At 37.8% G+C, this 65,891-nt stretch overlaps 4 protein-coding genes across 4 annotated transcripts; all 4 read left to right on the forward strand.

The window, feature by feature from the left end:
• Nucleotides 1-348: 348 nt before the first annotated feature.
• On the forward strand, nt 349-14,843 carry LOC131951016 (pre-mRNA-processing-splicing factor 8). The gene is made up of 41 exons (XM_059313272.1): nt 349-420; nt 1,569-1,807; nt 1,957-2,125; nt 2,346-2,510; nt 2,602-2,817; nt 2,924-3,136; nt 3,229-3,354; nt 3,501-3,606; nt 3,783-3,973; nt 4,065-4,184; nt 4,281-4,470; nt 4,618-4,737; nt 4,935-5,069; nt 5,247-5,456; nt 5,626-5,742; nt 6,073-6,246; nt 6,374-6,570; nt 6,687-6,813; nt 6,896-7,088; nt 7,223-7,410; nt 7,549-7,713; nt 7,802-7,875; nt 7,999-8,145; nt 8,256-8,466; nt 8,585-8,701; nt 8,836-9,170; nt 9,278-9,506; nt 9,739-9,908; nt 10,023-10,152; nt 10,244-10,390; nt 10,507-10,667; nt 10,754-10,945; nt 11,059-11,296; nt 11,385-11,627; nt 11,718-11,891; nt 12,003-12,196; nt 12,330-12,711; nt 12,832-12,972; nt 13,083-13,222; nt 13,717-13,919; nt 14,129-14,843. Exons 2-41 carry the CDS (start codon nt 1,591-1,593, stop codon nt 14,281-14,283), a joined length of 7,122 nt encoding a protein of 2,373 aa, XP_059169255.1. The 5' UTR covers nt 349-420; nt 1,569-1,590; the 3' UTR covers nt 14,284-14,843.
• A 1,545-nt stretch (nt 14,844-16,388) lies between these two features.
• LOC131951017 (carbohydrate-responsive element-binding protein) lies at nt 16,389-30,868 on the forward strand. The gene is made up of 16 exons (XM_059313273.1): nt 16,389-16,811; nt 19,645-19,751; nt 19,974-20,047; nt 20,404-20,746; nt 21,158-21,247; nt 21,537-21,613; nt 21,750-22,442; nt 23,209-23,326; nt 23,810-24,030; nt 24,539-24,653; nt 24,772-24,914; nt 25,070-25,168; nt 25,357-25,438; nt 25,782-26,005; nt 26,242-26,371; nt 26,754-30,868. Exons 1-16 carry the CDS (start codon nt 16,477-16,479, stop codon nt 26,888-26,890), a joined length of 2,988 nt encoding a protein of 995 aa, XP_059169256.1. The 5' UTR covers nt 16,389-16,476; the 3' UTR covers nt 26,891-30,868.
• A 5,003-nt stretch (nt 30,869-35,871) lies between these two features.
• LOC131951018 (uncharacterized) lies at nt 35,872-53,172 on the forward strand. Its single transcript, XM_059313274.1, has 14 exons — nt 35,872-36,402; nt 37,059-37,776; nt 38,347-38,551; nt 41,665-41,821; nt 42,621-42,777; nt 43,077-43,221; nt 43,461-43,600; nt 44,377-44,637; nt 46,010-46,121; nt 46,294-47,849; nt 50,828-51,069; nt 51,563-52,415; nt 52,578-52,761; nt 53,154-53,172. Exons 1-14 carry the CDS (start codon nt 36,052-36,054, stop codon nt 53,170-53,172), a joined length of 5,100 nt encoding a protein of 1,699 aa, XP_059169257.1. The 5' UTR covers nt 35,872-36,051.
• Nucleotides 53,173-54,160: 988 nt separating this feature from the next.
• Nucleotides 54,161-60,124, forward strand: LOC131951030 (uncharacterized). The gene is made up of 6 exons (XM_059313295.1): nt 54,161-54,279; nt 54,837-54,973; nt 55,580-55,699; nt 56,332-56,472; nt 58,953-59,064; nt 59,448-60,124. Exons 1-6 carry the CDS (start codon nt 54,161-54,163, stop codon nt 60,049-60,051), a joined length of 1,233 nt encoding a protein of 410 aa, XP_059169278.1. The 3' UTR covers nt 60,052-60,124.
• The last annotated feature ends 5,767 nt before the right edge of the window (nt 60,125-65,891 follow it).

A 65,891-nucleotide genomic window follows, 5' to 3' on the forward strand; every position in this document is an offset into this window, starting at 1 on the left:
GCAAAATTATGTTTTTTCCGTATCAGTGAGGTGTAAAACGTCGAGATTTGTAAAAATCTCGATTTTTTTTTTTTTTTTTTTTTTTGCACGATTACAAGACTTTCTCTATACTTCGTATATACGAGAAAGTAAAAAAACAAGGCTGATAGATCTAGTTATTACGTGAATACTGTATTATTATTCATATTTTCCAAAAAAAAATAGGGTAACCAAAATTAAGTTCATTATATAAAGTGAATGACATTTCTTTTTCAAATGAGATCCTAAAATAAAATAAAAAATTAATTGTACCGTATCTTTATTGGACAAGCACATTTGTTTTTAGTTGTTATTTCGCAGAAGAAACGAACTCCAATCGCCATTTTGTTGTCAACATTGTGTTTTATGTTTGAGATTGGCAATTATTTACCCGCTTGTTAGGTATACGATACAATCTGTGTAACCTAGTAAATAAATTTATGTGCACATTTTTAGTTCATAAATAGCTATACAGTGTGTTATGCATCGTGAAAATGTAAATCAAACTTGCAAACGCATGAAAATGGTGCCTTTTAAAAAAGTTACCTGTTCTCGATAAGCAATGCCTTGCCTGTTTTTATTCGTAAATGTAAATCGTTTTAAGGAGACTTTGTTTTTAAAAGTCATTCATAAACTTAAAGACTTTTAAATTTTATTTCTGTTGACCTTTAAATCAAGAGTAATCAAGACATTCTTTCAAACACTTTATTTTTATTCTAAATTGTCCATAATCATGTTTGCAGCTAATCTTTTTCAAGCAATAAAAAAAAAAAAAATTAAAAAATTTAGGCCTAGGTCCTAGGCCTAAAGAAAACCCATCTTAAACCTAAATTAAAATTGAGTAATTTAGACTTAGACTCTTATTATTTACCTCTTTTGGACATGTGACATAGATTTATAGCACAAATAATAGCTTTTCAAAGTTCATAGTAAAGTGGACAGAGTTTAGTTTAGACTACAAACCTACTACTTGCTAGATTTTCTAAAATTATAAATCTAATAACCCGACTAAATGCATTTATGGTACTGTGCTATCTAATCTGTAACAAACAATAAATCAATAAATCTTTTAGAGGAGCCTCAATGTCCTGAACCATATGATTTTTGTCTATTTCTTCTCCTGTCTATCTGTACAAAATCAGGCTTGAAATTTTTTTTTTAAAAAAGCTGAAAAATAAATTAAGAAACATTGCATTGATAAAATTTACAAATGCATAGAGTAGGCCTATGACGAGCATTGAAATATTTTTAGCCTTTTAAGGATACATTTTTATTTTCATCTAGATCTACCAATCGGATATTTTAACTTGAAGTTTTAGTTTGACAAATTTGTTTGTCTTTAGCTCATAGAAACAATTTTAATGGAGCTTTTTAGTGTTATAATACCATTCAAATATTAACAAATGCTCCGTCACTTTTTGGTGTTGTAATACCATTCAAATATTAACAACTTATTATTCGTTTTGATATATAAAGTGTCTATTCCCAGTCATCTGTTATGAATAATAATTACTTTTTTCCTTACTATTTGTTTTCATGTCTTTACACAGGTTTGAAGACAGAAAGTAAATCATGGCTTTCCCCTATACAGTCATTGGGCCAGGGGGACAGCCCTATATTTTGAGCCAGATTCCTATAATGCAGCAACCTATGCAGCCTCAGTTAATCCCATCCCAATTTGTACAGCAATCACCCCAGGTACAACTTCAGCAACAACAGCAACAGCAAGGACAAAAGCAGCAGCAGAAGCAGCCAGATTACATGTCAGAGGATAAGTTGCAGGAGAAAGGTACATTAAAGAAATAAATATATGTTAAATTATTTTTGCTAATAATTATAAAAAATTATATCCTTTGATAAAAACTTAAAAATATTGTGGCTTATTTTCAAGCTGATTAATGTATAATTTTAAAACAATTTCTAACCATGATTTATTAGCAAGAAAATGGCAACAACTTCAGTCAAAAAGATATGCAGAAAAACGAAAGTTTGGGTTTGTTGATGCACAGAAGGAGGACATGCCACCAGAACATGTTAGAAAAATCATCAGGGATCATGGAGATATGACCAACAGAAAATTTAGACATGATAAAAGAGTTTATTTAGGGTAAATATGTGAAGATCATGTAACATTCATTAATCATAAACAATTTAGCTTTATTTATGTTGCGATGAAATAGAAATTTAATTATATAAATGACTGTTATATGAACTACTATTGTATACATTTTTTTTTTGTTTTAAAAGTATTCTCATCACCAATCACTAAAAAATGCAAAATAACATCAATGGTATAGTTTTTTACATCATTACTAATTTTTTTTCAGAGCACTGAAATACATGCCTCATGCAGTTCTCAAACTTTTAGAAAATATGCCAATGCCATGGGAACAGATTAGAGATGTGAAAGTTCTCTATCATATTACTGGTGCCATCACATTTATTAATGAGATTCCATGGGTTATTGAACCTGTGTATATATCACAGTGGGGGTAAGTATAAATAGACACCTAGTGTGTGTGCTTGTTTCTTTAGTTTTCAAATAGCTCACGTTGATAATACATTTCTAATTTAAAAATACAGATCCATGTGGATTTTACTTCGCCGTGAAAAAAGAGATCGTAGGCACTTCAAACGCATGAGATTTCCACCATTTGATGATGAAGAACCTCCTCTTGACTATGCTGATAACGTCATGGAAGTAGAGCCTCTTGAACCTATACAAATGGAAATGGATCCTGAAGAAGACAAAGCTGTTATGGAGTGGTACTATGATCACAAACCATTAATAGATTCCAAGTAAGTTTTTCTCTGTTTTTATTTCTCTTTTAAACTAGTTTTATAAATTTTTGTATTTAAATTGCTTTGTGCTGTAACTTAAATGATTACTATCTGCTATTTGTAGACATGTGAATGGCAGCACCTACCGTAGATGGAACCTGACTTTGCCAATCATGTCAGTGTTGTACAGAATGGCAAATCAACTCCTCACAGATCTGGTGGATAACAATTACTTTTACCTTTTTGACCTGAAGTCATTTTTCACAGCAAAAGCTCTGAACCTTGCCATCCCTGGTGGTCCAAAGTTTGAGCCACTAGTCAAAGATAAAGAGCTTCAGTGAGTAGGCTTTTTAATTAATTATTTTTAAAAAGTGTATATGTGTGTTACAGTTTAATCAAAGGTTATTTTTGTACTAATTTTAATTACAGAGATGAGGATTGGAATGAATTCAATGACATCAACAAAATTATCATCAGACAACCAGTGAGAACAGAATACCGCATTGCTTTTCCCTATTTGTACAACAATATTCCATATCAAGTACATCTTTCATGGTTAGTCATGATTTGTTTTAAGAAAATATTGTGAACTAAAGTATGTGTTACTTATTATTGGTAAACATTTCTGTGTAACATTGTACTTTCTGCACAAGAGCATATTTGTTTCATTTTTTATTTAGATAATTTTTTTTTCTCTGCAGGTACCATGAGCCAAATGTTGTCTTTATTAAAACTGAAGATCCTGATCTCCCAGCATTTTATTTTGATCCTTTGATCAACCCAATTTCTCACAGGCAAGCAACAAAGGTGTGTCTATTTGATCTGACTTTTTAAAAAAGATATGGTTAAAATAAATAAATAAAACTTGAGTAAGTGTTAATAGAAGTACTAATAACTTTCTTTTAAAGTTTTTCTTTTTCAAAAACAATATTCCTTTAGAAAAATCCAGAAACAATATATTTTATTATTTTTTATCATAAAAGCTTGCTGAGCCTCTTCCAGAAGATGATGAAGAGTTTGAACTACCAGAATTTGTGCAGCCTTTTCTTCAAGATACACCTCTGTATACAGACAATACAGCCAATGGCATTGCTCTCTTATGGGCACCTAGACCTTTTAACTTAAGATCAGGCCGAACACGTAGAGCCATTGATGTACCCCTGGTAAAATCATGGTAAGAACACAAATATTTTTCTATTATGAATAATTTACTTCAATCTGTGAAAGAATTTCTTTAATGACTTATAAATAAATTCTCCTATTAGGTACAGAGAACACTGCCCAGCTGGGATGCCAGTAAAAGTGAGAGTATCTTACCAGAAGCTTCTCAAATACTATGTTTTAAATGCCCTCAAACATAGGCCACCCAAGGCACAGAAAAAGAGGTAGGCATTATTTATGACTTTGGCTTTGGTTGAAACTTTAATCAGTGTGATAATTTAAACATTTTTAACAACGCATTATACGATTAAACACTTCAGGTACTTGTTCCGATCGTTCAAGTCAACAAAGTTTTTCCAAACAACCCAACTTGATTGGCTAGAAGTTGGCTTACAAGTCTGCAGACAAGGCTACAACATGTTGAATCTTTTGATTCATCGTAAAAACTTGAACTATCTTCATTTGGACTACAATTTCAACCTGAAACCTGTGAAAACGCTCACAACAAAGGTACAATATTAACAAATTTGAGATAAATTCACACACACACTCACATTCATATATATATATACATATATGTATATACATATTTAGTCACATTTGAATTAAAAAGAATTTGTGAATTTTTAATACCATTGTTATTGTTTCAACTATTAGGAACGTAAGAAGTCTCGTTTCGGCAATGCTTTTCATTTGTGCCGTGAAATTCTTCGTCTCTCTAAACTCATCATTGATAGCCACGTGCAGTACAGACTTGGCAATGTGGATGCCTATCAGGTTTGTTGTCATACTCTTTTTACTTAGCACAATAACTATTCTCTAACTTGCTCTTTTTCTAATTATTACTATACCTATTTAAGCTTGTTTTCAGTGAATTTTTAAAGAAATGAATCCCTTTCTTAATTATATGCATGGTAATTACTCATTTATTATAAGCTTTACTTAATATTGTAATTTGAATTACTTGGTTTCAGCTTGCTGATGGTTTGCAATATGTGTTTGCTCATGTGGGCCAGTTGACTGGTATGTACAGATACAAATACAAACTGATGAGACAGATTAGGATGTGCAAAGATCTCAAACATTTGATTTATTACAGATTCAACACTGTAAGTTATTGTCAAGTTACACATGATTTTCCTGCTTTTTGTTGTTGCTTTTTTTCTTGAAGAAATTAACTGTCATTTCTGTTTATAAAACAGATCTTGTAATAAGAAACACTTAGTGCTTTTGTTGATATTGAGTGATTGAATAACCTCAATAATGTTGTCCTTTGACCTTTTTAGGGTCCTGTAGGGAAAGGTCCAGGCTGTGGCTTCTGGGCTCCTGGTTGGAGAGTCTGGATGTTCTTCATGAGAGGTATCACACCTCTTCTTGAGCGCTGGCTTGGAAATCTGCTGTCTCGTCAATTTGAGGGTCGCCACAGCAAAGGTGTTGCAAAAACTGTTACTAAACAAAGAGTGGAGAGCCATTTTGATTTGGAGTTGAGAGCTGCTGTAAGTAGACATTTTCTATACTGTTCTTGTCATTCTAAAGACTGGGTTAACCTCCATGTTGGGTGTAATTTTATATCTATTTATCTTTGTATATAGTAATTGCAATTTATTATTAGCCAATATATTCCACATCTTTACCCATTATTAATAAAGTGCTGTGTGTTTGCAGGTTATGCATGACATTCTTGACATGATGCCTGAAGGAATCAAACAAAACAAAGCTAGAACCATCCTGCAGCACTTATCAGAGGCTTGGAGATGTTGGAAAGCCAATATTCCATGGAAGGTAATGCTTTTTACTTACCACACTGCATCACTGTGGATATAGGTCTGTGGAATGTTTCTTAGTCCAATCTTTGTGCTAATTTGTTTTGAACATCTTGACCTGAGATCTTTTCCTATGCTAAGGATTAAAGGCATATTATTCCACTCATTTTACACTCGACTTTTACTTTCTTGAAACATTTATAAAGTTTGTTGTCATTTTGTGTGCAAATCCTAGTCTGTTCAGATTTAGTATTGTTATAAATGTTTTAAAAATTTTAACAATTAATTTGTTAAAGTTTTTCAATGCATATTTTCATATAACCACTTAAATTTGGTTATGTCATGAAAGGTACCTGGGCTCCCAACACCAATAGAAAATATGATTCTCCGTTACGTCAAAGCTAAAGCTGACTGGTGGACTAACACAGCCCATTACAACAGAGAGAGGATCAGGAGAGGAGCCACTGTGGACAAAACTGTGTGTAAGAAAAACTTGGGACGTCTTACCAGATTGTATCTGAAGGTAACTAATCATTTCTTATATTTAAAGCATTTTAACATTTGATTAGTTAAGATGTTATTTTATGGTGTTACGTTTGAAAAAACAATTCTGGAGCTTGCTAACAGTTACATTTTTTTTTTGTATCAAGGCTGAGCAAGAAAGACAACACAATTACTTGAAAGATGGACCATACATTACTGCTGAAGAGGCTGTTGCTATTTACACAACTATGGTTCACTGGCTAGAAAGCAGAAGATTCTCACCTATCCCATTCCCTCCTCTGTCATACAAACATGACACCAAGCTGCTCATCTTAGCTTTAGAAAGACTGAAAGAAGCCTACAGGTACTCTTGAGTAAAATATATTTTAATAGTTTTTTCTGTATTAATAATTTAGAATTTTTATTTCAATCACTTAACTATAAAATTTAAAAATGTTATTACTTTTAATTCTATTTTAGTGTGAAAAGTAGATTGAATCAGTCCCAGAGAGAGGAATTAGGTCTGATTGAACAAGCTTTTGATAACCCCCATGAAGCTTTGTCAAGAATTAAACGTCACCTGCTCACTCAAAGAGCTTTTAAAGAGGTAAGCAACCTAAGTTGTAGATGTAATATTTTAAAGTTAAAATAAATAGGATGTGAACTAATGTGAGTGAGTGCATTTTCAGGTTGGCATTGAGTTCATGGACTTGTACAGCCATTTAATCCCTGTTTATGATGTTGAACCACTGGAGAAGATAACTGATGCATACCTTGATCAGTACCTATGGTATGAAGCTGACAAGCGCAGACTATTCCCACCATGGATCAAGCCCTCAGACTCTGAACCTCCTCCATTGTTGACTTACAAATGGTGTCAAGGTACCTTAATGTTCTACTTATTGCTTCTTACCTCTAATCATTTTAAGTAAAATATACATTAAGCTAAGAAGTTTTAATATACTTTTTAGTCTGTTTTAACATCTGTTAATTGCTTTACTATATTCAATATAAAGGCATCAATAACCTACAAGATGTTTGGGAAACTGGTGAAGGAGAATGCAATGTTATGATGGAATCAAGCTTTGTAAAGATGTATGAAAAAATTGATTTGACCCTGCTGAACAGGTTGTTGCGTCTCATTGTGGATCACAACATTGCTGATTACATGACTGCCAAAAACAATGTGGTCATTAACTACAAAGTAAGATTTTGTTTGAAATTTATTTTTGTTGCAATTTTTTCCTATATAGTTTAAATTTTTTTATTCATTATTCAATTTCAATTATTCCAAACTAATACATAGTGTGTTTCAATAGACTGTTTAAAACTTTCTATTTAGGACATGAACCACACCAACTCCTATGGTATCATCAGGGGTTTGCAGTTTGCATCTTTCATTGTTCAGTACTATGGCCTGGTCTTAGACCTTCTAGTCCTTGGCCTCCACAGAGCCAGTGAGATGGCAGGACCACCTCAGTTACCTAATGACTTCCTCACATTCCAGGTTAGTTCTTGTCTTAGAAACTCAGACTAGTTTGGCCCTAATATTGTCACACTTGTCTCAGGACCATTTTTTTAAAAAACTATTTCAGAATGTTGTGACCGAACAAGCTCATCCAATCAGACTATACTCTCGTTACATCGATAGAATTCACATTTTCTTCAGGTTGATTATTTTTATTTCTAATTATATTTAATAGGAAATTATGTCAGAAGTTAAAACATAGTTTTTGAAGTAAACATGTTAAGCTAACACAGAGGAGTTATTATTGTTTTTTTTTAATTCCAGATTTTCAGCTGAAGAGGCTCGTGATTTAATTCAGCGTTACTTGACAGAGCATCCAGATCCTAACAATGAAAACATTGTTGGCTACAACAACAAAAAGTGTTGGCCCAGAGATTCCCGCATGAGACTCATGAAGCATGATGTCAACTTGTGAGTTTTATTTATGGAATTTATCCAGATACTATTGGCATCATTTCAGCAAGTAGTGTTTTTTAAGTGGTACTCGCTATTTTCTGAAAACAAAATTATTGTAATTACAGGGGGCGTGCTGTTTTTTGGGACATAAAGAATCGTCTTCCAAGGTCTGTGACCACTATTCAGTGGGATGCAAGCTTTGTGTCAGTTTACAGCAAAGACAACCCCAATTTGTTGTTCAACATGTGTGGCTTTGAATGTCGTATCCTTCCTAAGTGCAGAACTCAGCATGAGGAGTTCACACACAAAGATGGGGTCTGGAATTTACAGAATGAGGTTTTACATTTTTCACTTGTTCATTTGATAAATCGTACTTTTCATCTTATTTTAACAGTCATGTTACATTCACTTAGTAATCTCATAAAACAAAGTAAGCATTTGTGATATATTTTAGGTAACAAAAGAGAGAACAGCTCAGTGCTTTCTGAGAGTAGACGAAGATTCTATGGGTAAATTCCACAACAGAGTTAGGCAAATTCTCATGGCTTCAGGCTCTACAACTTTTACAAAGGTAAACATGAAAAATTTGGTGTTAAAATGGATGTTCTGTTAAGAAATTTATTGTCTTGGTCAATTTGTTGCTCTTTTTGTTGGTGTAATAAATGTATGGTCAATAAAGAACATCCTTCTCAAATATTTGATCAGATTGTGAACAAATGGAACACTGCATTGATTGGACTGATGACCTACTTCAGGGAAGCTGTGGTCAACACACAGGAGTTGTTAGATCTACTGGTCAAGTGTGAAAACAAGATCCAGACCCGTATCAAGATTGGCCTCAACTCAAAAATGCCAAGTCGTTTTCCTCCTGTTGTCTTCTACACTCCAAAGGAGCTAGGAGGTTTGGGCATGTTGTCCATGGGCCATGTGTTGATTCCTCAGTCTGATTTGAGATGGTCAAAACAGACAGATGTTGGAATCACCCATTTCTTGTCTGGTATGTCTCATGATGAGGACCAGCTCATTCCTAATCTCTACAGGTAATAACAACTGCTCAATTATCATTATACTAGTGTATTTTGTCATTTAAAACTGTGTTTTACTGTTAGTAATTTACATGTATTGATTGTAATTACTATTTTAACAGATACATCATGCCATGGGAGAGTGAGTTTATTGATTCACAGAGAGTATGGGCAGAGTATGCATTGAAGAGGCATGAAGCTAATGCCCAGAATCGACGTTTGACTTTAGAAGATTTGGAAGACAGCTGGGACCGTGGTATCCCACGTATCAATACTCTTTTCCAGAAAGACAAACAGACCCTAGCTTATGACAAGGGTTGGAGAGTCAGGACAGATTTTAAACAATACCAGGTAATTTTACAATTAAGTAATGTTAGTTATTTATAAATCAACTGATACACTTAATTAAAAGTTAGTGTTTTACACTATGAAGATAGATACTGCATGATACATTTTTGAAAATAAAGAAGCATACCAAAATGAGGAATAGAAAATATATTAACACTGTAATTGAGCCAAGTGTTCCAATGTAAAACTTGTGGCAATAATTATATTACAAATTGCCAATTTCTAAACTTTACAGGTGCTGAAACAAAATCCTTTCTGGTGGACTCATCAGCGTCATGACGGAAAGCTCTGGAACTTGAACAACTACAGGACAGACATGATTCAAGCTCTTGGGGGTGTGGAGGGTATTCTAGAACATACACTCTTTAAGGGCACCTACTTCCCTACATGGGAGGGTCTTTTCTGGTGTGTATATATTTATACTTAATCATCTATCCACATTTTGTCCACGTTGTATTTTTAAACTTACATTAAGAAATTATTTTTTTGTAACAAAGTCTATTTTCCTTAAATTTTTAGGGAAAGAGCCAGCGGTTTTGAAGAGTCCATGAAGTACAAAAAGTTGACAAATGCTCAGAGATCTGGTTTGAATCAAATTCCAAATCGCCGTTTCACACTGTGGTGGTCTCCAACAATCAACAGAGCTAATGTAAGTTAACTTTCAATTTTTATATCTGGATAGGAATGTGTTCATAACATTTGAGACACTCAATAACCTTAATTTTCCCTTTTTTCTACAGGTGTATGTGGGTTTCCAGGTACAACTTGATCTGACTGGTATCTTTATGCACGGAAAGATTCCAACATTAAAGATTTCTCTGATTCAGATCTTTAGGGCTCACTTGTGGCAGAAGATCCATGAGAGCATTGTTATGGATTTATGTCAGGTAGCTATTGTCTTATTGTGATTTTCATTACTCTGTTTGACAATTCCCTCTTTTAGTCTTTTTTTTTTAAAACATGCAGTATGTTGTCAATGGTGCTACAAAATGTTTTATTGTAGGTATTTGATCAAGAACTGGATGCTCTTGAAATAGAAACAGTACAGAAAGAAACAATCCACCCTCGAAAGTCATACAAGATGAACAGTTCTTGTGCCGACATTCAGCTGTTTGCTGCATACAAGTGGAATGTTTCAAAACCATCTTTATTAGCAGACACAAAGTGAGTGATTCTTCATGTTAAAGAAAGCTATATTATTTTAAATTGGTTAATTGGAAACTAATCTATACACCATTTTCTCTCTGTAGAGATGTAATGGATGGAACAACAACACAGAAGTATTGGATTGATGTTCAACTCCGTTGGGGAGACTATGACTCTCATGATGTGGAGAGATATGCCAGAGCCAAATTTTTGGACTACACAACTGATAACATGAGTATCTATCCCTCTCCTACTGGTCTACTTATTGCTGTAGATCTGGCTTATAATTTACACAGGTAAAAACTGCTTGCTCAGAACATTTTTTAACAATGTCTAATAAAAATGTGTTTGCTTTCTTTTAAAAAAATTCTTTGTCTGATTGGTAATGGTGTTGTTCTCTTACTTTTAGTGCTTATGGAAACTGGTTTCCTGGAGCCAAACCTTTGATTCAGCAAGCCATGGCTAAAATCATGAAAGCTAATCCAGCTTTGTATGTCTTGAGAGAACGTATCCGTAAGGGACTTCAGCTGTATTCCTCTGAACCAACTGAACCTTACCTCAGCTCTCAGAACTATGGTGAACTTTTCTCTAACCAAATCATTTGGTTTGTTGATGACACTAATGTGTACAGAGTCACGATTCATAAGGTACACCCTTTGTTTATTTACTACAAACATAATGAATCATGTTACCCAATGAAAATATATTTTACAAAAATTTTTTCTTATTCCACAGACTTTTGAAGGCAATTTAACCACCAAGCCAATCAATGGGGCCATCTTTATTTTCAATCCTCGCACTGGTCAACTTTTCCTTAAGATCATTCACACATCTGTATGGGCAGGCCAGAAACGTTTAGGTCAGCTTGCCAAGTGGAAGACAGCCGAAGAGGTTGCAGCCTTGATTAGGTCTCTGCCTGTTGAAGAGCAGCCTAAACAAATTATTGTAACACGCAAGGGCATGTTGGATCCTCTTGAGGTGAGGTTTTTCTGGACTGAAAATCAGAAAGTGTAAATTTTATAAATATAAATGTAACATGGTTTCAACTATTTCTTTGTACATTTCCAGGTTCACTTGCTTGATTTCCCCAACATTGTCATCAAAGGCAGTGAACTCCAGTTGCCATTCCAGGCTTGTCTCAAAGTTGAGAAATTTGGTGACCTGATCTTGAAAGCCACTGAGCCACAGATGGTTTTGTTTAACCTTTATGATGACTGGCTGAAAACCATCTCATCCTACACTGTAATACTTTATTTCAAGATTGTTAATTTATACATTTTATATCATTATCAGAATTAAAAATTGATTTTAAAAGTTTGTTATAAAACATGCTAAATGTTTTTAATATTTTAGGCCTTCTCACGTCTGATCTTGATATTGAGAGCTCTTCATGTCAACAATGACAAGACAAAGATACTTCTAAAGCCAGATAAAACCACTCTAACAGAAGCACATCACATCTGGCCTACACTATCTGATGAGGAATGGATGAAGATTGAAGTACAGCTTAAAGATTTGATTCTTGCTGATTATGGCAAGAAGAACAAGTAAGAAACACTTTTGTTTATTAATTTGTTTATTTTTTACATGTATATTGAGTTACTTCAATTTCTAGTTATTAAATTGAGTTAGTTGGAAAACTGCTTAACTTGAAGTTAAATAACTATCTTATTGTTTTAGTGTGAATGTGAGCTCACTAACCCAATCTGAGACCCGTGACATCATTCTTGGTATGGAGATCTCAGCCCCAAGTGCCCAGAGACAGCAAATTGCTGAAATTGAGAAACAGACTAAAGAACAATCTCAGATGACAGCAACCACCACACGCACTGTCAACAAACATGGTGATGAGATTATCACCACCACCACATCCAACCATGAAACTGCTACCTTCTCATCCAAGACAGAATGGCGTGTTAGGGCCATCTCTGCCACTAATTTGCATCTGCGCACAAATCACATTTATGTCAGCTCAGATGACATCAAAGAAACAGGTTACACTTACATCCTGCCCAAGAATGTTCTCAAGAAGTTTATTATAATCTCTGATCTCAGAGCTCAAGTAAGTTTTTATTTACTATCAAGGTGGAATCTAAAATCTAATTTGCAAAAACAAGTAAAAGTGCAATCTAAATTGATTTGTTGTGTTTAGATGTAGCTATTTTATTGAAACCTATTTCAGATTGCTGGCTACTTGTATGGGGTCAGTCCACCAGATAACCCTCAAGTGAAAGAAATCAGATGTATTGTAATGCCTCCACAGTGGGGAACCCATCAGACTGTTCACCTACCTAATCTCTCACCATCTCATGAATATCTCAATGTGAGTTGGTCACTAGTGCCATATTATATATTTATGTTTATAAATACATCCGATATATTTTTTAAATTTTGAAAGGTGCATATTTTTAGTGTTATTTATTTTTAACCTAGGAAATGGAACCACTTGGCTGGATCCACACACAGCCCAATGAGTTGCCACAGTTAGCACCACAAGACATCACAACTCATGCTAAAATTATGGCAGACAACCCCTCATGGGATGGAGAAAAGACTGTAGTCATCACTTGCAGGTAACAGTTTAAAGGCTTTTTAAAACTATTTTTTGGCTTTGATGGTATCCAAACATGTGAATCAACTTTGACAGTTATAATCACAACTTTGTCTCACAACTTTTTCTCCTTTGTTCTTAATCAAACAAACCAACATTCTTATGTAACAGTGTTGTTTGCCAAATGGCCTGTTGAATCAAATTTCAGCCTGGTTTTCTTTCTGGGTGTGCTACAAACATGTACTAGGCAGTAGTTGTTTTGATTTTGGAATTTTCTAGATGGGTGGCTGTCCCCTGCTTACTAGCCTATACTGTTGTCCTGGGGTACAGGAGCTGAACTTCATAATAAGCAGTCAGCTCGCCTTGTCTGAAAGCCTCAAATTCATGTTCCACATAACCCAAAGACAATGATGTGCCTCATTTTTTGCATGATTGGTAGCCTTAATGCTGTCTTGTATGTAGTTCTCCCCATGACTGAAAGCCTTATTGCTGACCTTTGCATGATTCTCTCCACAGTTTTACTCCAGGCTCATGTTCACTGACAGCCTACAAATTAACACCCAGTGGTTATGAATGGGGAAGACAAAACAAAGACACTGGTAACAACCCTAAGGGTTATCTCCCCTCCCATTATGAACGTGTGCAGATGCTGTTGTCTGACAGATTCTTGGCATTTTTCATGGTGCCTGCTCAGAACTCTTGGAATTACAATTTCATGGGTAAGTTTATTTTTAGTAGCATGTGTAATCTAATTGGCCTAAGTTTGTCAAACTTATTTTACATCAAATAGTGACAAGTGAAAGCAAAGTTTACTTCTTAAAACTATAAATTGTTTTGATGTTCTTGTGATCTACAACTGGTGATTGTGTAGGTAATGATTGTAATTTTGTGAGTACACTGTTGATGGGGTATGTCTTCTGATTGGCAGGTGTTCGTCATGATCCTAACATGAAGTATGAGCTTCAGCTCTCCAACCCCAAGGAGTTTTACCATGAGATTCATCGTCCATCTCATTTCCTGTTCTTCAGCCAGATGGAGGAGCATGAACAGGCAGGGGCTGACAGGGAAGATTTGTATGCTTAATTTTTGTATGATTATAAGAGTATTCCGGGCTAGAACTAAACAGAACTTACATTATCATAATGTCTGTTGGGTTAAAGCTTAAAAGTTTTTTTAAAATGTCTTAAACTTCAGATTTTAAAAAGCTTAGTTCTAAACTGATTAGCAATCTTTGTTGAATATGTAATTTTTGCTGCATCTTTTGCTGTACATAAAAATCATTATTTTTATTATAACATGTTTTTAGTACCAATAAAATAATTTGTGTATTTAATGTTTTAATTTTAACTTGAAATACTTGTGAGACACATTTACAATTTTCTAAAAATTTCTTGGAAACATTTTCTTAGCTTATTTTGTGTACATACTATAATAAAATAGCATCTTGTATAGTTGTTTAAGTAAGTTAATGACTAAGGAGTTTGTTTTCTGTTAGCTAATTGAGGTGTCAACATGCTTTTTGATAATGTTATCACTTTAAAAAAAAGTAGAATATGATTGTGTTATTCACTAAGTAATGTTTATTATTTCTTTAAGAATGTTAAAACTATTCTTGTTGATGAACTAAGAATAAAAAAACATGTAACAACAGATTGTTTTGATTTTTCTATTAACATTGCATTTTTAGAAAATTAGAGCTATCTCTAATGTCTGACAACATCTGATCTCTTAAAAAAAAAACAATGCTCTCTGTTAATGAGTTCCCAAAGCACTGTTCACACAAGAAAAATAAGATTTAAGCACATCAAGATCTAGTGCTGAAATGATACTAATTCACTCAATGAATGTTTTCAGTGATAAAGTTTATAAAATTCTTCTGGTCATTCCCATAATGATACTGTACTAAAAATAGAATATTATTATTACCTTTGGGAATTCACCTGAAACTCGAAACTTACCTGTTGATGGTAAGCACTGATGGGACAGAATTACCTACCTTGGAATTTCTAAAAACCAGTGAACTGTAGAAAATGAAGGAAATAGAAGTACATTATTTAAGTATTCCCCTCCCCCTCCGGCAATGCACTTATAACTAGTTGTAAATAATGATGGATCTTAAAAAAAAAATTTGAAATTATAGGACTTGCCGATCTGTACATCTTGCTCTCTCAGTCTTTAACAAGCAACGTGCCTATGTGTGTTCTGGTGGTTATACATATTTTTCACGTGATGTAGTCCCCCTGAGTGGCTCATCGTTTCCCACATTTATGATCCATGTAGGCCTGCATTTGTGTGCTTTTTGTTTATGTTCTTTTCTTTTTAATTGTTCTATTCTTACTTAAACCCCTCCCATCTTTTAAAGGACACTGGTTGTTGTCAATATATTTTCTATATGCAGTGGATGTACCACCACCACCACCATCCGGGCGAGATGCCTGAAGCGCCCCACCCCCCCACCCCCTCCGGGCCAATCCAATCTAACAGCATAGAAGAATACTTTGAACCATTCAAATAGCTTATCACTCGTGACAACGTAGGCCCTACATCACTGGTCATCTGCAGGAAAAAATCTACATACGGTCTGGTCTGTTGGCGATTTCCTCTTCATTTACCCCCCCCCCCCACCCCACCCCACCCCACCCAGGGCTTCCACGCGCACCACCAACCGCTGAAGACCGTATCTACTAGAATTGTTTGTTCTAGATGTTCTTGTTAGAAAACAAACTGGAGATAAAGACAGGGCATGTCGCCACAATCGTGAGTGTAGTAGGCACATGTTAACTAATCCATATTTGCCATCGGTGAATGACCACTAGTTATTTCGACTTATGATTATATGACGGACTATTTATAATTATTTAATAGGCCTGCTGAATAATAATAATGCCAAAATAAGGCATACATTGTTTTCATTAGGTCTAAAGCTCCACATCAAATTTCAGCTATTTTATATTGGCTTCAGACATTCTATAATTCTTAAACAGAGAGTGACTTACAAGCATTGTAAATTATAATTTTAAAAAATTAATAATGGTGCATTGTTGTTTTGTAAAGGACGCAAATTTGTTTTCACCTACGGAATATATCTGTGTTCGTTCCCTTTACAGCCTTGAACTTTGAGTTCATCCCACACCAGGAGTATTGATTGGCTGGCCCCTTTCTTGTTCACGCTTAGATAACGTGAGACTTGTTAGTAAAGAATAACACTGCTATGGCCGACGGATTGTTATGGCTGTATTCTATTCTGGTGATAAAGTAAATGGTTACAATTTGTGAATGTTTGTAATGGCAGTTGACGATATGAGGCCACTAAATTCGAAAAACAGAATGGTCGACGTAAAAGAAGAAAGGGGCCCGAACAATGAAAGTTCGAAGAGTACAATTCATAGTGGACACTTTATGGTCAGTCGTGTGCATGATGTAAACAACGAAGACGACGATGAAGAGGAAATTCAGTCGCCGTTTATTGATGATGTGAAAGGTTTTGATTTCTTGTCAGCAAACAGGGAAATATCTAAAACATACAACTTTGGAAATGCCAATAACATAGCAACTGTATCTATTGATGCATCATTGACAAAACTTTTTGAGTGTATGACACTTGCTTACAGGTGAGGACTGAGAATTTTTTTTTAGTCTAGAATCTAGATCTAGCATTGCATTAGCCATCATTCATAGATCTAGAGTCTAGATCTAAATCTAGAAATCTATAATCTAGCTTTTATAAAACATTACGAGTTTATAGTAAATATAGTCTAAAATATTTCTTACTATTGTTCAATTGTGTAATCTACTGTTTAGCGAAATCACATGCCACTAAGACAGTGACTTACTGTTGCACATGGCAAGGGACTTCCCTAAGCTAAAAACAAAAAAGGTCAAGAAAGACAATAAATAAAAGCAGATCTAGATTCTAGATCTAGATCTAGATCTAGTACATTCTAGCTTTGAGGTAGAACATAACTTTTTGTGTTATTATTTGGAAAAAAGAGGGCTCTATGTTGGAAATAAAGCTTAATTTTTAAAATAATTAGATTCTAGATCAGCTGTTACTGCAGAAAATATTTGGGTTGGTTGATCTTGACTTGGGGAGGGGCATGAAAATAGTTTTGTGACATTCATAATGAATCATTAGGACTATTATAGCATAAAAACTTTCAATTGAATTTAAAAATTAGGCCTACTAAAAATAAAACTAATAAGACATTTTTAAATTCACAGATATATTGAATATAGGCCTATAGTGTAGGCTATAGAATAGACCTATTCATTACAACCAATTTTTCTAGTAAAAGTCTAGTTATATATTACACAAAGCTGTATTTATGTTGTAAGCAATTAGCAGCTTTTATCTCATATTTATTAAATAGTCATAGATTGGAATGACACTTAAACACCAATTCTTGCAAAAACGTGTAACCTAACCCTTTAGAATATTATGGTAAAAAAATGCATGCAGTTATTTGAATAACTAAGTGCAGATATTTTCATTTGCTTAACGAACCAAACAAGTATTAAAACATGAACTAACATTATTTTTAAAATGTTTTTTCCCAACTTGTAACATAAGAACTAAAATGTAATGTCAGTGTTATATCTATGCAAATATTTTTTAGTGCAAAATAATTAAGTAAATTGCTCATTACTAAAAAAAAAACAAGGCTACCAACCTTTCTTACACTCTATACCTAATCTTAAATAATATAACAACTAGAAAATAAAAGGGGAGATAGTGTGGTAATACATGAACATGTTGTTATTCATTGTGACTTTATCTATAAAAGCCACCCGCACTATGCCATGTCTATTAATTTTTTATGGCAGCTTTAACTAAAGTAGTGAAGAAAAAAGTGATAGCGTTCATGTAGGATTTTTATTCTTGTATATTTTATACTCTAAATCTTTTAAAATTGTTGGTGATTTTTTGGGTGTCCTTTAATTAAAAATGTTATACCTTGTATTAAACTTGTTCTGCTGTGTCATATATAATTATCTTCTCATCAACACCCAAGAAGATAAAAAAAGGGCAGCACTAAAATATTCCATAAAGAAGTTTACTGATAGAGCTATAATTCAGGCTTTTGAGGGTTCTTTTCCAGTGTTCTATTCCAGTGTTAGCACTAGATCTATATAGTTGAAGCTAATCTGTTTGGTAGGCCTATTGCTAGAATTATTATTTGTCATTAAAGTAATTAGTGTAATATACTAAATTGATACGCTTTTGTTCTTCGGTTAGTTATGTTTGGTTAGTGGCTGTCCATAAATGATGTCAAATTATCATATTCTTTCTCTACCCTTCCACTCCATTTCATCATTAAATAAGCCAGTTGACCTCACCCATTCAAATATAGGACATCTAAGCTCATGTAACCCTTAATTTAACAACATCTTTCTTCCTACCTCCCATGGATTAATAGAATCTTAAAAACTGAGTAGAAAAGAAAATGATTTAGGATAGATTTGATGCTGGCCTATCTTTGTGACCTACATTTTGTGCTTAGCTTCTGTAAGTGATGTTAATCTTAAATGTTTGACCCTCTGTTATCACAGTAACCTATTTTATGTATACTGAACCTGTTGCTGGCTAGCTGCTTTCTTACATGTTCACTGTCTTGCAGAGATTTGTTTTAACTCTTTTTCTAGAGAAATACTTTAAATGCCCCAACTTTAAAAAAAAGTTCAAAAACTTAATTTTGTTGTTAAGTACAGCATTTGTTTGAATAGTATACTACTTATTATTTGTTTCTCTCTTTTTATTTTTTTCAGAAAAAAAAAACGTTATATTTTTCCCCATAACATTTGAGAGCTCTTTTAAGAAATTTAAAAAAAAAAATTACAAAAAAAAAAAGAATTTTAACTATGAATGGTGTTGAAATCTTTAATTTGAGCATTTCCATTTTATTTAGTCAGTATATGATTGTTTTACTTTTAAAGTTGAGCACAATACTGTACAAATATCTTAGGATAGTAACAGAAGTTTACAATTTCCCAAGGCTAGAAGAATACTTTTGCTTAAGAGACCTTATTTTCTTAAAGTGTAAAATCCTTATTCGTTATGATAAACCAATTTTTAAAATGTGTATGATTAGGGTGTGAAACTCCATTACTAAAGTGTAGCTTGTGATTCCAATCTAATTTGACAACCCTAGTCTTTAGCATGTCTTCATGAATAGTAGAGTTACAGTTTTTGTCATTCCATGGTCTAGATTTCTATTTATAGCCAGTGTTGTTTAGCCTTTTATTTACAGCTATTGAATAGATTGCTTTAGAATAACCTGTTTTACTGACTAAGTTAATGGATGTTTTACAAAAAAATATCATTGGACTTATCCACCACCTTCCACAACCAAACTTGTGGGAATAAATAAACTAAAATGCATACATCTAGGCTACCTATTTTAAACAGTTGAGTGAATATACAATTATGTTACTTTAATCTAACAGTGGCAAAATTACCTCACCAAGATGGAAGCAGTTCCGTGGCTTACATGTCTCACAGAAGCAGCGCATACGACTCAACAATCTCATTTGGAGAGAGTGGCATATGCAATGTAAGATAGGCGACATAAAGCATACATTTCAGAAAACTTTTGAATCTGTTTCTAAGCACATGAAGCTGCTGTAATTATTTTACTCTTCCCATTAAACATAACTCCACTTATGATTCCACAAAGAAGTAATTTCATTCATACATTTTTGATGTTCCGAAGAGTTAAGTCTGTGTGGGTTAAAAAGTTCGGACAAAAATTAATGCAAATGATTTTGTTTTGCAGACATTTACCAAAAGGCCCCCATGGTCTGTCAGTTTGCTTGTCCATTGTCAGATGACGTCCATTCAAAGCCAGAGGTGAGTATAATGACTTTATTGCTGAGTCTAGTTGCTTGATTAGAGGCTCATATGGTGACATCTGGTATTTAAATTAAAGGAATCAGAAGGGTCTAGGAGTAAAGTTGAGCTTCTTATTCAGACGTTTGGAATTTGTACCAGTCTGAAGGGTTTAGCTTGACTATTGGGTTTTTTAATATAGTCTTTGTGTATGTCTAGCAAGTTGATTTAAATGGGCTTGTTCATATCCGTTGTCAATATGCATCTGTCCAGGCACACAGCTTAATAAATATATATATCAGTTAGCTCTACTTGAGGTGTGAGGTACCTGCCATTTTGTGTGCTTTTAATCACACGCCTATTTTATTTGTTTGCAGGCTGTTGTGTTGGAAGGGAAATACTGGAAACGAAGGCTGGACACAGTAACTGCTGAGTATAAGAAATGGCGGCGCTACTACAAAGAGCGCATCAGGCAACAACAGGGTGTGAACTTCCACGACTCTAGCAGATTGAATGAAAATGAACTGCTAGAGAGGGTCAAGGATGTGACCTTCATTACTCACAGCTCTGGTGGCTATGTGTCCAACACGGACCTTAATTTGCTTAAGACTGACATGTCAGATATGGATTTTACAAATGAGCTTTTTGCCAGCCTGAACCAGCCTTTTGCATTTCCAAACTTGAGCCAGCCATTTGCTTTTCCCAATCCCAGAGAACTAAGTAAGTATTTGTGTATTTTAATGCATGCAGAATTGTTTTGTTAAATGATTTAGAATGGCCTATTTTTTAAAAAATACCAGAATTACATTAATTTGCTGAATTTTATTCTATAAGACACATTAATGAAAGCCTTTAATGACAGCCCTCTCCCCTCCATCAGTTGCCACTTGTTAAACTTCAGCTAATAGCAGCATCATGTATGTCCCTTTCAGTGTTTTCAGTTTTAAAATTATTTATGTCATGAAACTACAATTTCATGTTCTTAATATCATTATGGAATATTGTGTGTGTTTGTGTAATCTCCCCATGGTTTCCATTATGTGGTGTTGTTACAGGCTAGAATTACTAATTGCGGAAATCTTAAAGCATGTAGTGCAGGCCTGAACCAGTGTTATGTTATTTTTTATACAGGTCAGCTGGGGTGTGGAGATCTTATTCAACCTGGGCTTGTCCAACTGCAGCCCAACCTGGAGGAGTTTATGGACATTGATACCATGCAAGGTATGATACCTGGCAATTTCGAGTATAGATAAATGTCTGATTTTGCATGTATGTATGTATGTATGTATGTATGGAATACAATTAAAATGTATTTGTTTGGCATTTGTTGTATTTAATATTTGTTTGGCATTTGTTGTATTTAATATTTATATTTATATGCGACCTGTTAATTAGCATTTTGAAGTTGTGTGTTAATTTGTCATGCTTGACAAAAACAGGTGGATATCTGGTTTGATGTTGATTTTTGGGCCTAATTTGTTTAAAAACAGTAACATATTTTTCTCCGCAGAACTCCTCAACTCACGGCTGCCTAATTCCTTTGGTGCTTTTGTATCTGACAGTTCTCTAAATGCTGATGTGTCACAGGTTAGTGCACTGTTGTGTTGGCTATTTTTCATGAAAACTACACTTCATTATTTACATAAAATAAAGATATTTACCCTCAATTTTGATTATTGATGAAACTAGATCTCATATCTTCAATATCAACTTTATTTTTCAGTCCAACATGAACAGCAATGAAATATCCCTGGCGGATTTCTTGAACAACGCATCCATTGTTCCCACCACCAGCTCGCAGAATGACTCCGCCACCATCTTTGGTGGCAGCAACAGCATAAACAATAACTTCTTGACTGGGACTCAAAACATCACTTTCCAAGTGACCTCTGATAATGGACAGTACCATCTTGAACCCAGCACCATTTTTCTGGGGCCAGCCCAGAACTTCAATGTGAACCAGCCATCTTTCACGCTGGTGCAGACAGGAGTGGGTCAGAACATTGGTGGGGGGAGTTCACAGCCCAAGTCTTTCAACACGTCTGCAGACATCCTGACACAGATGCTACAGCAGCGGCCCATGGAAGCCCCCAGAAGACAGCAGACCTCCAGCACAACCTCTCTCACCTCCAGCCATCACCAACATTCATCACCAACATTTCACCAGCCATCACCGTCAGCTTGTAGCCCACTCCTCGTCCAGTCTCTAACGGTGGGCCAAAAGCAGCCTGCCCAGGCTCAAAAACAGCCTCCCCAGGCTCAGAAGCCCTCCCAGTCACCCAGGAAGTCCACAAAAACAAACAATCAGCCGGGGATTAGTGAGGCCGGCAGTGCTAGTGGGGTCATGACTGGGCTGGCCAAGATGGCGGGGTATAACACCAGCAGGAAGAAAGATGGAGTATTTGCTGTACCTGTTGTAAGTATCTCACACATTATTTGCTGCTTTAACTCAGTTGTTATGAGGAGTGAAGAACTTTAGATTGGTCAAGTGACAGTTGTGTGCAGTGTTCTTGAAAAATGTTTATCTACTCTGTTAGGGGAAAGGGTATTGTTTAATAGTTGCTCTAGTTATTACTTTTATATAATATATACTTTTGTGAATGGCTGTGAATATAATATATTGTGTCTAGACTTAAAATTTACAAAATGTTATTCGATAAAAAATTGTCTGAGTGTAAAATAGATGTCAAACTGTCAGCAACATAATAGAATACTGGACCATAAAAATGTGGAAGTAATTAGGATATGAGCAATTAAAATCCTGCTAAACTTTGTAGAGACAGGTCATAAATTCCACAAGCAATTTTCAAGTCTGTCAAATTTTGTATAACAGTAGATGCATACACTCATGTCTGTGTTTGTCACTAGCGCATGTAAACTTCAGTCACACTCAGTGACTTAATTCAAGTCACCAATTTTCTATTCACTTAAGTATAGCTGTATTTTGTCAGGTGAAATAGCCATAATACTTGTATTGTTGTTAATGTGAACATACTTAAGATAAACAAACAGTTGCTGTATTTGTAATTGAAGATCAAACGAATTAGTTAATACATGAATACCTGCATTGTATTGTTGTATACTGGGACTAACAAAAAAACATCAATATCCAATTTAAATTCTAGAGAAGCCCACCATTAAACAAATTCAACTGTACTTACATTGTGTTTTTTTCTCACTAGAAAAAGCCCACCCCTCCCAGGAAGACAAGGAACATTGCACCTGCACCAACTACCTCACCTCCAACCTCCACAGTGTCTATGCAACAACAATCTTACCTGGCTGAGCTGTTGAAAAATGGTAATGTTTTATTGTGTTTACCTCAGCAAATATAATGAAAGATTTAACAATTTGATAAAACCATGCCTAGTCTTTACAAGATCATTATTGGTCAACTGCTGTACTGTTTTATTCTCACTGTACAAAAACAATTGTAATAAGGTGTAATTAAAAAGTTAAAGATAAGCGTAAATATTTATCAGCCCAAACCCCCACATCCTAATTTTGCTCTTGCCCAAAAGCATGTTAAGCCAAGGATTCCTTTTACAGTCAAAAAGTATAAATGACATAAGTTTGTTACTGTTTATAAATGTTATATCAGAAGCTGGTTACATTTTGTATTAACTTATTGATTTCAGAATGTGTCCCCTATTTGACTGCTGGCCTTGTATCCTGGCATGGTGTAACTAACATTGATCAAATACTTGTTTATCTCCTAGTGCTATCAGACAGGGCCACTGCATGTCTCTAATGTAGATCACCTTTTATTCCCACACTATCCAGGCACATATCCTGGTGCACTGATCAATGTGAAGAAGGAGCCTCAGTTAATCCAGCCTCAGATCACGACCACCACCAACCTGTACCAGCCCATGAGGCATAACTCTAACTTACTCCAGCACATCTCTTCTTCTAACATGGTCAGCCTTGCACCTGGAAATCAGATTCAGGCAACTTTGCCATTGGTGGCGGCCAACACGGTCCCAACTATTGATGTTTCCTCGGTAGGTGCAAGATTTTTTTCTCAGCATTTTTCACTGGTTGGAATGTGAAGAGGCAAGCCAACAAGAATAATTTACAGAAACAGTTTACTAGAACACTGTATGAAGCAATGTGGAATAAGGATTCTTTTAGTATTATTCTGATTATTTTGGTAAAACATTTTACCAGCAATATTTTAAAATTTAACTTAAAATGAATTTTTTTTTTAACATCTTCTGGGGAAACTTATTTTCCAATACAAGAAATAAAATTTAAAGGGCCTATTGAGCTTGTGATTTTCTTGTTACCTTACCTAACCCTTTCCCCATAAATTATAGGTAATTAAAATTTAGCTACCCCCTAACTGTTACCCCACCAAATCAACATGGCATTTTGCTTTGTGTTAATCTGATTTCCTATGTCGGAGATTGTGGTAACTCAAACTGTTGCTGTTTTGGCCAGCCTTTTTTTTTTACCTCAAAATATTTGTATTAAATATTAGTTGTTTATAAAGATGATTCCTCCACCTAGATCACAAGCCAAGCCTTGAACGATGTGAACATTACATTCAGTGGTTCACTCATGAACATCTCTACCCCTGTTCTGAAAACTTCAAGTGAACTACCCCAGGACCAAGACACAGAAGGTAGGAAGTCAGTCCACAAAGTTTGGTCATAGCAACATTAGTGAAACTCATAATGGAACTTTCTTCCTTAATGTTTTGTATGTTGTTAACCAATAAACATTCTTGTTGCATTCTCCAGTGCATTCAGTCAACTTGTTACAAGATAACCCGAGTCCACTGGCTGTGAAAAGATCACCATCTCCAGCCCTGCAGATGGACACCAGCAGTCTTATGGACCCCGTCTCACCCTACTCCTCCATGCCTCTCTCCCCCACAGGGATGGTGAGTTGATTATATAATCTGGCCACATGTTTTAACGGGCCACACGCCAAAAGCTTGGGTCATGATTATTAGAATAATTGTAGGACATTTGTTCTTGCTTAATTCTACTTTTAAAATTTTTACCTTGGATTAAAAAAATGAAAATAATTGCCCAGGATGATCCAGAATCTCCAGGATCTGAATCTGGGTTTCCTAAGGACAACAGAAGAGTTGCGCACCTCTCAGCAGAACAGAAGCGCAGGTGCAATCTTAAGGTGAGTCCTTTAATGTAGTCTTGTCTTGGCTAAACCTAGTAGTTCTGGCTTATGATTCAACTGACTGAGGGTTTTTCTATTCGTGATTGTTTGTTTTAAAAATGCAGTTTAACCCCTTATTTAGTTTAAGAAATCTTTTAACCCTTTATTTAGTTTGTTTTAAAAATATTTAACCCTTTATCTCCCAGACTGGTTTTGACATGCTCCAGCACCTTGTCCCTTCATTAGCACAGAACCCCAAAGTCAGCAAGGCAACCATGCTTCAGAAAAGTGAGTTACTGTCTTATACTTACCTAACTTAAAGATATTTTAGAATTAAAACTGTTTCTACATGTCTGTTAATTGGTATTCTTTAGTCTTTACTGTTAAAACCTTTTGGCCATGAAGTTTATATTTACTTGCTAGTTATTGAATTAAAGGAAAAAGGTTTCTATAAAAATGTATTAATTTTGAACTGTTAAAAGTATTTTCTAAACCTAATCAGTTTTCAAGAATATTAAAGTAAAACAAAATTAATAAGGAGTGTTTTTATATATATATATTTTAAATTCCACAAAGCATATATTTTATTAACCAGCCAAGAAATATAAAATAAAATATCTTTAATCAACAGCCGCTGAGTTTTGTAAAAAGCTGAAAGCAGAAAGAATTCAGATGCAGAAGGAGGCAGCCATTTTGAAAAAGGAGATAGATTCCCTGAACATCGCCATCAGCAACGTCCAGTCTCAGCTCCCTGAGACAGGGGTGCCAGTGACCAGACAGAGGAAGGACCAGATGAGGGAGATGTTTGACGAGTACGTCCGCATTAGGACTACTGACAACTGGAAGTTTTGGATTGTATCCTTGGACTTGTCATTTTTTTGTCATCTGTCAATTTTTTTATTTAGTTTTATTCAGATCTCGATGTAAAGTTGAATGTGGAATGGTATCGGTTAAAGGTATAAAAAAATTATTTTCTTTTTGTGCCAGATTTGGTTTGAATGTGTTTTTCTATTATGTGCCAGATTTACATCATAATCATTTATACACTTTGTTGTTCTTGCACCAAATTTTTTTCTTAACACAAGTCTCAGTTTTCTGTGATCATGAACTCTCTGTATGATTCCTATTGCAACACTGTGTCCACCGCCAGCTTGCAGGATTTGTATCGGACATCTCTCACCTGGCTGGACCAGTCCTGCTCACTGGTTACCCTTAGACCGAGTGAGTACAATCAGATTTTGATACAATTTCTATCAAGCTTCAACTGTCTGGGGAGTTTGTTAGTGCACATATAAATGTGACTTTGTGAGCGTAGTTAACTAGATGAGCTTTAGATTGGCCCAGTCCACACAGCTCTGATGGGTACCAGCCCGGAAAATAAAGGCAGCTGGGCGTAATGCTAACTGCACTGTCCCTTTATAAATTGAGTTTATAGATACTGATGAAATCTACTTCACCTGCTTTTTCTAAGATGGTACTTACTTTTTTGCGGCTTATTACAATGTACATTAACATGGTAAATGGTTTGACCTGGAAAAACAACAGAGTTATCTCTCTTTAAAGGTTTATTGCTTTTTAAGTTTGAACTTGTTTACATCCACAGATGTGCTGAATGCCCTGCGTAAGCTGAGCACTACCACCAGTATTCTGACGGAGCCCCACAAAGTCAAGGACCAAGCTTTACAGGCGGTGTCGAAACAAGCCAAGAGGTACAGCAGTAACAACATGATGAACAAATAGCATTGGCTTGTTTAGGCTTTTCACATTTGCTAACCAAGTATTTGAGTGAGGTTAGAATCTGATGTACTTGTTGATCAAGGCGGTTTCACTTGTAGCATAATATAATTCTGTTGTTGGTTTGCTAAACAAGTCTTGCATAAAATCAGCTGATCATTATAATAGCCAAAGCAATATCCAGTGTAATACATGTGTGTGGTTCTATAGGGATTGGTGATGTAGGCCAGAGTTCATGGGTCAAAGTGCATGGTTCGCTATGATGATAGGGATGTAGATACTGCTGTATTGTTTATGTACTTTAGTTAGGTGTCACACTTGGACAGAGCATGTTGACAGAGAGGTGTGAGAGAGTTTATACCTGCCACTAACTCACCACCTGTCACAATCACAGCTGTGTTGATGGGGTTCTGGGGGTTGTTTTTTCTTTTACTTTTTGTCTGGTCGGTAGAAACTCCGTGTACACAGTTTTTGTGTGGCAAGTAGAAACTTGTAGAATACACAATTTGTGTAGCTGATACTTAAAAATTAACTGCATACACAATTTTTGTGTACATGTAGACTTTGGAAAATAATTGTACACAAGATTTTTGTGTGAGCAGTAGAAACTACCCACAATTTTTGTGTGGCTATAGATGAGAAAAAAAATGTAGATATTAGAAATCTTGACATGCTTATAATTGATTAGTTTTAAAGATAAAGATGTTGATGTTGATGTCATAAATTAATCTCGTCTCTTTGAGATTTCTAATGTATTTGCTCTTGTTGGCAGCTCTAAAGTTTTTAACTGCAATAATTTTTTTTTTATGTTGGCAACCTCCATAAATGATGTTATGTATGAATGAATAGGTTTTAGTGTATGTGGTTATGTATGAAGGACAGTCTTTTGAAAATCTTAACTTATTTCTATCACAAAACAAATAATTTTGGATATAAGTTTTTAGAATGCCAACAGTCACAGGCAAGCATCTTTTGCAGCTTGCAAAAATAGATGTTGCAAAAAAAAAAAAAAAATACCCCATTGTACCCTTCACCAAAATATAAAAATGTGTTGGTAAACAAGTGTGTTCTAAAGTAATTAGAATGATTGTGCTCTAAGATCTATCTGACTTGTATGATGTGTTCTGATGTAGGGGAATAGATGTATCATTGTGTGGAGTGGTATGATGTTGGGGAGTAGATATATCATGCTGACACATCATTTATGGAGTTGTCCTTAGAGCACTGATGATGAAATATCTTGATTATCCACTAATTAACAAAAAATATTTTTTAAAATTGCACCTGTTTATGTCATAATAATAAATGTATGGTCATGGTCAGTATTTTACTTCCACATGTTTGTCTCATGAACTTAGAAGGAATTTAAAAACATGTTTTCAAGGGTACTTATACACTAATGTCAAGTTTTTGACAGTAAATAACAGGTCTCTGTAATAACTGAAGGTTAACTCCCTTTTGCTAGTTTCTGCATTATCTCTAGGTTAATTCCCTTTTGCTAGTTTCTGCAATAGCTTTCGGTTAAGTCCCCTTTGCCAGTTTCTACATAAGCTTTATGTTAACTCCCTTTTAATAGTTTCTACATTATCTCTAGGGCAATTCCCTTTTGCTAGTTTCTGCAATAGCTTTAGGTTAAGTCCCCTTTGTCAGTTTTTCTAATAGTAATAGGTTAATTCCCTCACCCTAGTTTCTGCATTGGCTGTAAGTCAATTATAATATGATCTAATGCCTGTTTTTAAAGATGTAAATACGTATATAATTCAGAGACTTTTTCTCTTCTCTCTTTATTCTATGTAGATGTTGTGAACCAGAAATTGCTTTTAAAGACTTAGTAATTTTCTCATTGTGTGGCTGCAGGTTTTTATTACATTTGGTGTATAATTAGCACTGATGTTTGGTTTTTCTTGAAACTTGTGTATACTATTTCTGTGACACCTAGCTTAGTGGCTATTACATTTACTAGGGTAATGAGTAAATAAGATTTTTTTAGTCAGCTGGTATCATGTGCAGGTTTGCCAGTATCAGGTGCTGGTCAGCCGGTATCATGTGCTGGTTTGCCAGTATCATGTGCTGGTTTGCCAGTATCATGTGCAGCTTAGCTGGTATCATGTGCTGAGACACCATCCTGTATTGTCATCCAGTATAAGTATTGTATATAGCTCTGTCAGTATTGTCTTGAGAAAATAATTCACTGCCTTTTCTTCAACTACTGACCTTTGAAATCTGACCTGGGTCAAGTGGCATAGGGCAGCTGTAAAATTGCCTTTAAGAGATGAATCCATAGCTTCAGCAGAAAACCTTTTTGTGTCCAGATTTTTCCCACCTAGCTTTTCATTGTTGTAAATACCCACCTGATAACTGCTGTCTTGGTCAGCCCAGGATTAGCAGGTCACCTGATTACTGCTGTCTTGGTCAGCCCAGGATTAGCAGGTCACCTGGTTACTGCTGTCTTGGTCAGCCCAGGATTAGCAGGTCACCTAGTTACTGCTGTCTTGGTCAGCCCAGGATTAGCAGGACACCTAGTTACTGCTGTCTTGGTCAGCCCAGGATTAGCAGGTCACCTGGTTACTGCTGTCTTGGTCAGCCCAGGATTAGCAGGTCACCTGGTTACTGCTGTCTTGGTCAGCCCAGGATTAGCAGGCTTAATAGATTAATAGAGTTACTTAAATTTAGAATGAATAATTCAAGATGGTGGCTTAACCTTGTTTAAAAAATATCTATTTTTAAAACAATTTTAACGCATTATCTAAAGATGTCAAAGAATAGCGGTTTTAAAACATCTTATAAAAAAATGTAGACTGGAGAATATTGTGAAGTGTAAATACCTAATCACAAACTTCATTGGACACAAGTTGTGCCTTGATTTCCTTTTTTTTGTCAACAAATGTTGTTTGACACTTGACTTGTCACATTGTCAACCTATTTTATTTTTGCCAACAAATGTTGCTGGACACTTGTCACATTGTCAACCTATTTTATTTTTTTCAACAAATGTTGCTGGACACTTGTCACATTGTCAACTTATTTTATATTTGCCAACAAATGTGCAGGACATATCCATTGGATGATTGTCACAGGCTAAACTACTACTACCTTTTTGTACTTGCTTCAGTGTGTACCAAAGTTTGTGTTCACTCAGGGGAGGTAATTTGTTGGCCTTAATGTTGTATCACTCTATACCATTACCAGAGGGGAATTTTATTGCAGACACACAAGAAATACTTGCCTTCCAGGACTGTTCCATTCTGGCATTTTTTTGGTTGTGAAGTTTATAGTCAGAAGCAAAGTTACTTTTTTTTTATATAGACACCAATAGAGTCCTGTAAATAGTATTACAATGGAGTAGCTTCCCCTTCCATTTTGTCTCATAGTTGCTCAATTTTTTTTAAAAATGTGATTTTAGTTTTGTCTATTTATTTTAGAGTTACTGTCCTGCTTGTATAAAAATGTCACATCATTAGAATAATGTGAGAAAAATGTCAATGTGATTTGAATTATGCCATAAAAAGCTACTGTGAAAGACTGCAGTTGGCAGAAAAATGCTGACATGACAGGTAGGCTTGGTGACCACCATTTAGCCTGGTCATGACGTCAATGGCCTGGTCGCCACTTGGTCTAGTACCTGTTGCCAGCATTTGAAAGTGTGACACTGAATGCAAACATTCTAGCGAATTTCTTTAAAAAATTGATGCTGTTTTAGAATGTTATCAAATTAATTTTAAATGGAATAATATGTTATTGTTTAAAAAAAATGTAATACATCCTTGTTGGTGCTTTGTGTGACTGACTAGAGTCAGTCTGAGATTATGGGATACCTGCTCCCAATTTTCTGTGTTTCTCATTGTTTGCTTTATGCTAGACAGAGTGTGACCGCCACATGAGTTATTTGCCATGCAGATAGTGGACTTGTGAACATTATATACCATTTGTTGATAGTTTCATGCTTTGATGTCAGGTTCTAGTAAAAAATAACTTGACCCCCTTCATGTGTGTTAGGTCAAGTTTTGTGTGGGTGTGTCTTGTGTGCCAGGTTGTTTTAGAATGGGGTTGGATGGTGGAGGTCAAGGGTTGTGACCTATGTTTTATAGTTTGAGGACATAACTGATTGAAGGACAGCAATAGGAGGTAGGACACCATGGGTGTGAGTTGGGACACCTTTGGTTGGAGGTAGGTGACAATGTGTGATTTAGGACACCTTTGTTAGGGCACCATGAGTGGGAAGCAGGACATTTGTGTTTAATGGACACGTAAGGTGTGCAGTAAGACACCATGAGGTAGGACATTGGTTGGGAAAAAAAATTAAATGTAGGATGTTATCACACAAGGAACCCCATGGTTGATGGTGCTAAATTAGGGTTAAAATAAAATGCAAGGTAACTGAATGTCATTATAAAAACATAATCAGTTAATGATCTGCATTTCTAACTAAATAAAATATTACATTGTACAAGCTAATGTAAAGGGACTACTAAACTTAAATATTGTAGTATTACTTAACTTAATAGAAGTATTGGTTTGAGCTAGATTAGACTGTCTTGTGCATGGTACTTGAAATTTCTTGTGTAAATAAATACAAATACTATGACAAAGACTTTGATGTTGTCATACATTTGTGGAAATGTGCTGTTGTAGAAATGTGTGCAAACAGGTGTTTTTAAAAAGATGTTGCTAAAAAAAAGTTGTTCTTGAATGGTGGATTAAGGTCTGGGTAAAAAAGGTAGCTAAATAAGTGGTTGTAGAAAGATGTGCATATTTATGATTCTAGAAAGATGTGCATATTAGTGATTCTAGAAAGATGTGCGTATTTGTGATTCTAGAAAGATGTGGTATGTGCCAATGACCTAACGTGTTTATGTCTGAGGGAACTTGACCCAATGACCTCACGTGTTTATGTTTTCTGGAACTTGACCTGTACTCTAGAGTGAGGTGGAATTTGAACCTGACCTTGAACCAACTTAAATAACTGCGTGTAAATATGACCTCACCGCTCGTACTCTACTGCCGTGTACAACGTCATCGCTCACTGATGGGTGACCTTACTAGGCCTGGTGGCTTGACAAAAACAAATGACGTACACCATTCACTCTGGTTATACTTTAACTTGCATGTCACGGTTCCCTAGTCAGCCCCCTCCCTCACCCCCCTCGTTGGGCTGCAGGCTAGTCTATATAACGTCATAGAGTCAACACCCCCTGATGGGCACCAGGCTAGTCTATATGACGTCACCAGGGGACTGCAGCCAAGGTCCCCCGCTTTTTAGGGGCCCCCAAATTTTCACTTACAAACCATAGTAAATTTCACTTTGTCATTCGCTGTTCATTTAATAAGATAGTTAATTAAGACTGGTAGAGCCTGCCAAATTAAAAAGCGAAAGCATACTCATGTCATGTCATGTTTGCCTGTCGTCCCTACTGGGACATAGGCCGCTGACAAGAGCTTTCCAGACGTCTCTGTCCAGGGCTAGTCTCTCCAACTGTCCCCAGGTGTATCCAATCTTCTTGGTGTCTTCTTCCAGGTCACGTCTCCAGGTCTTTCTTGGTCTGCCTCTCTTCCTCCTGCCTTGTGGATTCCAGGTGAGGGCCTGTCTTGTTATGCTGGATACAGGCTTCCTGAGTGTGTGGCCAATCCATTTCCATTTTCTCTGGAGGATCTCTACTTCCACTGGCAGTTGATTTGTCCGTTGCCATAGAACATCATTTCTGATGGTTTTAGGCCAGCGAATTCGCAGGATCTTTCTGAGACATGCGTTTATAAATGATTGTATTTTCTTCTTATTTATAGCAGTTATTCTCCATGTCTCAGCTCCATAGAGTAAAACAGGTTTTACTAGTGTGTTGAAGATCCGGATTTTTATTCTAAGGGTTAAATCTCCCGAACCCCAAACATTTTTTAGTTGGTTGAAGACTGCTCTTGCCTTACCCGTCCTTATTTTTATGTCTGCTTCTGTCCCACCCTGCTTATCAACAATACTTCCAAGGTAGGTGAATCTATCCACTTCTTCTAGGGCTTCTTCTGCCAGTGTTATAGGGTTGTTGTTTGATGCATTGACTTTGAGAACTTTACTTTTCCCTCTGTGGATGTTCAGACCCAGGCTTGTAGAAAAATTTGCAACCCTGTTGGTTTTATCCTGCATTTGCTGTTGTGTGTGAGAAAGGATACTAACAAACAAAAAATAAACACTTAAAATGGTTTGAAGCTGTCAAATTTAAAACCGGATGTAACATTACGTCCAGCGACACCCCATGAATGAAACGATGACGCGTACGGCAAGTTTAAGTTCCCGGTCAAAGGTCAAATGGGTCCTAATTTTCTAAGAACCTGGGACTTCTCGCCAGACGGCCTACGGTCAGAAAACGTCAATGATTCAACAATCATGTGACGCTTTACTCTAGAATAAGGGAAATTTGCGTCAAGTGTGGTCTGGGGGTTCCCCACCGAGGCAAAGACCCAGGAATAAATACCGCGATGGGGTACAAAGCCGTGTCAGTTCCTGCAAGGCTGGTGTTGAAGTTCTTTGTTCTGGTACTGGGTGCCTTCCATTCAACGTGTTAGCTAATTAGAGCAGCTGGTAGGGGACAAAGGTGAGTACACATTGTTTTCATGACTTAAAACTCGACACAACAAGAACAAAATTTTGTAAGCTTGCAAGTATATCCTACACTCGCTTTGGTTCAGTTGGCTTAGCCGTACATCGCCCAACAGCGTAACTATGTCAATCTACCCCCATTGTGAGGGGTCGCCTGGGACAGAAGAACGGGGCGATGCATGTAACTGTTCTTATAAACTCTTAGTATAGGGATGGTATGAGCTACCAGCATGACAACCAGTTGTTTGAGTTAGGGTGTAGGGATCTTCTTCTTCTTCGTTCTTAATTTTTAGTGTTGGGAGGGATCGAGCCTTATCTGCTAGAAGGTTTGAACTCAACCACGAGCTTTGCCGACTCGACCATGCTTCCATCACAATTAAGGATTACGTGTCGACTGGTTATGCGCCATTGAGGCCATTGACTCCGATTTCAGCCTGCTTTTCTTTTTGGATTTGTTTCCATAGCCTTAGTCCAACCAAGAACAAACTACAAGGCAGCAGTTGTTTAATTTTGGAGTTGTCTCTCCTAGAAGAGTGGCTGTCCCCAGCTGCCGAGCCTCATCTGACCGAGGGTTCGAACTCGAGACTTTTCGGTTTAGCAACCATGAGCTTTACCGACTCGACCACGCCGACCCCTAGGGTGTAGGGATGGTATGAGCTACCAGCATGACAACCAGTGGTTTGAGTTAAAGTATAGGGATGGTATGAGCTACCAACATGACAACCAGTGGTTTGAGTTAGGGTGTAGGGATGGTATGAGCAACATGACAACCAGTGGTTTGAGTTAGGGTGTAGGGATGGTATGAGCTACCAGCATGACAACCAGTGGTTTGAGTTAGGGTGTAGGGATGGTATGAACTACCAATATGACAACCAGTGGTTTGAGTTAAAGTATAGGGATGGTATGAACTACCAGCATGACAACCAGTGGTTTGAGTTAAAGTATAGGGATGGTATGAACTACCAACATGACAACCAGTGGTTTGAATTAGGGTGTAGGGATGGTATGAGCTACCAGCATGACAACCAGTGGTTTGAGTTAGGGTGTAGTGTAGGGATGGTATGAACTACCAGCATGACAACCAGTGGTTTGAGTTAAAGAATAGGGATGGTATGAGCTACCAGCATGACAACCAGTGGTTTTAGTTAAAGTATAGGGATGGTATGAGCTACACTTCATTGTATTACCGTTGTTCCTCAGAGTCTGATGTTTAACTAATGTTTAATTTATAAGTATTTACTACAAGTAACAGACTATTGACAGATGGAGTGAAAAGTAACAGACTAGTGACAGATGGAGTGAAAACGGACGTGGAGGCTCACGTCCACTTTATTAGTCTTTTTAAAGATAATCTCAACTTAAATACCAGGTCACGTGATCTAACCATATAAGGAAATAACGTTTCAGCCTTTTAGCAGTTTGATGAATTATTCACACCATCGGCTGTAAATAGTGCCAGACCCCCCCCCCCCCCCCACCTGCCAGCTTGAGCACGTCCGCCCTTTCTCTACCCCCCCCCCCTGAATGTAACAAAAAACATTTTAACTTACTTAGCACCCTTTTAGCGTCTAATATTGAGAATCTTTACAATGTCAGCTCATTGAGCTTAAAGAGGTACGACAGATGTTTTGGACGAGCCAAACAAAGATGTAACATCAAATTTCAATTTGTTATTTCTGTGTAAATAGCCGTTGTTGACACGTTCACGGTGATTGGGGTCAAGTGTGATGACCTATCATACATGCAGACGACACTGTCGCCATCTTAGTTTACAGTCTTGCTCATTGTTCACTAAAACAATAGCAAAGACAGCTGCAACGCTTACTTTTGAAAAGTTCATTAAAACAATCATTGTCTTAATTGCGTAGATTGGGGGTGAGGGAAAGGGTGCTCTTGTAAAAAATTATTAAGTGTAGAGCCTATATGGTCAGCGGTACTATATACAGCTCATCTCTACAATAACATGCTACAGAAATTTAAAAATATGCTCCTGCCACTGGGGAAGGATTGCCTAAAAATGTCGAAATAATATAAAAAAAAACCCATCTAGATCTATAGGCCTATATCTTGAAATTATGTGTAATTCATGATTTCGGCGGTTTGGGCTACTTTTTAAAATTCTCTAATTTGACGTGTAACTAGAACATAAAGATATTTGACGTATTGATTTCTTCTATTGTAACTTAATACTAGAAACTAGATCTTAGTTGCGTTACTTTGAGACTGAACGTCATACATATCTAGTAACTAAACGCTCTAGCAAGAAACCCCTTTTATCGATGTTGTTTCAGCTGATTTACTTTGAGAACCGCTGTAGAGAAGTGTAGAAGCGGAAATGATGGCCCTCACAGCACATCTCTAGTCTGTAGTGCACATCGCTTGACAGACCGTGTGTCTCTTACGTACTTTTTAAAGATCGTGCGTTGTTTACGTTTTCTAATGACCGTGTACATCTTACACTTTACAAAGACCGTGTACATTGTACATTTTCCAAAGATCGTGAACATCTTTTATCTTCTAAGCATCGTGTAATCTTATAGTCTCCATTCCACAAAGATCAACCAGACCGCTACATTTCACCATGCAAGACCTTCAAGTTGGGAGGTTCCACTGGCTCAAGGCACCAATAAATATAACCCAAATAACGTCATCAGAATCTGTGAAGAAAAGGTTAACATTGCGTGATGGCGTAGACAGACAGATCACACAGTCGATTCTAGGTCCCGTCAAGTTCAATCAAGTATTCAACTGTATGGACAAGCCAGATGACCTTCAGCCTTACAAGGGCTACTTCAAGGTCAGCCAGCTCCCGCCCCTCGCCCCCAGCATCAGGGTGGAGGAGAAGGAAAAAATTCGATGCTTGCTGTCCCCGGGCACGGTGCTACAGGTGTGTGGCCCACCCATGGCCGGCAAGTCAGTTTTAGTTGACCAGGTGAGTACGGCCTTGACCCCATCCTGTCCGTCTAGTCAGTTTTAGTTGACCAGGTGAGTGCGGCCTTGACCCCATCCTGTCCGTCTAGTCAGCTTTAGCTGACCAGGTGAGTACGGCCTTGACCCCATCCTGTCCAGCAAGTCAGCTTTAGTTGACCAGGTGAGTACGGCCTTGACCCCATCCTGTCCAGCAAGTCAGCTTTAGTTGACCAGGTGAGTACGGCCTTGACCCCATCCTGTCCAGCAAGTCAGTTTTAGTTGACCAGGTGAGTACGGCCTTGACCCCATCCTATCCAGCAAGTCAGTTTTAGTTGACCTGGTGAGTACGGCTAGTCAGCTTTAGTTGACCAGGTGAGTTCGGCCTTGACCCCTCGTGTCCGGCTAGTCTAAATACTGCGACTAGACATATTAAAGCCCAAAATCATCTTCCTAACCAAATGAATCTAGATCTACATGTAACAGCAAACTTTGCCACTTTGTCTGTTTGGCAGTTATAATTTATTTGGTTTGAAATGAACTTTCATAAACACCTTACGATCGGTCGAATATTAATTATTTATAAAACCAAACTACCAACTATCTTCAATCTATTGTTTTTAAAATAATAAATTACATACTATAAACACTGTATTAATAAAATCAATCTTGTACGAACAGGCGATACAAGAGAAGCAACAACAGCTGTCCAGCACCGACAAGACAGGCATTGTTTATCTCCCCGTTTTATGTAAATACGTCACAAACTTACACGATTTACTGGTCAGCCTAACCAGGCGCTTTGCCCAGCAGACGACGGAAACAACCGACCACACCATTGACGCCGACGTCGTCTTGGGCCATCTGCAAAAATTAGTAAGGAACCAAATCGACAAACATTACATTTTGGCTTTCCATAAGTGTGAGAGTCTACGAACATCCGGGTATGATCAGGAGTTTTTACAGTTCATCGCCCGCCTGGCGAGACTGTGGTGGGATGGTGGTCTGGCGGTTAGCGTAGTCTTCACGACCTACAAGTATTTCCCGTCCCCAGAACTTGGCATCGAACTCTTTCAGGTTGGAATGTTGACAAAATTTGAAGACATCCTGACTTTACTAAAACACGTTATTCCTAACAAATGTATGGAAACCTATGTTCCCATTTGTTACAAATTTCTATGTTTTCCGGAAGGCGTTGTTCGGATAGCCGAGGAATATTTAGCAAATGAAGAAATTAGGCCATCAACGGATGCCATAGAAGAGCTAATCACCAAAGACATGGAGTTTCTCTCTCTCCTGTTCTCTAAGAGACTTGATGAAGTGCAGTCGTGGGTGTGTGCTGGGGACCTGGAGCTGTTGTCCTACTTCAGCAGCTCGCTGGGGGGTACATTTACAGAGGGTAAGTGCTCCATCGTAACTGTGCTTGTGTGAAATTATGTGTACATTTACAGAGGGTAAGTGCTCCATCGTGTATGTGTTTGGGTTAGATTGTGTGTACATTTACAGAAGGTAAGTTTTCCAACGGATCTTTGCTTAGGTTAGACTACGGTCAAAACCATCCACTATAGTTTGATTAATTGGCTACGGGAATTGTTCCATGTTAAAACTATTATTGAAAGCAATCCAAAGTTAACAGGCGATTTTTAAAAATTATGCCATTCAAAATATTTTAGTTCTAAAATACCAGATTGTTATTTTCTTTGGTTGTGCGTTTTGGTGATGGGGTGGATGGATGGAGGGGTTTGATGAGAACCTTATAGATAAATAAAACTTTATCAATACGCTAAGTGTCTGTATCGATGAGATGAGAGAAAGAAAGAGCGACGGAGTGACACACTACCTAGTGTGGTATATTATCGATAGGTTTGTAGTGTATGAAGATACTATGTTAAATTATAGGGAGTAGGATGTACATCTAAAGCGTCATGTGCTTCTCTCATATAATACGCGCATGCTTTATTACTCTCAGAGCACTTGAAGGAGACGTTTAAAGGTCAAAGGATGCGCTATGCCGATGCGCAGTGGCAACAGTGTATCAAGCGCCTAAAGAACAACCATCTGATCTGCAAAAGTCCCGGCGTGCTGAGATGGATGGTCCATCCGTTAATCGTCTACTTCTTTAAACTTCACAAAGTCAGCTTTATGAGCTCTGTACATTCTCATTATTTCAACAGGTATTTCCAGACTTAGTTTACAAATTTACATCTCATTCTTTAGCGTCTGAAGTTTTACAAGATAGGCTTAAGATTGCACCCGTTTTTTTTAATGAAACATATACTTTTATTTGAAACAACACCCACAAACTATCAGAATCAGAAGAACTGTTGCTACGGATTGAAAGGTTTGTACCGTACGTGGTCCAGTGCAACGTAGTCACTACTAGATTAAACCCACTGAATAAATATTAAATTAAAATGTATCTACTTTTACCCACTAAATTATTTATTTATTTAAAGAACGACCTTTTTTACCCTCCGAAGTTTCTCTTCACACTAAATGATGCCTGGTCATGCATGAATAAACTATTTCAGTTACACCAACTTCCTGTTTGGTGTCTAGTCATGCATGAATAAACTATTTCAGTTACACCAACTTCCTGTTTGGTGTCTAGTCATGCATGAATAAACTATTTCAGTTACACCAACTTCCTGTTTGGTGTCTAGTCATGCATGAATAAACTATTTCAGTTACACCAACTTCCTGTTTGGTGTCTAGTCATGCATGAATAAACTATTTCAGTTACACCAACTTCCTGTTTGGTGTCTAGTCATGCATGAATAAACTATTTCAGTTACACCAACTTCCTGTTTGGTGTCTAGTCATGCATGAATAAACTATTTCAGTTACACCAACTTCCTGTTTGGTGTCTAGTCATGCATGAATAAACTATTTCAGTTACACCAACTTCCTGTTTGGTGTCTAGTCATGCATGAATAAACTATTTCAGTTACACCAACTTCCTGTTTGGTGTCTAGTCATGCATGAATAAACTATTTCAGTTACACCAACTTCCTGTTTGGTGTCTAGTCATGCATGAATAAACTATTTCAGTTACACCAACTTCCTGTTTGGTGTCTAGTCATGCATGAATAAACTATTTCAGTTACACCAACTTCCTGTTTGGTGTCTAGTCATGCATGAATAAACTATTTCAGTTACACCAACTTCCTGTTTGGTGTCTAGTCATGCATGAATAAACTATTTCAGTTACACCAACTTCCTGTTTGGTGTCTAGTCATGCATGAATAAACTATTTCAGTTACACCAACTTCCTGTTTGGTGTCTAGTCATGCATGAATAAACTATTTCAGTTACACCAACTTCCTGTTTGGTGTCTAGTCATGCATGAATAAACTATTTCAGTTACACCAACTTCCTGTTTGGTGTCTAGTCATGCATGAATAAACTATTTCAGTTACACCAACTTCCTGTTTGGTGTCTAGTCATGCATGAATAAACTATTTCAGTTACACCAACTTCCTGTTTGGTGTCTAGTCATGCATGAATAAACTATTTCAGTTACACCAACTTCCTGTTTGGTGTCTAGTCATGCATGAATAAACTATTTCAGTTACACCAACTTCCTGTTTGGTGTCTAGTCATGCATGAATAAACTATTTCAGTTACACCAACTTCCTGTTTGGTGTCTAGTCATGCATGAATAAACTATTTCAGTTACACCAACTTCCTGTTTGGTGTCTAGTCATGCATGAATAAACTATTTCAGTTACACCAACTTCCTGTTTGGTGTCTAGTCATGCATGAATAAACTATTTCAGTTACACCAACTTCCTGTTTGGTGTCTAGTCATGCATGAATAAACTATTTCAGTTACACCAACTTCCTGTTTGGTGTCTAGTCATGCATGAATAAACTATTTCAGTTACACCAACTTCCTGTTTGGTGTCTAGTCATGCATGAATAAACTATTTCAGTTACACCAACTTCCTGTTTGGTGTCTAGTCATGCATGAATAAACTATTTCAGTTACACCAACTTCCTGTTTGGTGTCTAGTCATGCATGAATAAACTATTTCAGTTACACCAACTTCCTGTTTGGTGTCTAGTCATGCATGAATAAACTATTTCAGTTACACCAACTTCCTGTTTGGTGTCTAGTCATGCATGAATAAACTATTTCAGTTACACCAACTTCCTGTTTGGTGTCTAGTCATGCATGAATAAACTATTTCAGTTACACCAACTTCCTGTTTGGTGTCTAGTCATGCATGAATAAACTATTTCAGTTACACCAACTTCCTGTTTGGTGTCTAGTCATGCATGAATAAACTATTTCAGTTACACCAACTTCCTGTTTGGTGTCTAGTCATGCATGAATAAACTATTTCAGTTACACCAACTTCCTGTTTGGTGTCTAGTCATGCATGAATAAACTATTTCAGTTACACCAACTTCCTGTTTGGTGTCTAGTCATGCATGAATAAACTATTTCAGTTACACCAACTTCCTGTTTGGTGTCTAGTCATGCATGAATAAACTATTTCAGTTACACCAACTTCCTGTTTGGTGTCTAGTCATGCATGAATAAACTATTTCAGTTACACCAACTTCCTGTTTGGTGTCTAGTCATGCATGAATAAACTATTTCAGTTACACCAACTTCCTGTTTGGTGTCTAGTCATGCATGAATAAACTATTTCAGTTACACCAACTTCCTGTTTGGTGTCTAGTCATGCATGAATAAACTATTTCAGTTACACCAACTTCCTGTTTGGTGTCTAGTCATGCATGAATAAACTATTTCAGTTACACCAACTTCCTGTTTGGTGTCTAGTCATGCATGAATAAACTATTTCAGTTACACCAACTTCCTGTTTGGTGTCTAGTCATGCATGAATAAACTATTTCAGTTACACCAACTTCCTGTTTGGTGTCTAGTCATGCATGAATAAACTATTTCAGTTACACCAACTTCCTGTTTGGTGTCTAGTCATGCATGAATAAACTATTTCAGTTACACCAACTTCCTGTTTGGTGTCTAGTCATGCATGAATAAACTATTTCAGTTACACCAACTTCCTGTTTGGTGTCTAGTCATGCATGAATAAACTATTTCAGTTACACCAACTTCCTGTTTGGTGTCTAGTCATGCATGAATAAACTATTTCAGTTACACCAACTTCCTGTTTGGTGTCTAGTCATGCATGAATAAACTATTTCAGTTACACCAACTTCCTGTTTGGTGTCTAGTCATGCATGAATAAACTATTTCAGTTACACCAACTTCCTGTTTGGTGTCTAGTCATGCATGAATAAACTATTTCAGTTACACCAACTTCCTGTGCCGGGTCTTGATGAAATGTGACACCCAAGTTCAAGGTCACAAGACTTACAACTGTCTGCTGCAAGAGTGGCCCCACGTCAAGCACGTGCTGGACATGGCCATCCACAGTACAGGTGAAACATACCAGGCTTTCCTCAGGGTGAGTGCTCTTTGCTCTGTGGCTAGTTTGTCATTTGGCCAGTTTGTCTTGTGGCCAGTTTGTTATTTGGCCTATTGGTAATTTGGCCAGTTTGTCTTGTGGCCAGTTTGTTATTTGGCCTATTGGTAATTTGGCCAGTTTGTCTTGTGGCCAGTTTGTTCTGTGGCTAGTTTGTCATTTGGCCAGTTTGTCCATGGGCCAGTTTGTTATTTGGCCTATTGGTAATTTGGCCAGTTTGTCTTGTGGCCAGTTTGTTCTGTGGCTAGTTTGTCATTTGGCCAGTTTGTCCATGGGCCAGTTTGTTATTTGGCCTATTGGTAATTTGGCCAGTTTGTCTTGTGGCCAGTTTGTTCTGTGGCTAGTTTGTCATTTGGCCAGTTTGTCCAAGGGCCAGTTTGTTATTTGGCCAATTGGTAATTTGGCCAGTTTGTCTTGTGGCCAGTTTGTTCTGTGGCCAGTTTGTCATTTGGCCAGTTTGATATGCGGCCACTTTGTCCTGTAGTCAGTTTGACATTTGACCAGTTTGTCCTGTGACCAGTTTTTCGTATGGCCGGTTAGTCATGCTGCCAATTTGTCCTGTGATCTGTTTGTGTTGTGGTCAGTTTGTCCTACGGCCAGCTTATCATTTTGCCAGTTTGTTCTGTGGTAATTTTGTCCTATGGCCAGTTTACAGGTGGCCCGTTTGTCATGTGGATTGTTTCTCATGTGGGCAATTGGTCCTGTGGTCACTTTCTTCTATTGATAGTATTTGAACCAGGAAGCTTGAATTCCTTCCACCAAGAAAGTAAATTAATTTCAGGTGGCGGTTACAGCCCGTCGTCTGCTGGTCACGTGTCTACCTCACGAGGCAGAAGAGTTCTACCACGAGCTGTCCATTGCCGCCCAAACTTCCGGTAACCTCAGACACCATGCGGTGATGCAGGCTTGTCTTGGCTACGTCATCAGTTGTAGCGCAGGTAATGACGTCCTCACGAGCAAACAATAACCTATTATGTTTTTATAACATGTTTACCCGGTTACCTGGTTTCTATCTAACAAACATTGCTCCAGAAAAAAAAGAAGTTATAAACATGGGGATATCTAATAAAACAAATATAAAAACCTTAATAATAACATTCTTAAACTTACTAAAAAAAAAATATTTCTTTAGTAAAGGCTTTGGCTCATCATGAAATATCCGGCACGATATAGAAACCTATAAATAGAATTCAAATTTTAGGGAATTCCCGTAGAAAATAAAAGTATTTCTCTGCAGGCTCAAGATGGACGCAGGCGACACAATATTTTGACACAGCTCTAGACAATCTCAGGCGTGAAGGTCCCGGCTATTTCTACAAGTGGACGCTGAGGGGGAAGGCCATTCTGCTACATCGACAGGGCCACTACGTCGAGTCACTAGAGTAAGTCTTGTTGCTGATGTTTTAAGTGGGTGTGTGTCGGGGGGGGGGGGGGTGGATGTGATGAGGTTGGCGGGGTGGATGTGGCAGCTTAATAGACAATGTGGATGTGGCGACGTGTTCAAAGCTGTAGATGGGAGTGGATGTGGTGGTGGGATGAGGGCGTGGTAGAGGAGTGGTCAACTGTGTTATGTGACTTTGGTAAAACCTCGTGTTGAATAAAGCTACCACATTTTCTCCAGATTCTTTAAGCAGGCGGCAAATGTCGTTTATCAAGACGACCTTGAGACGGCAGACGATCCGCTGACCGTGACCTTAGTACAGCAGGAGGCGGATGAAATCACGACAGAGATACATCAGACAATACCCATGATATTTTGTGGTAAGTGTCACGTGTTTCGTGACGTCAAGAACCTATGACGTCATCAACAGTCCCCTTGGTATTTCATGGTGAGTGAAAGACACGCGACGTCAGTAAAGTGTAACGTCCTAACAGCCCCTCCCCCCTCCTCCCCCATCCATCAACGATATGTCGTGGCTAGAGATTTAATTAAACAAATACTGCCCATAGCAATCAAGTATAAATATAGTATCAGCAATATAAACTTTTTCTGATCAAAGGGAAACCACTCCATTTGTAGCTATTTTAAAATTTCTTGTATGCGAGTGTAAAATCGTGCAAAATTTTTGTATTGAAATTTCGTTTATAAGAATTATATACGTAGGTTTCTGTCAACTTTTGGGCGATTTCCGGTGACCGTAAATGGGAGATTACTTTATTAGCGATAATTATATTAAAAAATTGAAGTTTTTCATTTTATCTCATATTTTTATCAAGAGCTCCACTGATGCTGGTCCAAGATTGTGTTCTCATAAAAAGTTGTGGTTTTATCACAAACTTACCTACCGTTTCTTTAGCCCGATTCCACTGGGTGTACCAGCTTCCCACTTACTGTTATATAACAGTTTAGGGGAGTTCAGTCCCGTTTTTTTCTTGTATAGCCAAATAATTTATTTTCCTATTTTACAGGAGATATCGAATCCGTTCGTAAATAATCTTGTATAGCCAAATATTTTATTTTCCTATTTTACAGGAGATATCGAATCCGTTCGTAAATAATCTTGTATAGCCAAATATTTTATTTTCCTATTTTACAGGAGATATCGAATCTGTTCGTAAAAACCTCTTGAACCTGCTTGACGCTGTCAGAGACCAATTTCCGCACCACCCGGATTTACCCGTCCTGCTTAACAACATCGGCCTGACGGAAGAGAGGGGTGGCCGTGACCTTGACAGGGCCCTCAGGTGGTACGAGCTGTCGTACAGGGAGCGGCTGCAGCTGGAGAAGCTGTGCCCACAGCAACAGCTGGTCTCGCTCAACAACATCGGGATGGTCCTCCACGCCAAGGGTCAGCTAGGTGAGTGGTTCAACCAGTGGTCAGCTAGGTGAGTGGTTCAACCAGTGGTCAGCTAGGTGAGTGGTTCAACCAGTGGTCAGCTAGGTGAGTGGTTCAACCAGTGGTCAGTTAGGTGAGTGGTTCAACCAGTGGTCAGCTAGGTGTGTGGTTCAACTAGTGGTCAGCTAGGTGAGTGGTTCAACCAGTGGTCAGTTAGGTGAGTGGTTCAACCAGTGGTCAGCTAGGTGTGTGGTTCACGTCCTAGGTCAGCTAGGTGAGTGGTTCAACCAGTGGTCAGCTAGGTGTGTGGTTCACGTCCTAGGTCAGCTAGGTGAGTGGTTCAACCAGTGGTCAGCTAGGTGAGTGGTTCAACCAGTGGTCAGCTAGGTGAGTGGTTCAACCAGTGGTCAGCTAGGTGAGTGGTTCAACCAGTGGTCAGCTAGGTGTGTGGTTCAACCAGTGGTCAGCTAGGTGTGTGGTTCACGTCCTAGGTCAGCTAGGTGAGTCAGTTAGATGAGTGATTCGGCCAGTGGTAAGCTAAGTGAGTGATTCTCATCTGTCGTCAGTTTGATGAGTGATGTGCATGTGTGCCTTTTGGTTGGGAGATGCGGCGCAATGGCATTGTACCACTCCCACCACACACACACACACACACATATATATATATATATATATATATATATATATATATATATATATATATATATATATATATATATATATATATATATATATGTATATATATATATGTATATATATATATGTATATATATATATACGTATATATATATATATATATATATATATATATATATATATATATATATATATATATATATATATATATATATATATATATGTATATATATATATGTATATATATATATGTATATATATATATACATATATATATATATATATATATATATATATATATATATATATATATATATATATATATATACATATATATATATACATATATATATATATATACATATATATATATACATATATATATATATATATATATATATATACGTATATATATATATACATATATATATATACATATATATATATACATATATATATATATATATATATATATATATATATATATATATATATATATATATATATATATATATATATATATATATATATATATATGTATGTATATATATATATATATATATATATATATATATGTATATATATATATATATATATATATATATATATATATATATATGTATGTATATATATATATATATATATATATATGTATGTATATATATATATATATGTATATATATATATATATATATATATATATATATATATATATATATATATATATATATATAAAAGAACATATCTGCTTTAACAGAAAAGTGTAAGCTGTACCTTCAGAGGGCGCTGGAGATTCAGAAAGTTTGTGGGTGGAATCATTACAACACGGCCTTGACATTGGTGCACCTTGGATCAGTCTTATTTGAGGCGTAAGTTCCATCTAACTATATATATATATATATATATATATATATATATATATATATATATATATATATATATATATATATATATATATATATATATATATATATATATATATATAGTTAGATGTGTGTTGAATAAAAAGTTGTGTGAGTAAACGTAACTGATTCCTTCCAGGTTTCAAAGTTTGGATGCTCTCCACAAGTTTATGGAAGCTGACGTCATCCTTCAGAAAACCGCCCCGTCACATGACTTCCGCTTGAGCGTGGGGCTTGGGCTGATGCACTACAGTCTGGTCGCCCTGCAAGAGCCCGACCCCGGGCCAGACCCCCACCAGGAAGTGAGTACTCACGGTCCACTCACGTGCGGCTCCAGACAATCCTGCAGTGAGTACTTGGACTATCTGCAAAGGGTCTGCCGCGAGTTGGGTCACGTGGTCAGCGTGGACGGCGTCCAGAATTTGTTGGCCGTCTACGAGCACGGCATTCTGCTCAGTCGGTGCCATCAGGATTATCTCACCTACAGACAAGCTCTGGTGATGCTGGTCCATGGGAACCGGAAACTGCGAGACTTTTTCTTGGGGAACTCTCCAAGCCCAGCAGACGTCTCACCCAGCCCAGCAGACGTCACACCCAGCCCAGCAGACGCCAGCCTACATAGCCACAGGAAGTTCTTCCAGTACGTCCGCACCACAGAGTATCAGCATCTGGACGAGCATGTTCTGCTGGAGTTGATTCAGGCGTCGTGTCTGTACTGTCAGCAGATGGAGACGTTCTACTGTACCGATTTGCTGATGGGAAAGTGCAGGTTTCAGTTTCAAGAACCGGAAGTCGGTTTTAGGGGACGTGACAAGGTCGAGTGGGATGCTGGGCATTCGACAAGTGGAGACGTCACACAGCTGTTGAAATGTCAATCTGATGCATCGTCAGATAAATGTCAACACACATCTTCGTGTGCTGATGACATACTGTCTACGGAATGTCAACACACATCTTCGTGTGCTAATGACATGCTCTCTACAGGTGCTAATGACATGCCATCTACAAGTGCTAATAACATGTTGTCTATAGAAGCTAAAGACATACTATCTACAAAATGTCAATACACATCTTCATGTGGTAATGATAAACTATCTACGGAATATCACTACACATCTTCGTGTTCAAATGACACACCATCTACAAGTGCTAAGGACATAAGGTCTACAGGTGCTAATGACATACCATCTGCTGGTGCTAATAACATACTATCTACAGCATGCTACTCATCTTTCACTCCCCCAAGCACCCATCCATCTTTAGAAATACATGTTTCAAGTGCTTCACTTTTCTCCTATCCAAAGAAAACTAGCCAAGAGGTTCTAGCTGAAGATAACTTAGCCGGGAAGTTAAACGGGAATTCCAATTTGATTGGTCAAAAATCCACCAATCACCATCCAGGTTGTGAAAAAGAGAAGAGCCCTCATCAGAAAACCACTTCCGGTGATGAAAACGACGGAAACGAATTTCGAAAAATACCCGAGAAAATGTTTGCTAGTCGTAAGCACAAGTTCTTGACCGGCGTCTTTCAGCGTTTAAGAAACATTCAGGTGGGAAGGTCAAGGTTGTGTGTGCGTGACCCCGAGAGACTGGCAGGTCGCGATGACGTAATGGACAGTTCCTACGTCACTGATAGCTGGGAGCTGATTGGCTCGAACGGAGAGCTCGAGAGAGGTGGCCAAGATACAATAGAGAGTACAGACATACTGGATTATCGTGGTGTAGACACAATAGATTCACGTGTTAGAGACACAATAGATTCACGTGTTAGAGACACAATAGATTCACGTGTTAGAGACACAATAGATTCACGTGTTAGAGACACAATAGATTCACGTGTTAGAGACACAATAGATTCACGTGTTAGAGACACAATAGATTCACGTGTTAGAGACACAATAGATTCACGTGTTAGAGACACAATAGATTCACGTGTTAGAGACACAATAGATTCATGTGTTAGAAACACAATAGACTATCGTGATAGATTCAGAACAGATCCTCATGGAAGATTGGGAGTAGATTCACACGCCAAAGATAAGATAGATCATCACGATATGAGCAAACCTTACGATCACGTGTGTAGATCTATGTACACGCTGAAACAAAACGGATCTTCGTTTTACATAGAGGAGTGCAGCTGTGTAGAGTCTGCGTCGTACTCACAGGAAGTGTAACCATAGCAACACAGAGTAAACAAACAAGTATAGCCATAGACACATAGCAAATATATGTGTACAGATATAGAAACATATGGAAGATATACATTTCCAGCTACAGCAAGTAAAATGAGTAAAACAATGGCGAGATATACATTACATTCATAATTTAAAAGACATTTTTTTAATGTGTGTTCAATCTTTTGCGTTTATGCTGTTCCAAGCTTGAACATTATTTGTGTGAAACATTCTTTTTAAACAAATAAAATCTTTGTAAAACAAAATATACACAACATGAACTGTGCGTCAACATTACTGTGTCTAAAGTGCGGTGAGCAAGTGTTCACTGAAACGACCACGCATGTCAATGCTGGGCCTGGTTCATGTTGGTTCAGATAATAAGCTCGGGAGTGCGTGTTTTATTTTAATGCAACCATTTTTAGTCTTGTGGGGGTGGCGATTTAACTAAGAACTATCCGATGATAAAAATGGTACTAATTTCTTAAAAAAAATTAATAGCGACTTATTATATTTAAAAAAAATAAATCCCGGTTGCTTAAGGTAGAAAATAAGATAAGTACACAATCATTTGTAACAAAACAACAACAACAAAAAAAAAAAAACAAATAAACTATACATACACAAAACGGTGTTTAAATTTGAAACAAATTGGGTATTAATGATATACAGTATGACCGTGGGAAAGCGATATAAATGAATGAATGAATGAATGAATGAATGAATGAATGAATGAATGAATGAATGAATGAATGAATGAATGAATGAATGAATGAATGAATGAATGAATGAATGAATGAATGAATGAATGAATGAATGAATGAATGAATGAATGAATGAATGAATGAATGAATGAATGAATGAATGAATGAATGAATGAATGAATGAATGAATGAATGAATGAATGAATGAATGAATGAATGAATGAATGAATGAATGAATGAATGAATGAATGAATAAAAAAATGAATGAATGAATAACAAAATAAATGAAAAAAATGAATGAATAAATCAATAAATAAAAAAATAAACGTATCGGGTGACACCTTTACTTAGTGCCGCCACTGCATACTGCAGTGCTGAATTTTATCTCCATAGAGGCCCAATGCAGGTACGTATTATCGATCTCAGAGGAGGGTATCTGTTTGCAGTGATCTGCGACGCTGATCAGTGATCGGAAACGATACGACTAAAACAGTAAGTAAAACATTTTAAAACTACGAGTACATTGAGCCAAGTTGTCTCTCTAATTTTGTACACAACAATTCTAAATTATTTTCATTGATTGCTGTTCTGCACACATTTTAATTGCTTGTAACATTGTTTTATATTTTATATGTTGTGCCATTTTACTTTTATCTTATATTTTGTTATCCAACCTTTTCCTCATTAATTCAGCTGGTCTAAGCCGCTTATTCTTCTTTGGTCTTTCTATCATGGGTTGTAACTGGCAGTGAGCGATTCATGGGGTATTTCGTAATGTTTTTGGCAAGACACAAATAACGATAGACAAGACACGGTACATTTGCCCACACTACTTCACCCCCTCTCCCCCCTCCCGAAAAAACAAAAAAAAACCACTTAAGGCCCAATAAAAACCTTGTTAAGAAAGTCATTTCCAGTTTAGTGTACTACATAGACACACACCAGCCAAATACACACGCCAGCAACACGCACGCACACACACACACATACACTCACATACACACACAGTCTCTCTCTCTCTCTCACACAACTTCTACATACATAAATAAATCCTAATACTAACTAGATTTAACACTACTGAAGTAGCTGACCCATCCATTTCGCTTGTGTTAAAAAACACTCTCAAAAGTGATCAGGTCAATCTCGACTTCTAGGAAAATGTTATCTACCGAATCCAACCAGCACCCCCCCCCCACACACTTTTTATCAAGATAGGAAGTTTCCACAGTCAACAAATTTTTATAGGAATCAGCTACCCCACACCCAGCCCAACCTTTTTTTATGTACACCATTGGGACTTAAAAAAATCTATTTATAGAATCTGATTAAAAAAAGTTTCAATGTTGAGTTTAAAAAAAACTAAACGTTTCAGTGTAACAAATAGGAGTGAAGATTAGATTTTTTAAACAGCCCTTGTACTGAAATATGAGAGGCTCTTTGGGTATATGTGGGCCCGATGATCCCCCCTCCCTCTCCAAGCCTGCATGGTTTAAGTTGATTTACGGCAGACGTAAAGTTAATATAAGACCGAAGTAAAGTTGATATTCGGATAGTATAAAAGTTAAGGAGACTGTGTTTTTAAGTATCTTGGAAGATCAACATTTATTGAAAAATTGAGTTCAACTAGAATCTAGAAGAATAAAAATGTTGTTTTGTTTTCAATTCGAATCTAACACGATGAAAAATGTCTTTATGTCGTCAATTTGAATGTAGCACGATTTGAAAAATAGTTTTTGTTTTCAATTTAGAAACTGGCACGATTAAAAATGTGTTTTTTTTTATTGACAACTAGAATTTAGCAAGATGAAGGCGAATACCTCAGGAGTCAACGAGTGCTTACACCTGGAAGTGGCCGACTCTGAAGGTCATGGGGACTCATGCGGCACCGCTTTGTGCAGACGTCAACAGGTGACAAAGACATTCAGCAACATCCGGCGAGCTGAAAGAAAAATGATTCGAGAGTTACTTGCCACTGGGGGCGTGGTCCAGGTGTTCGGTCCCCCGATGGTCGGGAAAGCCAGCATAGTCCAACAGGTAATGTGGGTATAGTGGTCACTCAGAAGATTTACAATCAAATTCATCAGTTCCTCCACGATCAAATCCATCAGTTCCTCCAACGTGCTGTCTTCAGCATTCTCACCAGTCTCAGCACAAGTGAATTCTTCTTGCCAGCCTGTCAACTGGTGCTTGGGGCAGTGCCCCCCCCCCACCTAAATGCGACTTAATTCGTGTTTGAGATTAGGTGCAAGGTTTAGGAATTTTACTTCGACTGTGTTTAGTATCAATGTGCAGTAACTACGTGTAGATCAAACTTAAATCCTGTTAAAATGCAGATTCTGGATAAAAATCCGTTTTCAATGACATTGTTCGTTTCCGGTTAAATTTGAAGTTTAGGTGGTGATTTTCTTTTTGATTTCGAGTTAAAGAAAAAAGACACCACTATCAACCTAGCGCCCGTTGTATCTCTCCCTCAACGGGCCATTTATCTCGTTGAAATATTTTTACATAATTTTCTACGTCACTTCAGGTTGTACAGGAACTACAGATGGGTTCACCGGAAGTGAAAAGTCACGTGATTCCGTCTCGGCACCAGACGTTGAGTGACGTGCTGAATCACCTGATGTCACGGATCTGTCCAAACACGGTCATTGACCCGGAGCCTGATTTCAATGACTCATCAAATCGAGAACGAATGGTCCAGGAGATTCGAACCTCCCTCAACCACGACAACCACTACCTCTTGGTGTTTAAAAAATGCGAAGGTTTAAAAGCTGCAGAGTCTGAATTTCTCACCTGGGTGGGGTCACTGACCGACCTTTGGAGGTCACATGACATCAAGGTCAGCATCATCCTGACGACATACAAGCAGTTCCGGATGACCCGACGTGACGTCAGTCTCGTGGAGGTAGGCGTGCTGACGGATGCTGACGACATATCGACGCTCCTACAAGACACGGCACCCGGGGTGAGAGATGACCAGCTGATCCCCGTGTGTCGTAGGTCATTGTGTCTGCCGGAGTGTGTCGTCACACTGGCCAGGGAATGTGTGGCCAGGGAATGTGTGGCCAAGGAATGTGTGGCCAGGGAATGTGTGGCCAAGGAATGTGTGACCAAGGAATGTGTGGCCAGGGAATGTGTGGCCAAGGAGTGTGTGGCCAAGGAATGTGTGGCCAAAGAAAGTGTGGCCAGGGAATGTGTGGCCATAAATTGTCTGACTAACGAAGCCACAAGACTGTCCACAGAGATGGTGGAGCTAGTCGTTCCAACAGATTCCATGTTTCCTGACGTGTTTGTTGCTCGTCTGATGGATGTCGAGACCTGGGTCAGCCGAGACGACTTACAGCTCCTCTTGATGCCGGGCCAGGCCACATTTCAACCAGGTAAACCTGGGTTGTAGAACTTGGTATGATAAAAATATAAAGATTTGTCTTGCCCAAACTTGATGGAGTAGCTGAAGTGCACTCGAATGTTTTAAAACTAAATTATCCCACTAACGGAAACCATACTTACCTTTACTTACATTTTTTTTTTAAAAATCCCAGAAGCTCTTTTAGAACATGTCAACTGCAAGCATCCCGATGAGAAGGTCAAGGACCTTTTGCACAGATATGCCTACGTCATAGAGCCGAATCGCTACAGGCTGCATCCACTGTTGACATTTTACTGCCACACCTTCCCCATTCTACAGGCGGGGACAACGTCACAACGCTTTACTTTAGGCAACAGGTCAGTAGGTTTTAGTCTAGGCAACAGGACAGTAGGTTTTAGGTTTTAGTCTAGACAACAGGTCAGTAGGTTTTAATCTAGGCAACAGGTCAGTAGGTTTTAGTCTAGGCAACAGGTCAGTAGGTTTTACTTTAGGCAACAGGTCTGTATGTTTTAGTCTAAGCAACAGGTCAGTAGGTTTTAGTCTAGGCAACAGGTCAGTAGGTTTTAGTCTAGGCAACAGGTCTGCAGTTTTAGTTTAGGCAACAGGTCAGTAGGTTTTAGTCTAGGCAACAGGTCAGTAGGTTTTAGTCTAGGCAACAGGTCAGTAGGTTTAACTGTAGGCAACAGGTCAGTAGGTTTTAGTCTAGGCAATATTTTAGACTTTATTGAAATAAATCTGTATTTGATAGCCTGGCATTTTTAAAATGAAAGGGCAAGTTAAGCTTTGTCTCAACAAATCGGCTATTGAAATGGCTTTTAAAATTGTAACACCTGATCAAACACCTGATCAGTCGATGACCGCTTCTTGTAGACAGAACAGGTACCTCCAGTACATCCTGGGCATGGCGGAACTGTACACACAACTCAACGGCAGGCCGGGCCACGCCTACGGTTGTCTGCAGCAGGAGTGGCCAGAGACCAGAGACTTGATCAAGCAGGCGGCAATCAGCCAGGCCGACACTTACCTCACTTTTCTGGAGGTAGGTTCGGATCCGGCTAGGGAATACTTTAAAATCTTTACCACAAATAGGAGTTTTTGCAGGACACAAGGTATTCGCGTGAAACCCGACATTTTTTGACTGAAGCGTTTAATTAACCTAACCCTAACTCTGAAAAAAATGTTTTGATTAAATATTTTGGTTAAAACTTCGTTGGTTAAATAATCATTTGATAGAGAACTCTTGTTGATCACAGTTGGTGATATCCGTTGCATTGATTTAGTGTTAGACCAATTCACGCGCGCACACACACACACACACACACTCTCTCTCTCTCTCTCACACACAATGCTACCAACCTGGCTTTTTAAAAATTCCAAGTTCACTCGATTTGATGTATTATGTATGATGTTTTCACGTCCACATACACTGATATGACTGTGGTGTATGATGTATTATGTGTAATGTATGGTGTCTCTCACTACCACATACAGGTGGCCGTGAAGGCCAGACGTCTGCTGGTGGCCACCGACACGAACATGGCCAAAGACTTCTACTCCACCCTGCTGCAGGAGGCCAAGCGCCGTGGCACCCCCGGGCAGTGTGCTGTGTTGTTGGGGGTATGCGGGCACCTTACCGCCCAGGGAGCAGGTTAGTTGTGTTTCTTATTTGGGAGCAAGCGACAAGGATTTGTGCATGTTGTGCTGATACATGTTTTAACTGGTGATCCAGGGGCCAACCTTCAACAAGCTGGGGAAATGTTGGACTCGGCCATTGACTCTTTGAAACAAAACGGAGTCAGGTATTTTCTCAAGTGTGCCCTCGTCAGGAAAGCCATTGTCCTGTTTAGGCAGGGAGACCATCCACATTCTTTAGAGTAAGTCAGGCTTTGTGGATAATCTTTTTTTTTGGGGGGGGGGCGGTGGTGGTGAGTGGGGGAGGTCGGGATGTTGCCCTTCACACTGGGTGGAACGATGTGCAGGTTATAGCGTTTGACATCTCGAACTTTCTATAGTAAACTGACCTCTCACTCTCACTCTCCCTGTAAATGTGTCCAAGAATTTTTGAAATTCATTGTTTTCTTCAGAAAGCAAAAGCTAGTCTTTATCACTTCCACACCACACTTATACCACCGCAATAATATGTCTACACCACCTCAACGCCTCATGTGGTACACCCAAATAACACCTCTACACCACCTTAATACCACCTCTACACCACCTCTACACCATCTCTACACCACCTCCACATCACCTTAATACCACCTTTACACCACCTCCACACCACATTAATACCACGTCCAAACCACCTCCACACCACCTCTACACCACCTTAATACCTCATCCACACCACCTATATACCACCTCTACACCACCTCCACACCACATTAATACCACCTCCAAAAACCACCTCTCTACCATCTTTGTACCACAGGTACTTCAGCAAGGCGAGATCTATGACTGCCATATCTGAAGAATGTACCGATCCATTCCTCAAAGTCTCTAAACTTCAGGAGGAAGAAGAAGATTTAACAGCGGAAATTTATGAAACTATTCCCATGATATTTAGTGGTAGAAAGTTTAAAAGTTACTTGTTCTGTTTTAAAATTATGAAAAAAAACTATAGCATATAATGGAAAAATGTTTAGAAAATGAGTTTAGAAAAACCTACTCTATTCCAAAATACCTTTCCTTGTCATTCAGGTAAATTTAGATGTTTTAACTCAGGTAAATTTAGATGTTTTATCTCAGGTAATTTAGATGTTTTATCTCAGGTAATTTAGATGTTTTATCTCAGGTAAATTTAGATGTTTTCACTCAGGTAAATTTAGATGTTTTCACTCAGGTAAATTTAGATGTTTTCACTCAGGTAAATTTAGATGTTTTAACTCAGGTAAATTTAGATGTTTTATCTCAGGTAATTTAGATGTTTAACTCAGGTAAATTTAGATGTTTATCTCAAGTATATGTAGATGTTTTAACTCAGGTAAATTTAGATGTTTTAACTCCAGTAAATTTAGACGTTTTAACTCCAGTAAATTTAGACGTTTTAACTCCAGTAAATTTAGACGTTTTAACTCCAGTAAATTTAGAGTTTTAACTCCGGTAAATTTAGATGTTTTAACTCCCGTAAATTAAGTTGTATTAACTCAGGTAACTTAAGTTGTATTAACTCAGGTAACAATGTTGAAGCCAGAGAACAACTGAACCAGCTGAGGAGAAAGTTGAAAGAAAAAAGTTTTGACCACCCTGAGTTATCTACCCTGTTGAACAACATTGGGCTCACATGTCAAAGAGGTGAAAAACAAAACATTGTTTACTTTTCAAACAAGTAATAAAGATACAAAAAAAGGCTTTCCTTACAAAATAGTTAACATGAGAGGCCTCGCTTTAACACACAAAAATAACATTACTTGAAATGTATTACTAAAGTTACACAATATACCACACCGCGTATTTCTTTCTTCTTTTTTCTTCTGCGTTTTTGATTTTAGTGTTGGAATAGATCCCCCTCCAACACAATTAAGTATACATGTCAACTGGTTATGCGCCATTGAGGCCATTGAATCCGATTTCAGCCTGCTTTTCTTTTTGGATTTGCTTCCATAGCCTTTGTCCAACCAAGAACAAACTACAAGGCAGCAGTTGTTTGATTTTGTTGTCTCTCCTAGAAGAGTGGCTGTCCCCGGCTAACGAGCCTTATCTCCCCGAAGGTTCGAACTCGAGACTTTTCGGTTTACTGACTCGACCACGCCAACCCCACCGCGTATTTGATTTTGAAACTTTTTTTTTTGTTTTCCTAAAAGTCCATTTGCACAAGCCTAGTTATTTGAATCGATTAGCTATCAATCTTGCAAAGACTACCTGTTCCTACCTTGTTGTATTGATTTGTAGATAAGCTTCAAACGTGACGTCTCAAATGTTTCTAGGCAACAAGGACTCGAGAGCGGCCCTCAAGTGGTACAAGAAGGCGTATCTAGAGCGACGGCACCTGGAGAAGATCTGCCCTGAAAGTCTAGTCGTGATGTTGAACAACATCGGGATGATTCATTACGAGCTCAAGGAGCTGGGTAGGCGTGATGTCATTATAACATTGATAAGATGACGTCATTACGAGCTCAAGGAGCTGGGTAGGCGTGATGTCATTTTAACATTGATAAGGTGACGTCATTACGAGCACAAGGAGCTGGGCAGGCGTGATGTCATTATAACATTGATAAGGTGACGTCATTACGAGCTCAAGGAGCTGGGCAGGCGTGATGTCATTATAACATTGATAAGGTGACGTCATTACGAGCTCAAGGAGCTGGGCAGGCGTGATGTCATTATAACATTGATAAGGTGACGTCATTACGAGCTCAAGGAGCTGGGCAGGCGTGATGTCATTATAACATTGATAAGGTGACGTCATTACGAGCTCAAGGAGCTGGGCAGGCGTGATGTCATTATAACATTGATAAGGTGACGTCATTACGAGCACAAGGAGCTGGGTAGGCGTGATGTCATTATAACATTGATAAGATGACGTCATTACGAGCACAAGGAGCTGGGTAGGCGTGATGTCATTATAACATTGATAAGGTGACGTCATTACTAGCACAAGGAGCTGGGTAGGCGTGATGTCATTATAACATTGATAAGGTGACGTCATTACGAGCTCAAGGAGCTGGGCAGGCGTGATGTCATTATAACATTGATAAGGTGACGTCATTACGAGCTCAAGGAGCTGGGCAGGCATGATGTCATTATAACATTGATAAGGTGACGTCATTACGAGCACAAGGAGCTGGGTAGGCGTGATGTCATTATAACATTGATAAGGTGACGTCATTACGAGCACAAGGAGCTGGGTAGGCGTGATGTCATTATAACATTGATAAGGTGACGTCATTACGAGCACAAGGAGCTGGGTAGGCGTGATGTCATTATAACATTGATAAGATGACGTCATTACGAGCTCAAAGAGCTGGGCAGGCGTGATGTCATTATAACATTGATAAGGTGACGTCATTACGAGCTCAAGGAGCTGGGCAGGCGTGATGTCATTATAACATTGATAAGGTGACGTCATTACGAGCTCAAGGAGCTGGGCAGGCGTGATGTCATTATAACATTGATAAGATGACGTCATTACGAGCTCAAGGAGCTGGGCAGGCGTGATGTCATTATAACATTGATAAGGTGACGTCATTACGAGCACAAGGAGCTGGGTAGGCGTGATGTCATTATAACATTGATAAGATGACGTCATTACGAGCACAAGGAGCTGGGTAGGCGTGATGTCATTATAACATTGATTAGATGACGTCATTACGAGCACAAGGAGCTGGGTAAGCGTGATGTCATTATAACATTGATAAGATGACGTCATTACGAGCTGAAGGAGCTGGGTAGGCGTGATGTCATTATAACATTGATAAGGTGACGTCATTACGAGCTCAAGGAGCTGGGCAGGCGTGATGTCATTATAACATTGATAAGATGACGTCATTACGAGCACAAGGAGCTGGGTAGGCGTGATGTCATTATAACATTGATTAGATGACGTCATTACGAGCTCAAGGAGCTGGGTAGGCGTGATGTCATTATAACATTGATAAGATGACGTCATTACGAGCTCAAGGAGCTGGGTAGGCGTGATGTCATTATAACATTGATAAGATGACGTCATTACGAGCACAAGGAGCTGGGTAGGCGTGATGTCATTATAACATTGATTAGATGACGTCATTACGAGCTCAAGGAGCTGGGTAGGCGTGATGTCATTATAACATTGATAAGATGACGTCATTACGAGCTGAAGGAGCTGGGTAGGCGTGATGTCATTATAACATTGATAAGATGACGTCATTACGAGCTCAAAGAGCTGGGTAGGCGTGATGTCATTATAACATTGATTAGATGACGTCATTACGAGCTGAAGGAGCTGGGTAGGCGTGATGTCATTATAACATTGATAAGATGACGTCATCACAGTGGTAGCTAGCAAGTCATTGCAGGTGGTTTTTAGAATAAGTTTTAGTATACTGACGTCACTGTTGCTGCCTTACTTTAGGACATCTCTGGTCATAAACTTTAGATCAACTTTTTCAAAACTTTAGTTTTTAATAATATCAAATTAGATTTAACAAAAAATTATACGTACAGAAATCTACGAATATGTAGGAATGAAGCAGTATTATTGTAAGCCCCGTGGGTGATGCAAATTGTATTGGTATATGGTCAAATTAAAATGAAGGTAAAATTAACAACCGTATGAATTAGGATGAAGGCTTTTGTGAACTGACGACAATTCATAAAATATTTTTAGAATATTTTATTTTAGCTTTTCAGTATCATATTTGTCGGTTACAGATGTTAGAGTTCTGTTGTTAACGGTGTAGTGTTGATGTTTTAGTTCTGTTGTTGATGTTGTATTGTTGTTGATGTTGTATTGTTGTTGATGTTGTATTGTTGTTGTCAATGTTGTGATGTTGATGTTGTATTGTTGTTGATGTTGTATTGTTGTTGTCAATGTTGTGTTGTTGATGTTGTCGTCTCTGTCCAACAGACACCGCCAAGACTTACATCAGAAAAGCTGTTGAAATAGGCCGCAGAAGTCGGTGGCCCCACAGCAACACGGCCCTGGCGTTTGTGCACCTGTCAATCATCAACTTCAAGGAGTAAGCGGCTCACGATAACAAAATCTAATTCTAGAATCTGCATATAGTTAGAAGATTTTTTTTTATATAAACAAGCATTTTATTATGAAATGTATCTGTATATATATATATATATATATATATATATATATATATATATATATATATATATATATATATATATATATATAATATATATATATATATATATATATATATATATATATATATATATATATATATATATATATATATATATATATATATATATAATATCTAAGTAAGATGTCTGGTTGAAAAGCAACAGCTGCCTTTTTAAACATTTGCCTATTAATCTATTTTAAAAAATCCCTCTTGCTATATCGAGCCTCACTACTTTTGTTTCTCTGCTTACCACTAACCAGAAAGAATTTCATGGAGACGCTCCGGCTGCTGGTGGAGGCCGATACTATGATGCTGACAATCGGCAGGAACTACGAATTTCGGCTCCGGATCACGGAGTCACTGCTCCACGTTCGCGTCATCATTAGCCAGCTGGGGCTGACCCCAGGAGCCGGGGAGAGTGAAGACGTGGAGCGGCTCCTGAAGAAATCTGCAGCAGACATTCTCCGGGACCTGCTGGCCATCGGATCCACAGTCAAGGGCCATCTAAGCGATGAGGGCCACAGTCGCATGCTCGCTGCCTACGAACACGGGATCATTTTACACTGGAATGTTCTAGAAGAACGCGAGCAGTACAAACAGGAGCTGCTGCACTACGCCCACGCCAACGGTTGGGTGCGAAGTGTTCTGTTGTCCAACAAAGACATCACACGCTCCAAGTCTGAACAGCTGGTCAAACACAGGCCGTTGTATGATTACCTGGTGAGGACAGAAGACTTGCAACTCTCAGAGGTAACAAGACACGTCTTTGATACCTGCACTTACTGTGCCATAGTTAGACAGTACTACACCGACCAGATCTGGTCCAACCACGTACAGCAACAGCAGATGGTCGCTCGCGGATAAAGATGGGATCTAAATATAACAATACAGACAGATAACTCTAGGATATATATTTCTCCTGTATACTATTTAATATATACCCACATAATTCTTTTAACATTATAAATATGCTTACTTATAACTGTAATTATAGAAAAAAAGTAAAAACAATTATGTTTAAAATAAATATCTTAATTCTTTGTTTAAAATTTTTTTTATTTAAAAAAATAATAATTAAAAAAAAATCTTTGTTTTTCAGGGGAGGTAATAAAGAAATGTTCTAACTAAATTTACTCATTGTTACCTCGCTTTATAGAAGCTTGATCTTTGAACCTTTCGTTGTTAGCAATTGTTATAAATCGATCGATATTCTGCACTAGATCTAGTTCCTTTAAAAAATTAAATTGTAAAAACTAAATTAGCTAATTTTCGTATAGACCTTTCCTGTAGGCTAGTTTTTTAGCTTGGCAGGCTGCTAATCAGTTACCTTAAAAAATATGACTACATGTAAATAGAATAAATAAATGCTTCTTGAATAAAAAAAATTGCTTAAAATCTTTGTTGACTATAGTTAAAAAAAATAAACGGCGCCGTATTAAACGAATCCAAGAAAAGTAGTTTGTGTAAAAATGTTTGTTAGGACGAAGGGAGGGAGGAGAGGGGTTTAGTGGCGTCTCTGGGTCAGCTGTCACCCGGTGTCACCCCCCCCCTCCCGCCCAATATGTAGTGACGCTACTAATAAGATATCTACGATGTTAGTTTGAATCCCGCCGTGACCTTTGAACCCAGACTATTGTTTACATTTATAACGAGGCTTATAACCCATGGCTGATGGTGTTATAATCGAGAGCTCTCTCCATGACACCATGCATGCCTTTGTATATCCAGTCATTTTTCACACTAATGTAGCGTCACAAGACAGGGGGACTGGTGCGGTCCACAGCGGGTGACACCATTTGGGGGGTGACACCATTGAGGGGTTGACACCATTTAGGGGGTGACACCATTTAGGGGGTGACTCAATTTAGGGGGTGATACCATCTAGGAATTACACCATTTAGGGGAAAGTTGTAAAATTTACTATAAAAAACTATGTTTTACCAGTCAAAATAAAATAGTAGGGTATAGGGGGGATGGTTCTTAATGAAAATTCAGCATTGTTGGGGTGGGGGTTGGGGGGGGGGGGCGGGGGTGGGGGGAAGGTGGAGTGACACCCTCAGTTACCCCACCAGGTGACACTCGACCTTATGAGGAGGAGGCTGTTGAGGGTGGGACACACATAGAATTGTATTAAAAGCTAAGTGCTGATCTTGCAAATTCATCTACCGCTTTATCTCATTCGATTTTTAAAAAATGCGTCAATTAATTACCCAAAACAAAACTAATTTGATTTTTATCAAAAATAATTTCCCACCCCTGGCATTGGTATCAGCCAAGAACCAGACATTGAGAGACCTTTGTATAGCAATTACCCTTGACCTACTTTTATTCCCATGCAACTGAATTATTTGTTTCGTGTCGAGTTAAACTTTTTAACCCAGACGGCCAATTGTTTATCTAAGTCGACGATATGGCGTGCCCTGGCGACACGGCCCTGGCAAACAACTTAGTTCCCACCCACATGGAGTACGTGCTCTGATTTACTTCCTCTAATTAGCTGTCCCAATTAACAACATTGACAAAACAAACTTCCACTACAGGGGGGTTTAGACCCAATTATTTCTTTTAGCCCTTCACGAGAAATGGTTAACAAACCTTAAACTTATTACAAAATTTGTCAGCTGTGTAAATTCTTTTGTTGATTTGTGAAATATTATTTAATTAATATCGCAAAGACGAAATTTTAACCCATGCTACGTTTTACAAGATGTAACTTGATTCCTTGTGTTTAGAACGAAAATGTAACATATGCTACGTTTTACAAGATGTAACTTGATTCATCGTGTTTAGAGCTTAATAAATGAGCTTAATGATTTGTGCTTCGATCGTCGGGATCCAAACCAGAGGCGTGGCGACTCTTCCCGGCGTCCGTGGACAAAATTTCGATTTGCAACCCCTCCCTCGAACTTTTGAGTTGAACCCCCCCCCCCCCCTCAAAATTTCGATTTGCACCACCCCCCTCGAACTTTTGATTTGCACCCCTCCCTTCAAGCTTTCAATTTGTTTTTCCAACCCATTTTGGCGTCCCCCCCCGCCCCCCCCCTCTCGCTACGCCTCTGGTCCAAACTTGCGGATAAAACTTCACCCTGTTCTAAAGAACTGATTAAAAAAAAAAAGAACAACTTTACATCAAGACCCGAGAGTGATGTGATGTGATGTGATATGACGTAACATGTGAGATGATTAGATGTTTAATTATTTTTTAAGTATTATGATATAGGCCATGTTGTATCCTTGACATTGGTGGCAGTGATGATTTTGAAACCTACGATTGGCCAATGGATCAGGAACACAATTATTTAAAAGTCATACACTTCCGGTAAATATTTGATTCGTGACATTGGATAAAATCTGATTTTAATTTATCGCACTTTCCCTTTATAATTTTAAAAAATTATTTAAAAAAAAACAACAACAAAATAACAACAAAACAAAACACCAACAAAAAATTGTTTTAGATGCATAAATCAATCTTTATATAAATGAAGGCTGTTTGTCGGTTTGTCTGGGTTTTTTTTTAATGCTTTACTATACATTTCATCAGATCGCCATTAGGATAGTTATCGAGAATACTGGTGGGGAGCCGTCCACCCGACTGATGTGATTTGGCGCCCCTGGTACCCCGCAAGCAATATGGCGTATAAAAAATATGGCACAGGACTGTGGCACCTGCATTCGTTTTAAAGAGCACCCTACAATAGAGACACGATGGCACGCGACATTCGATGATTAAACCGGACCGTGGACTGTACCTCCTGCGTTTGTGCAAATGATGGCTCCCGAGAGCGCCCCACGATCTCCCTGACACACCTGCAGTCGCTGAGGTGTGTTCTACCTCATTAAAACGTAGGGTGTTTAACATACGCCTAAGGATTCTTAGAGCACGCTGGCGGTAGTGTATACAAACCAGGCCCCAAAAAGTAGGATACAAGAAATATAGCGTCGGCATTTGTTTACATAAAAATAACTCAGTTTAAGAAAACAAGGTCTCGTGTCTACAAATCCACGACTGGTAACGCATTTCTAAAATTTTATTAAAACTTCACGTCAGCCTTTCTTTAGAGATCGCAGCAACGCACACGACGGGTACGTAGAAAAGTTTTAAAATCGCGTATATCAATAACACCGTAACAAAACCCAAGAAATATGCCAGGTCCGTTTGGAGATCCCAACTGGTCCTTAAGTACCCTTGGGTGTAGTCGCACACTTGCGGTCTCGAATTTTTTTCAGCGCACATTGTTTCTTATACCAGATCACAACTACACATGCAGACTCCCAGCGGTACAACCCACAACCCCCAACCCTACAATGATAAAATCGCTGAAATTGGAAAAGTAACACCACACAACTTTAAACCTTATAACGATCAGAACCACCCACACTTCAAACCTCTTTATAACCTCCTTAAAACTAGAGCTACACCCCCCCCCCCAACAAAGCACGTCTACCGCCCCTGCTCCACTTGGAACGAAATAGAACTACATACAAAATATATACTTTAAATAATGTCTGCATCCCCACCCATACGGAAATTTAAGCCCCCCCCCCCCCCCCCCCCCCTACGGAAAATTCAAGTGCCCCAGGAGAATGTCTAAAAGAAATGCTGCTTACAACACCCAATCTCTCCCAGCTTTTTAACAGTGCGACCACACAATCCAGCATACTTAAAATAACATTAACTCCCCCCCTCAACCGTACCCCCCCCCCCCGATCATAAAGCGCTTCAATTCTCTAAACATTTAACTGTTCATTATTACAAAACACATAACACCCCACCCTCCCCATACCCGGCCCCTCTCTCCACTTCCGCCCCAGGCTGCAGCAGTTGTCCCTCCCCTGCGCCGCTTGGCTCAGTGGTTGGAGGAAGTTGTTCGGAACTCAACGGAAATAAATCGACAAGCCAAAAAATGTGCGGAAATCGTTCTTGAGTTTGACATTATGTGTGTGTTTTAACCCACTTAAACCTAGCTCAGCTCATGTGACAGATACAATCTTTATGCTAAGTTTTTAGATCAAATGTGATTCATTAAAACTGACCATCTTGAGCTAAAATACATGGAGGATAGTTTCCCTATCTTAACCACAGACATTGTGTCCATAGTGGTTAGAGGCGCCACAGTTCCAGAAGCAAATCGTTACATAGTTGTCGTTGTGACGCTATTTCAAGGAGTGACGCAAATATGTACACGAATTTGGCCAATAAGACGTCAGTGTGTAAGGTGAAACCAATCGTTACATATAACTTTATAACTTCACATATAACTGTATAACTTTACATATAACTTTATAACTTTACATATAACTTTATAACTTTACATATAACTTTATAACTTTACATATAATAAGGGACTTACTTATGACAAGGGAGTTACTGCTAATCCAAATGTCACGAATTCGAATCCCGGGCTCCAGTGTTTCTTCCAGACTTTTTTTCTCCGGGGGTGGGCACTTGATATTTTTTTTTGGGGGGAGGGCGGTCTACATTTTTCGGGGGTGGGGGGAGGGGTGACACTAGTAAAAGTGTATGTTTACTATATAAATTCCATCTCGTTCGTGGGGGGGGGGGGGGGGCGGAAGACTTTCTTCGGGGGTGGGGATGGAGCCCCCACCCTCCCCGAAGAGATGCCTGGAAGAAACCCTGCCGGGCTTTCGTCCTTGAATACTAAGCTCTGATGGATATCTGACCCACGTTAGGGAAAGTAAAGACAGCTGTGAATAATGATGTCTACACTATCCCTTCATACGCCGAGCCCAACGAAACAGTTACGCTCTACTTCACTTGCCCTATGGACCGTCAGGTTAAAGGGGGTACTCTATTTTTGACATTTTTATAACAAGTCTTGTTAGGTATTGTAGAATTGAATAAAAAAGGTTATGTCTTTAAAATAGTTCAATGTAGTCTACTTAAGAAACAAAATTTTGCGAAATGTATTTAGTTTAAAAAGTGATAACAAACAGCTGTTTGGGAAAGTTTTATAGGAATATAGGTTGAGCCTCTGCTCAATGTCCTTATCACAAGAGAAGCATCTGCATATATATATATATATATATATATATATATATATATATATATATATATATATATATATATATATATATATATATATATATATATATATATATATATATATATATATAAACACACACACACACACACACACATATATATATATATATATATATATATATATATATATATATATATATATATATATATTTATATATAATGAAAAAAAAAGTATGTTGAATCTTTTAGTATGTATTTATTTATCTTTACCCCGAAAGGTCAAAAGTTCTAGCCTAACACCTCCCCGGACCCCCGTCGTCAATTCCCAGAACAGCCCACACCCAACCACAGTAAATCTGATCATTTGAAAAAGACTTTAAATCAATCCGGATTACCAGGATTAGCCTGTCGCTGGCTTTAGTAACTGCCGTCATGCAGATCGAGGATTCTGACGACTTCCGGTAAGAAAACCCCGCCAACCCAAAAATAACCGAGTAGCCCTTAAGTAACGTACGCGGCTGTGATATGGAGCCAATCACGAGGACTGACTCAGTAGGATTATGGTACAATTAGCGGGACTAATTAAGGATGTGAGATTCTAAGTTGTAATTAACAGAGCGGGAAGAAGTGATGTCTGTCATTACAGCCAATGCTGGCCTTTCGACGAAAATGTATTAGTCTCTCATATATTTATGGC

Source organism: Physella acuta, unplaced genomic scaffold, assembly GCF_028476545.2.
Source record: "Physella acuta isolate Inbredline_101_S28 unplaced genomic scaffold, ASM2847654v3 ptg000794l, whole genome shotgun sequence".
NCBI lineage: Eukaryota > Metazoa > Mollusca > Gastropoda > Physidae > Physella > Physella acuta.

Bases quoted from the DNA above. Each gene is read 5' to 3' on its own strand.
- LOC131951016 (XM_059313272.1), top strand. From the start codon at position 1,591: ATGGCTTTCCCCTATACAGTCATTGGGCCAGGGGGACAGCCCTATATT. The intron at 8,146-8,255 runs GTGAGTTTTATT...TTGTAATTACAG, and splicing joins ATGAAGCATGATGTCAACTT to GGGGCGTGCTGTTTTTTGGG. The intron at 10,668-10,753 runs GTGAGTGATTCT...TTCTCTCTGTAG, and splicing joins TCTTTATTAGCAGACACAAA to AGATGTAATGGATGGAACAA.
- LOC131951017 (XM_059313273.1), top strand. From the start codon at position 16,477: ATGTTTGTAATGGCAGTTGACGATATGAGGCCACTAAATTCGAAAAAC. The intron at 16,812-19,644 runs GTGAGGACTGAG...TTAATCTAACAG, and splicing joins TGTATGACACTTGCTTACAG to TGGCAAAATTACCTCACCAA. The intron at 26,372-26,753 runs GTGAGTACAATC...TTACATCCACAG, and splicing joins ACTGGTTACCCTTAGACCGA to ATGTGCTGAATGCCCTGCGT.
- LOC131951030 (XM_059313295.1), top strand. From the start codon at position 54,161: ATGTTGGACTCGGCCATTGACTCTTTGAAACAAAACGGAGTCAGGTAT. The intron at 54,280-54,836 runs GTAAGTCAGGCT...TTTGTACCACAG, and splicing joins GACCATCCACATTCTTTAGA to GTACTTCAGCAAGGCGAGAT. The intron at 54,974-55,579 runs GTAGAAAGTTTA...GTATTAACTCAG, and splicing joins TATTCCCATGATATTTAGTG to GTAACAATGTTGAAGCCAGA.
- LOC131951018 (XM_059313274.1), top strand. From the start codon at position 36,052: ATGCAAGACCTTCAAGTTGGGAGGTTCCACTGGCTCAAGGCACCAATA. The intron at 38,552-41,664 runs GTATTTCCAGAC...AAACTATTTCAG, and splicing joins CATTCTCATTATTTCAACAG to TTACACCAACTTCCTGTGCC. The intron at 46,122-46,293 runs GTAAGTTCCATC...GATTCCTTCCAG, and splicing joins GGATCAGTCTTATTTGAGGC to GTTTCAAAGTTTGGATGCTC.